The sequence below is a fragment of the Lygodium microphyllum genome, chromosome 11, assembly GCF_053477565.2.
Source record: "Lygodium microphyllum isolate KBCC chromosome 11, Lygodium_microphyllum_v1.1.10, whole genome shotgun sequence".
Classification (NCBI taxonomy): domain Eukaryota; kingdom Viridiplantae; phylum Streptophyta; class Polypodiopsida; order Schizaeales; family Lygodiaceae; genus Lygodium; species Lygodium microphyllum.
In genome coordinates, this window is record NC_141145.1 from 982,383 (window position 1) to 1,054,471 (window position 72,089).

Below are 72,089 nucleotides of genomic sequence, written 5' to 3' on the forward strand. Positions count from 1 at the left end.
AATCTACATATTCTACAACCTACCTAGTCGAGGGAAGGTCGACTAGTTTTGGTGTTTTTCAACTATTTATAGCTGACACATTGGCTAGGCAAATTATTCACAAGTGTTTCATCAAGTAGCTACAATCTTCTCTGTCTCCATCAATGTCACCATCACCATCTTCATCGTCATGAAGGTACTATCGTCATTATTCAACTTGATCTGGTGCCCTCATTGTCGCCTCGGGCTACATGCAAGGACTGATCTATCCTCATTGTATTCAACTTTCTTCTTTGTTCAATGCCAATCATTTTTCTCTTCCTGCCTTCTCTTCTTCTCTCCTTTTCTCTCTATGTTCATGATCTCTTCCGTTGCGCACTATCATATGTTCATTTTTGTCAAAAGTGGGTCTTTACACTAGTAACCTCTCAATTAGTTATTTCCATGGCCACCACCCTTCTTGCAGCATCCTTGACCATGGCCCCTCGATGAACAAGGGGTAAGAAGCTGCAATTTCCTTATAACATTATTTGGATCTTTTGAAAGCTTCAATTGCTTTGATCAAACATTGATGGCATTCTTGAAAGCATGGAAAGTTTCATGCAACTTTTACATGACCAACATAACCAGCATGTTTGGATGTGTAATAACCTTCTCAAGCTAACCGATCAAATGAAAAAGTAAATCTATTTGCTCCACAAAACCATCCTTCCAACTGGAACTTGGCCAATTGCTCTTGAAAGTTGGTATCGGTGAGGATAATTCACTCTTGCATACCTAGCCTTTGAATAATCCCAAAGCGATTGCGCATTTTTATATTTACCTAAGGTGGCAAGCACCTTATTTATGAGGAGAGAGATTATGGTAGCCAAAGATGCCTAATTTGAGGCAAGAAACTTTCACACTGCACCTTGATTTCCATCTTCTAGGAGTGGCCTAGTACCTTTGAAATACTCCCAATAAGACTACATCTCCAAGATAAGCTTCATACATTGTTTCCTACCGTCAATCTGCTTAATGCTAAGATCAAAAGGGGATGAAATGTCTAATGATAAAAAGGGCAACAATAATGAAAAGAAACTACAAAGCACATATGTAAGAGTTGAAAATGCGCGTTTGACATTGGGATGCCAAAAACTACACTAAACAATTAACTAAAATTTTCACTCGTTTTTAAAAAAAAGTTGAAAACTACTAAATTATGGCACAGTTGAGCTACTAAAACATGGAGGAAAATGATGCCACGTGCTACTAGGAGCTCAAGTGCAATTCCATTGCCTTAGATTGCAATTACACATCATCAACCTTGTTGTTAACCCACAAAGGGGGAACTTCAAAATCTACTACAAATGCAGCCTCCCACTACCATGAATAGTCATGAAGGATGACAAAATGACTAAAGCATGCTAAACTAGCAAGCATGATCTACTTTCAACACCAATGACTCCACCCTCTTAGCACTAGGCTCAATGTACTTTATTGGTATCACATGCCATGATAGCTTCATCTTACTTCCCAAAAATGATAGATAATTGACATCAAGTGTAGCTTGTATTCAAGTAAACCTTACTATGATCAATTCAACCATGTAGTCTCAGTAAGAACCAATAGATTGAAAAATATACTCCAGTGCATCTTAGCTAGGGAGCCAAAAATTTTGATGCATACTTGAAGATAATGAATCCTTCAACATATATTAATCATTCTAGCACATTATCACCAAACATTAGCTTGAACCTATAATGTTTGCATTCAATCAATCTTCTCTAATCATCGAACAAGATGGAGACAACCCATGCCCAATGCAAGATTTGCAAATGGCCATGTCTATGGAAGAAAGTCCTCAACTCAAAGTTGATGTACCATTTTAATCGTTACAATAAAAAGAATTGAAAGGTCCTCCTTCATTAGTCCTTGGTGAAAGTTGATTAAGTTCTAAACCTTGAAACATGGATGCTACATGAAGAAAGACTCAAATCGGATATTTCTCTCATCAAATATAGAATGCATTAACAATGTGAAAACACTTCAAAGCTCCGAATATACTTGCAACAACACATTTCTATCAATTTTCACCACAAGCTGAAAAACAACAATAGCATGTTATTCTGTTTTGCATGAACATCATATTCATGTAGATTACAACCCAATAACATGCAATTATTTCTAATTAGCTTGGTTAAAAGTTCAAAGACTAAGGCTTTTTGACAGGCATGCATCATGGCATAAAACAAGACAAATTGGCAAGCCTCAGTAGCACTCGCAGTCAGTACGGATACAATATGGTAGACTAAATCATAATTAAAATCCTCTGGCAAGGCTATATCCTTAGCAGCAAACCAGTTCTTCTACAAGGACTCTAGCGCCTATTTTATGGTACCAGCATGTAAGTATGCAAGAGGACCTGATGGGAACGCTTTCAACTAAGGTATTATATATTCAGAAACTATAAATTTATGTTGTTAAACTTCATAGATGAATATGGAAGCTTTGAGACCATAGGGAATTTTAAGTATTTGCACAAGCAATTAAGTCTTAACATCCATTTTCCCAGGATTAAAATAGCTAGCATAGCATTTGGCATCACACTGGTTTTTGGCAGGTATAACCACTCTGCAACAATCTTTAGCTACGCCTCAACACTGCATCGAGAATGCATGTGAAAAGCAAGTGGCATGAGTCCATTTCGTTGGTTGCCACATATAACTACATGATACAAGAGTAAAACTTGGAATGCCCTCCTCCTTGGGAAAGAACCCTTCAAAGAACTCATAACTATCAACAATTAATGTGTACTGGATGCCTTACAAGTTGTAAAGCCTGTATATGAAAGACTACATTGTTCCCTTGTTACATGTTGACTTCAAAACCTTCAAGACGATGTAGCTTTATTAGTGTTGCAATAAGCAATCTCTGCCTCAAGAAATTTTAGCTCACAACACAACTAAGTATTAGTCCAAGAGAGTTTGAGACATTGGATGAATTCAAGCTCGTGAAGAAATCAAGCAACAATCATCTTGATGATGATGATTGCCTTCAATTAAAGTCACCCTGTTCACTAGTCTTGCTTTTACTGTGCCTTTGGGATTGATGCGACACTTGCATAGCAAAAACCGTAAATTTGTCCTTTGTCTCCTTATATAAGAATCAAATGATCTACTTTCAAAAGAAATGTTTCACTTGCTCTTTCCAGCTGACAACATATTCATCTTTCCTCTCTCTATGTTCTTGATTTTTCTCTCTCAATTATGTCAGTATCACAGATAATTTGCATATATAATATGGAAGTGTGAATGCTGGAGAGAAGAGAATTACATGTAATTGGGCCTTCACTGCCATGCCGACTTGCCAATTTATTATGTCACATCAAGTGTGGTGCTGCAATACTCCAGAAAAAAAAAATTGAGCAATATACTAGCCTTATATTTTTTCTGTAATGTCAATGATGTCAGGTTAGCCCCATTGCATAATCTACCTGTTTCCAGGCGTACAAATGTGGTGGCCAACCTGTTCACACACTAATACAACAATGGAACATGTAAAGTTTGTTTGGCGAATCCTGCTTCTAATATTGTGAAAGGGCTATTTCTATCAAAATTACAATGCTCATATCATGACCAAGGCTTTGAATGAAGCAGAATTTATCTGCAGCAGATAATGAGTCACCTGGGATAAATGTGTTAAGGACTACAAACCACATGGCAGTCCTATCAAAGCCCTTGAAAAGCTTCCACCTTTAATTTCTCTATAATTTCAGAGTGGTTATCCTTCCCTTCTTTACTCTCTTTTGGATCTCTAGGTTCATTAGTTGGCAAGGTTCCAACAGCAGTGTCAATAGAGCTAAGCGAACTGCTTTGATGAAGCCCATCAGGAGAGGTCCCTCTATTTAAAAACCGTTTGATTAAACCCCGTAAAAATGGAGCCATAGTGTCTGGCTCATGCTCATGAAAGTACATAATACCTCCCATGCAAAGACAGAAAAGGGCCACCTGCAAAAGGCATAACCTACAGTAAATAATACTACTGCAACCACTAAACTTCCAAGTGAGTGTCCTAGAAAGAATCATGTTCCCAACAAAGCCAGAGTTTGGAGTGATTACAAAACCAAAAATGAAACACACTATACTCACTTCAGCATGCCTGATATCTGGTAGCAAATGCCTGTTCACCAAAATATACCACAGAGAGTCTGCTGCACGTGGAAGTACATAGAGTGCCAATTCTGCTCTCCGACTCTTCTTCTCCAGTAGAACAGACAAGGAAGCCAGAGCTCCACCAAACCAGTAGACCAATTTGTGGTCCTTGGTAACCACCTTCCTTTGTAGACATATATAACTCTGCCCCAACAGACATTGCCACATCAGATCATCTGAATCACTGGAGATCAGGTCATTAAAAACCCTTACCTATGGGTTTAGTGAAATCTATACTTGATAAATTCCCACAAATACAGAGATGAAGCATGTAGAACGAACTGCTCCTTTGAAAGCCGTCCAAAATGTATGTACAGGGGCTTGCATAAACTGCAAAAGATGACGTAAAATGTACAATACCTAAAAACTGTGTTTCTAATAACTACAAAACACAACATATCCAAAGAGCTGTAAAACTTTTTCTATTCCTTCCCGAACCATGACATAACAGTTATTAAGCCAGTCAAAGCATAGGACAGGGAAGCACACATGCACACGAAAACATTGGCAATCAAAGAGAAATGAAGGCTGCAAGCTTCTAAAAGGAAGCTTGTTTGTTACCTTTTGTAGATTCAAGACAACGAAAGGTACAAAGGTGAGTGACATGTAAAGTGGAAATGTTTTCTTGAAGGTGGCACGGGCTGCTTTACTTGTTTGTCCCATACAAGACAATGTCTCTGGGTGTATAGCTGAGCAAGGAATAAGTGCACAATCAGGCCGCAGCTCAAAGGGGGCACCACCAGTCTTGCTAGAAACAAAGTCAGACAAAGCTGCTACATCAACAGGTTCCCTTCGACAGCTTTCACGGACAGCCTTCAGCACAGGCTTTGCAATAGGCCCAGTTTTGACAATAAATTCTAGATACGACTCAGGCAATGTCTCAGGCCGCATTACATATGCATACATAACCTGTCAAAGAAAATCGTGTCAACATTTTCCTGTGTCTAACAAAGATGATGAAGAACCAGCACCACACATACCTGAGCACATGCAATAGCAAATAACAAGGTGTCGCCATGTCTCCAGTGACTGCCCCACAGATGAAACTTGTTTTTTGATTTTGCTGAATTGTACACACACTGCACAAACAATGGAGAACTCAAAGAGAAGTTTTAGGCATAGCAAGACAAGCTAGGGTATCATCAAACCAGAAGAAAGAAAGAATGTTACCTGTGCAAGCCTAGCAAGAAGATACAAAGCAAAAGTTCGCCTCCTGCTAGGATCATCCAATGCCAAAATGGAGAGGCCAGCAACGGCACCTGCAATAAGCCTACACATCCCCAAGGTCCCTCCCACAAGGCAATATGAACAAAGCATTCAGCAAAAACAGATCCATACACGTCTCACTCTGAGCACATTATCACATACTCATTTGATGGAGTCTCTTTGTTTCTCAATCTTCGCAGGATGCAACGCATTGCATGATAACCTCCAGTAAATCCACCAAATAGAAGACCAGTACGACAAGCTTCTTCCCTTACAATCAGATTCTTTTCTGATACGAGAAGCTGAAATAGCATGTTTCATGTTAGGTTCCCAGATGCATAACTAAACCCAGTGACACATCATAACTAGCACCATAAACCATATCACTAGTATGACTTATTATTTTTATGCCGCTGAATGATATAAGAATCAGAAATAGGTACCATGAAGTCAGTACTGATGAGAATCAAATGTATGAGTTTGATTAGAAGACAATCCATTATGTGATATCATCATAAAGTGCACACCATATGCACAGCGTAAACTCTAAAGAAAGCAGCTATTTTTGCCAATAGTACCATGTAGCAATATATCTATGCACAGAGAGAGAAAGAAATAAACACAATGTCAGAACATAAATAGGGAAACTGGACCAAAACAGGGTCCCATACTGCTACACCTTCAGGTACACATTTGGCAGCCACTGTTGTAAAAATTCAGTTAATATCAAGCAATGGCAACCCAAAATGACTTACTAAAAATGTTTGGGGACTCGGACAAATTGGATAGCGCAATTTATCCAATGTGGGCATACCTAATGAGGCATGTTTTAGTTGCCAAGCAATTTTGGGTTTATATATCTGGTTCCAAGGTTAGGCAGGCATGCCATGTTACAAGAATGTTGCAGGCTCATCCAGTTCATCCACTATCACAAGTGGATCTTCTGCTCTAGCTCCTGCTACACACCTCATTGCTAATTAGTTGAGATGGGATAGAAGAGATGCCCAGGCACTTGCACTTTCCGCAACAAGAGATAGGTTATTCCACACATTCAATCATCCACAACAGCCATGCAGGCATGGGATGTCCTTGATTCTTTGTATCAAGTGTGTAATGAAGCTCTTGTTGTCTATTCATGCAAGCATCTTGAGATAGAGCACATGATAGAAGGTGACTCAATGGATGCATACATTACACATGTTAAGGACCTAAAGGAGCAGCTTGCAAATTCAATGAAATTATTACTGATGTTTCTCTTGTTTCTACAGGCTGGCTGGTCTACTTGAGTCATATCAAAGTTTTGTCACTACACTCTGCTTTCTTGCATAAGAAAATGCCAATGCATACACATTTGACGAGTTGGTTTCATTGTTGTTGTAAGAGGAGCAATCATAGGTGAATCGCTTCAACGTGACTATGGAAAATCAAGCATTTACAGCCAGCCATAGGAACAAATGAAAATCATGGCAGCCATCAAACTCAATTCCCAGATTCTTCAAGCATCAAGGATGAGGGTGCCAAAAAGAAGAGAGATAATTATTGCAAGAAAAAAGGAACATGTCATTTAGGATTGCAAAAAGAGAATTGCTAGTGAAAAGAAGCAACAATCAAGCATGACTATTGCTAAAAATATAACAAGTATGAAGGATGCAGAAGCACATTTAGCAAGTTTGGACATTAGCCAATCTTATGCTTTTGTTGTGCATTGTCCCCATGATCCTTCTTCCAATGCTCATGGCTTGTCAATGGCTGAAAACAACAATACAGAGTATTTTGATAGGGCTATTAAAAGTGTAGCATAGGAACTAAGTAAGCAAGGGTGCATAAGGGAAGGTTAGGTGTGAATGAGTTGTAAGGGGAAGGGAAACCCTAACCCTAGCCCACGGCTATATAAACAACCTGGAGGTTACTCTCAAAGGTAGAGAGAGTGTACCAATTGTACTTGTGAGCATTAAGCAAGATTTCCTTCTTGTACTTGAGCTCTCCCTCTTGTGTACACATCCTTTGGCTCTCACTCTGCTTTTTCAACATGGTATTAGAGCCATCTGTAACAAGCTCCCTCCAACGCCACCCTTACCTAAGTGCACAAGAAGACCTCATTCTTCTCACTTCACCTTCTTCTCCACCATATCCAACCTTGACCACCAATCAATGGAGGACCTAGGGAGAGAAAAGGAGGTAATGTTTCTACCTCGTTTCTTCTAAAGATCTTTTCTCCTACTTGGGCACAACAACACAACACGATAAAGCCAAACATTGTCCACAACAGAGGCCGGCATTGCAACAAACACAAAAACAGACGCAATTTTAACAGCGCAAAGATCAATGAGGTTCAATGGGTTGCAAGGGGCACAATCATCCAAGCCACCATAGGGCATTTGTAGCCCCTCAAGCGGGCTATCTCCACCTCCAAGGATTTCTGGAAATTATATCTCTATTGCTCACACTGAGCCAAACCCTAACTATGGGTCCTGGCAGCCATGAAAGCTTCATTGCAAGCTTTAGGGTTTTCTTAAACCCAATCGTTATTCCAACTCTAACAGTGATTTTAATCGCTAATTAACCTTCTCTTGAGCTCATTGCAAATCTATAAGCTCCATCTCAGGGTTGGACACACTTGGTGGATATTATTAAGTTTATCAAAAAGCCGACATATAGTATGAGATGAGTGCTTGTAAGCATTGATGCTATATTTCTCAGTCATGATCTTGTTTTCAATCAGTATGTGGAAAATGTTTTATGCTAAATCTCAATCTTGAGGAGATTAGTTTTTACCTTAACCGTATTCATTAAAGTGCTCAATTGTCATCATTCTTCTTGACCCTTGTAAGGCTGTGTCAAGTATAAACACACAGACCGTCTTCTTCTCTTCATCAGATCTATTTATCCAAGTTCACATCAATTGTTGCTTCTGCTTGCAAGGCCAAACTTATAAAGAAATAGACACTGCCACTGCCATTGTGTAATCTATAAGACCTTCCTATCATGGCCTATGTTGATGTGAAGCGTTAAATCCAAAAGTTTGATAGGAGAGACTTCCACCCATGGCAGGTGTTAGTAAAATATAAAATGACAGAGAGAGGCTACTAGCCATTCATTAAAGGGACAAAATCCATTGATCCATCCAATCCTATGGATGTTAAAGACGATGAAAGAGCCCAATCCATAATAATGTTGTACCTAGATAAATCTTTAATTCACCATATTGACCAACTTGCAATTGCAAAAGAGAAATGACATGAGCTTGAGAAATTGTATCGTGCAAGAGGGAAGAATTCCAACATCTTCCTCAAAATAGAGTTCTTCAACTTGGAATACAAGCAAAGAGAAGACCTAGGAAAGTTTATTTCCCACATGAAGGGTCTGATGGCTTAATTAGCTTCAATTCAAGCTCTAATTGCTAAAGAAGATGCCATTGCAATACTCTTGAAAGCAATAAGAAAAGTATTTTCAACTCTTGTCACCACTCTAACAAATGTACCAAATCCTACACTTGAAGGTGTCATTCAGTCTTGTTTGGATGAGAAGAAAAGAAACCAAGCAGAAGGCAACACTAGCTCAGCATCTACCTCGACAAATCAACTCTTAGTCCACATTGTGACTACTAAATGTTCATTTTGCAATAAAAAGAAACATATTATAAGCAGCTACTGGAAAAAATATCCCAACAAGATGAAGTGCAACAAATGTAAACAAACAAGGCATATCACTAGTAAATGTCCCAACTCTCATGAAGTTCCCAAAGAATTGGAGACCAACTATGTCTCCAAAGCACCTGATGACCAACTTTTCTAGTCCCAGTTGTACCATCTTTCCGTAAACATCCTTGTAGCCTATTTTATGTTGGGATGTAAAGGTCCTTTATTCACCTCCGTGTATTGTGTATGTGTATTATTATGTTGTACATGTGAATGAACCCTTACGAGCCCTAAGTACAAATACGTTTTATTCTTTGGGTACCAACACATTGTGGATACACCCAAATCAGCTCATACTCTCTCTGTCACTCTTACTCTCACTCACCTGCACACTTTCCTTGTTGCAAATCTTCACGCTTCTGCTACCGCACACTCAACAAAAAGTATCAGAGCTTCGGCTAAGGTGTTCGCACTCCTCGAAGTCCATGCGAGACATCTCCAGTGTTTCGCTCGCGCGAAATCATCAGGTCATTACTTCGGCTGTTCGCTCAGGTCAGGTCACCACTGATTTCAGGTACATGTGCGTGCTGCATTGTCAGTCGACAATCCAGAAACCCTAAATCTACAGAGGCAACGTTAGATTCTATCATGTTTTGTGTAGGCAACAGGTCATTTCTGACCTGGCAGGCAAGCAACATGTTGTTTTGAACTAGGCGACAGGTTCTCAAATCACTGGTCACGACTGATAGGCAACTGGTGGCGACAAGTCACGACAGCAGGTGGCTAGTCAATGAGAGTAGATTCATCACTTTCCAGGCATTTTTTGTCTTTCTTTTTTTTAAATTTCTTGCAAGCAAGCCCCCTGCTCTGATGGATGGGGGTTCGCACGTGGAAGCACAGTTTTCAGATTTTGCAAATTTGAGCCTGGAAATTTGGGGCTTTTTCCAATTTTGATGTTGTTTATGCTTGACAGTGACATTTGTATCAGTAATTGCAAACATTGTGCATGTCGACCTTAGTTAAATTGGTAATTTTGTCAAATTTATTGGAATTTTGCTCATCCGAGTAAAATTTCTTGACATTGGACTCGGAAAAATTGGGGCTTTCATGTATTGATGAAATTTTGCTCAGTTGGGTCAGATTGGCTGACATTTACACACTGTTGGACCTGGAAATTTGGGATTTTGTGCAAATTTTGGTAAATTTCTGTAGTATTTTCCCATGTGGTGGCTGGTTTATGTAAAAACAGCAAAGGTTTATTGTTGGTTGGGCAAGAAAAGCATTCTATTTACTGGTTTAGCTTGTGCTCGTGCAGTTTAGTGCATTTATACTTGTGTTTATAATAAAAATGGTTGCAACTTCTTCAAGTTCTCACATTAAGAGTTTGATGAAAATCAAACCATTTGGTGGTCAGGGTTTTGACCTTTGGAAAGACCATATGTAGGGCATATTGTTCTTAAAGGATTGGAGGATGCTTTGCAAAAAGATAAACCCGCACAAAAGTCTGATGCAATTTGGGCCAAATTCAGCAAAAAGGCCATGGCTTATATAAAGATGGGTGTCACTGATGACATTTGACAGACATTAAGGGCTTAAATACTGGTCATGCAATATGGGAGAAGTTTACCTATGAGATCACCACACCTGTTAATTAGGTGCATTTAATCCGCGAGTTGGTGAATATGCAGTTGGATAAGTCCAAGTCTGCAGCTGAGCACTTGAGTGCATTTACTAGTATTTTAAATCAGCTCAAGGATGCTAATTTGGACTTTGATGATAAGCTGAGGGCGATCTTTCTAATCATGACACTACCTGATTCCTAGGAGACCTTGGTAGTTTCTCTCAATAATAACCCCAATTTCTCATATGATGGTGTGAGGGGTTCAATCTTAAATGAAGAAATTAGACATAAGTCTAGTGGAGAAGGCAACAATTCAGCTTACAATGTTAGAGATAGGGCTGAAAAGAAAAATGCAAATGTTGGAGAGAGAAGCAGAAGCAAGAGCAAAGGAAAGGAAAAGAGTGATGTTACTTACTATCATTGTAGTCAGAAGGGCTACAAGAAGCCTGATTGCAAGTATTACAAGAAGGAACAAGAGAGAAAGAAGAATGCAGAAGACAAAAAGAAGAAAGAGGATAAGACAGATGCATTTGAGCCAACCAAAGTCAAGGAAAAGGCCAATGTGGTCTCTAGTCGCAAAGGCTAATGTACTATGTGCAAGATTATGATGCCCTTGTATATCACATGCAAGATATGCAAATTACCAAGGCCGATGTGATTGATGCACTTTTGTCAGTTGATGATGGTGTCACTCAGACTTGGATTGTAGACTCTAGTGTCTCTTTCCATGTAACTCCTTGCTTGGAGTGTTTTGCTATGTTCAATGCAAGCAGTTATGGGAAAGTATATGTTGAAAATAACCATGCTTGCAACATTGATGGGATAGGCACTGTACACTTGTCTTTGGATAATGGGCAAGAGCTTGTGTTGAAAGATGTTAGATATGTGCATGGCATCAAGAAGAGTTTACTATCTATTGGATAGCTTGACTTGCATAGTTACACTACACTGTTTTTGTGGTGGTTTTTGGAAATTTAAAAAGGGTTCCATGCTGATTGCAAAAGGAACCAAGAAGGGCACCATGTATTGTCTGCACTCTAAAGCTTTAAATGGCAAGTTTCTTGCAGTTGCTGAAATTGGCTGTCATTTAGAGTTGTGGCACGAGAGATAAGGCCATATGAGCCAGAAAGGACTTGATGTCCTTACCTCTTTAAAGAGGGTTGATGGAAAAGGCTCTAAACTTGATTTTTGTAATGATTGTCTGTTTGGAAAGCAAATGAAAAATTCCCTTTACTTTGGTGTCTCCTATAAGTCCAATGTCTTGGACTTAGTGCATTCTGATGTATGTAGTATACCTGTGAAATAGTTAGGTGGTGCTGCATATTTTGTCTCTTTTATTGGTGATTGTTCCAAGAAGATTTGGGTTTATCTGTTGAAAAGAAAAGTGAAGTGTTTGTTGTTTTTAAAACTTTCATGCATTTGTGACCACTCAATCAGGTAGAAAGCTGAAATGCTTGAGAACTGATAATGGGAGTGAGTTCACATCTACTGAGTTTTAAGTCTTTTTGTGACTTGCATGGAATCAAGAGGAAGCTTATAGATCCTTACAGCCCTTCCTCAAATGGTGTGGCAGAAAGATACAATATGACTTTATGTGAGAGAGTGCGGTGCATACTGTCCACTGCTAATCTCTCTCATGAATTTTGGGAGAGACACTTAAAACAGCGGTTCACATTTGCAACCACTCTCCAAACAGGTCCTTAAATAATGGCATCCCTAAGGAGGTTTGGCCTAGCAAATCGGCCTCATATGACCATTTACAGATATTCGGTTGTGATGCTTTTGTGCATGTTAGAGATGAGCTAACGAGTAAACTTGACCCCAAAATCCACCAAATGCATTTTCATGGGCTATGGTGATGAGGGTGAATTTGGCTATAGAGCGTGGTTACCACAGTCCAAGAAAATTGTTCGCAGCCGTAATGTTGTGTTTAATGACGCAAAGTTGCTGAAAAGTACTTTAGCCTCTGATGAAGACATAAAAATATCAAATTTCAAAATTTGCAGCCATCTATTACTTCAAATGATGAGCCTCACGATGTTGTACCACAAGCTGAAACTGATGATCAGCCGGTTATTTTTAAGCCAAATGATGATGGACAGCAAATAGAAGCACAAGGTGGTCATGGACAGCAAGATAGACTTGTTGATTATGAAAATGTAGGTGCTGGAAATGAAAATGAAGGTGCTGTACAACATGAACAACATGCTGAAAATGGCTTACAGTAGCCAATAAATGCTGAAAATAACATGCCTCCACATGTAGACCCAATTCCTAAGAATGTAGATCATTGGGTACATAGGTCTACATGCTTAATAAGGCAACCACATAGATATGACCCCTCTTTGACTATGTGATACTTACAAATGAGGGTGAGCCTCTTATATATAAAGAGACCAAGTCATGCAAATTCAATAGGAAGTGGGAGCTAGCTATGCAAGAAGAGATTAAATCTCTATATGCTAATAATACTTGGGATCTTTTGTCGTTGCCCAAAGAAAGAAAGCCTCTTCCAAACAAATGGGTTTACAAAGTAAAGCCAGTTGATGGGAAACCCAAGTACAAGGCAAGACCGGTTGCCAAAGGGTATGCATAGAAGGAAGGGATTGACTTCCAAGAGGTCTTCTCACCTGTTGTGAAGATGACCACTCTATGTGTGCTTTTTGCTCTCACTGTTGTATTGGATTTAGAGCTGTACCAAATGGATGTGAAAACAGCTTTTCTGCATGGTGACATTGATTAGGAGATCTACATGAAACAGCCCAAGGGCTTTGTAGTTCCTGGAAAAAAGCAATTGGTGTGTAAACTAAAACACAACTTATATGGGCTGAAGCAAGCACCACAGCAACGGTACAAAAATTTTGACACTTTTATACTCTCTCATGGGAATCATTGTTTGTACATGAAAAAGGATACAGATGGCAACCCCATCATACTTGTTTGGTATGTGGATGATATGTTGCTAGCTGGGAAAAGAAATACTAGCTTGGATGCTCTCAAAGATCAGCTCAATTTAGCTTTCTCCATAAAAGATTTGGGGAATACATAGCATATATTGGACATGAGGATTCGTAGGGATAGAACGCAGAAATTGTTGTTCTTATCTCAAGAGAAGTACATTGAAAAGGTACTGGACAGATTTAACATAGCTGAATCTAAGCCTCTTGGGGTGCCCTTACCTCCACATCTTAAGCTTAGTAAAGCCAACAGCCCAAAAGATGACATGGAAGCCAATGCTATGAAGGGAGTTCCTTATGCATTAGCTTGTGGCTCTCTTATGTATGCTATGGTTGCTACTCATCCAAACATTGCTCATGCAGTGGGAGTTGTTAGCAAATTTATGTCAAATCCTGGCAAACCACATTGGGAGGCTGTCAAGTGTATTCTTAGATATCTAAAGGGTACACAAAGAAAGTGTATTTGCTATGGGCAGTGTGCAGTTAAGTCTGCACAGTTATTGTGATGCAGACATGGCAGGTGACTTGGACACTCACAGGTCCACTAGCGAGTATGTCTTTACAGTTGCTGAAGGGGCCAAGTTGCAGAACATCATAGCACTAAGTACTACTAAAGCTGAATACATAACGGCTACTGAAGTTTCTAAGGAAGCTATATATTTGAGCAGACTTACAGAGGATCTCGGCATGTCTATGAGTACTCCAGTATTGGGATGTGATAGCCAAAGTGTTGTGTATCTAGCTAAGAATGTCATGTATCATTCATGCATAAAGCATATAGATGTGCGATATCACTTTATCAGACAAATTCTGGAAGATGGTCTAATCACATTGACCAAGATCCAAACACAGGACAACCCTACAAATGTTTTCACTAAAAGTCTAAGCAAGGCTCAGCATGAGCATTGCATACGACTACTGGGACTTGGATAAAGGTTCACTTCGGACCTTTAAGTGGGAGGCTGTTGGGATGTAAAGGTCCTTTATTCACCTTCATGTATTATACACATGTATTATTATGTTGTACATGTGAATGCACCCTTATGGGCCCTAAGTATAAATACAATTTATTCTTTGTGTACCAACACATTGTGGGTACACCCAAATCAGCTCGTACTCTCTCTTTCACTCACACACTTCCCCTACTGCAAATCTTCACGCTTCCGCTAGCCGCACACTCAATATTTTATAAAGGCATCCAACTGCTTCATTGAGGTGGGAAACCATTTCCATGATGTGTAATCCAATGCCACCTTAGCATTGAGGGGGGATGTTAGAAGTGTGGCATAGGAACCCTACGTAAGCAAGGGTGCATGATGAAAGGTAAGGTGCGAATGATTTGAAGAGCAAGAGAAATCCTAACCGTAACCCACAATGAGGCTATATAAATAGCCTGGAAGTCACTTTCAAAGGTAGAGAGAGTGTACCAATTGTACTTGTGAGCAACACATTAAGAAAGATTTCCTTCTTATACTTTTTGAGCTCTCTCTCCCTCTAGTGCACACATCCTTTGGTTCTCACTCTACTTTTTCAACAAGGATTACCTCCAAGCACATAATATCCTTTCATGATTTGTTTATATCATATGAAAATGTACAAAAAATAGGGATCTATTACATGTGCTAATAATACTTTGTATGGAATCCGATCCATTAGACAGATTCCCACTGTTGCAATAAAAGGGAAAAATTATCATACTTGAAAAGGTTTTGTATATGCTTAGTATAAGGAAGAACTTGCTTTCAATTTTAGATATTGCATGTGTTGGTTTCATGGTTAAATTCCACATGGATCAATGTAGTGTCTATGACTAGTGTAATGGGGATGCCCTCGTCACTGGCATTTTGGACAATGGCCTATATCAGCTTGATATATATAAGAGAAGAGCATCAAACAATGCATTGCATGTTGATGCTACAATTATGGATGGCACCAAGTTGTGGCATGCTTGGTTTGGTCATCTCAACTATGACAGTTTACTTCATTTGAAAAACAAAAATATGGTGCTTGATCTGTTAGGTTAGGATTCAACATAGCACGCACATACACTCGCAATGAACAAGTGAACAACAAGAGAGGAGAGTGTTGGAAGATTCACATCCACTACGTAAAAACGGTATGAACGTACAATCCCTAAGGTATTAAGAGCACAGCCACTGATACATGTTCACACAAGAAAAAACCCTTCTCAAGCTAGAAGGTAAAAAAGTGCTCACGGATAAGTGTTTACACCATAACTTAGAAGGAATACGATTAAGTGTAGCAAACCCCCCTTGAGTGAATGATGTAAACGTAAATATGGAATAGGCAAATCAATCTCCAAATGGTATCAAACCTAGACCCTTGCAAAAATCTTCAAACTTCTCTCTAGAGAGAGCTTTTATAACACATCTACCAAGTTTTCCTATGTACAGACATAAACCAAGTTAATCTCGATTATCCCATGCATGGAGCCTCTCTCAGACATAATGATAATGCATCTCAATGTGCTTAGTACGAGCGTGAAAAACTGGATTCCTCACAACTGCCATGGCACTATGTCAGCGGAGTGCACAAGGATCAAGACACGTGATGTTGTGGTTCGCACAGTGAGAGAGTGAGTGCAAAGTAGAGAGTGAGAGAGAGAGAGCACAAGTATTCCCAACAACCTCCCACCTAAAGGCAATGTGCCTGAAGATAGAGGAAAGAATCAGCTAAGTCTATGTATATACAAAGCTGAAATACATATATACTATCCAATCCCCATTATTTGGTGGTAATGACCAAACCGCTTTGCTAGAAGACCCTTCGTGAGGAGGTCTATAAGGTTGTCATCGGTATATACCTTGACAAGCTCAATGCTCTTGCTATCAAGTACATCCCTGATAAAATGATACTTCACACGTATGTGCTTTGTCTTTGCATGAAAGACAGGATTTCGTGCTAGTATGATAGCACTCTCACTATCACAATGGAGGATAAGAACCTCTGTAATGCCAAGCTCTCTCACCATACATGAAAGCCATAAAGCCTCCTTACATGCCTCAGTGGCAGCCACATAATCTGCCTCTATAGTAGACAATGCAACACACTTCTGCAGCCTGGATATCCAAGAGACTGCTCCCCCTGTAAATGTAAACACATATCCTAAACTAGACTTCTTGCAACCAAGATGACCAGCATAGTCTACATCTGAGGCCAACAACAAATAACTTCTACTTCCCAAAGCAAATGTAAAAGTCCTTTGCGCCCTTAAGGTATCTCATGATACCCTTCACTGCTTCCCAATGCTTTTTGCGAGGATATACCATGTACCTGCTAATCACTCCCACAGCAAATACGATGTCAAGACATATAACAACCATAGCATACATCAAGCTACCAACAGCTGAAGCGTAAGGAATCTTGGCCATCTCAACCTTTCCATCATCAAATGTAAGGATGTCATCTACAATAAGTTTCACATGTGGAGACAACGGTATATCAATGGCTTTCCCCCCTCCATATTGAATCGCTGCAAAACCTTAGTAGCATACCATTGCTGTGATAGATAGAGAAGACCCTACCATCTATCCCTCAATATATGCATGCCAATGTAAACGCCCCGAACAACGTAGTATGCTTAACAATTATGATATTCGCTTGTTTTCGAGATTTAATATAAAAGAGAATGAACACTTAAAGCTGAAAATGAAAATTACTCACAAAATTACAGCCATGAAAATGTAAAAGTAATGGAGACAAGATTGAGGGTTGAAGATGGGCAAACCCCTTCCCCCCCCCGGGAAGAAATGTATTTCTGCTCAACCCAAGTCCCTTAGGGAAGAGCTCAATTACAATCAACTTGAGAGTGAGGAGAAGTAATTCTCACTCTCACAAGATCATGCAAAGATGTACAAACACACATGCATTATCTATTATGCAATGATAAGAACTGATTTCTTTACAGTATGAGAGAAGAAAGAGGGGAAATCAGCCTTTCTCCATCGTTGATCAGCAGTACATGGATAGGGCTTGCTTCTTGTTGCTAAAATGGAATAAAGAGCTCGAGAAGGAGGTGCTGTAATGAATTTACAGGCTTGTTGTCCTGTAAAACAATAGTGATAGAAGAGGGAATATGGAGGAATTCGATAATGGAGAAGTAGGGGATGATGATGGGGATGGATGGGGCCAGTTTCTGGCTATCTGTGGGTGCTGTACATGAGTTTACAGCAAAGAAAAATGATGCTGAATGAAGAAAAACGAGCTCTTATTTATAAGAGAGGGAAGAGCTAGTACAAAAGGGAAAAGTGGAGTAGCACAAGACAAGTGTCCAGCCACATGTCATGAGATGTGACAAGTGGTGGGACTCTTGGAAACTTGTGTGACAAGTGTCTTGACACTTGTCTCTTCTCTATGGCCTTCTTTTTTGGGCTAAATACTGTCAAGAATAGAAATAACCAAATTTAGTAAGCACAGTCATAGTACAGAATTTACTAATGACATCCCTATTTTTTAGGACTAGCATTTTTAGGCTAATTCGAGGCTCCTAAAATTTAGAGACCTCCTAAAATTTAGGGACCCCCCAATATGGATGTCATATGAAAGCTTTTTCCGTGTACATCGCAAAAACGGTATCAAAATCTTCACGTGACTTTCCTATGCAAAGAAATGTGCATTTCAAGCTTTCAGCCCACACATGCACATTGTACATGCATTTCATGATCATGCCATCTTGTTGATTGTAACTGTCTGTTCTGACGGATCTAGCCCACACTTCAAGGCATCAATCCTTTCTGTGTGCAAGTCTAACCCTGATATGCGTGAGTTCTGGTCACAGGTGCCCAATCGGGCCATATAGGTGAAAGTGTAAACTATCTTTTCTCTAACCCACCGCGTGGGTCCACCATAACCTGTGACCACTCATCAATGGCCAGCTCTAATGCACTTTTCTTTATATCTAATTGGCGCAAAGAAAACAAATTTAATAAATCATTATATAGACAAATTAATGAAAAAGGATACAAATTCTGTTTCTATAGAGTTGTGACAGCCCTCTGGCTTTTATTCAGCTATCCTCAACTGAAAAGCTTCTTGATATGGCTGAAGAATGTCTGGGTAATCCTTCATGAATTTTTCATCTACCCACTGTGCATCTGTTGTGGGTAGATTCTTGAATTTTAGTAAGAATTTTCGTGTCACAAGGCCACTTCTCGTGGTTCGATCCTTGTGAAACAAAATCTGTTCAGGTTCCAAGAGTTGCTCTATTTCTTCAACTTCTAAGGGATCTTCAGTAATGGGTTCCTTTGGTTTTGGTCCTATGTAAGGTTTTAGCAAACTTACATGAAAAGCATTGTGTATTTTCCAATGAGCAGGAAGCTCAAGTCGATAAGAAACTTCATTTATTTTCTCAATCACTTTGAAGGGTCCAAAGTATCTACTGGAGAGCTTTGGAAAAGATGAATTTTGACCGGAACCTTGTTTGAGCCTGCTTTTATCAAACTTTAGCAAGACATATTGACCTTTTTCAAAAGCCAAAGGTCTTCTTCATTTATTTGCTTGCTTCTTTTGTCGCTCTTGGGCAACTTTGATAGTGGCTCGAACTTGATCCATTGCTGTTTTTAAATCTGAAGCAAACTCATCAGTAGCAAAAATCTTATCTTTAGTACGAATAATTGGGGGAGGAATCACTTTACCCTGTACTATTTCATTTGGAGCTTTCCCTGTGGATGAGTGCACTGTATTGTTGTAAGCAAACTCCAATAATGGAAGAAATTTCTCCCATTGTGACTTATGTTCACTAACATAAGCTTTCAACATATCCAAAAGAGTGAGATTCATCACCTCTGTTTGGCCATCAGTTTGAGGATGAAAAGCTGAGGAGAACTTTAAAGTGATTTCCAAATTCTCAAATAAAGCACGCCAAAAGTTACTTGTGAATTTTGAGTCTCTATCTGAAATGATCTCAGAAGGCATACCATGTAATCTGAAGATATGTTGAATGAAAAGTCTTGCAGCTTGTGCGGATTTCAATGTTTTATGACATGGAATAAAATGTGATTGCTTGCTGAATCGATCAATTATGACCCAAATCATATCATGACCTTGAGGTGTTCTTGGAATACCTGAGATGAAATCCATTGTGATAGATTCCCATGGATCTTTGGGCACTGGAAGAGGTTGCAACAATCCTGGAGCCTTCTACCTATCATACTTGGATTTTTGGCATACTAGACAAGCCTCAATGAAGTTATGTGTATCTCTTCGTAACGTTGGCCAATAAAAGTAGCGCTCAATTGCACTTAGAGTGGCTGCCCTCCCTCTATGCCCTGCATAAGGGGGTTCATGACTTTCTTTAAGCACCTTTTGTCGAACAGAAAGAGCGACACAAAGGCGATTGTTCATGAGAAGATAACCGTCTTTGATGGAATAATCTGGATGAGAACCTCCTTGCTGTAAATTTGACCAAATTGCTGCAAAATCAGTATCTTCATCATAAGTATTCTTCATCGTTTGAAAATCTTCATGATGAGCCACTGTAATAGTTGCAATGCGAGGCACTCTAGAAAGTGCATCAGCAACTACATTTTGTTTCCCTGGAGTGTACATAATTTGAAAATGAAACATAGACGAGAAATTTTCCCATCTTGCTGTTAACAGAGTATTTGTCAGCTCATGTGTGAGTCTGAGCTTGATCTGGGCTGGGCATTTTTATTAGGTATTTTAGGTATTTTTCTGGTGTGGCATTTTATACCATTGGAGCATTTTTATGCACCAGTCGGCCAGCATTAATGCTGTCCGACCAGCATTATTGCTCCCCACTTTTTCAGCCTATTTATACTCAGTGGCTCCTCCTCAGTCAGTCACTTCATCTTCACCATCTGCAGACTCTGTGGAGAGAGGAGCCAGTGCCAGTGCCCACGCAGCCAGTGACTCACTGTTGTATGAACTGTCTCGTGTTCAGATATATGGATTCCATTTCCCGTGCATACGTCTGAGTTCTCACCTATATCGTGTTCTTTTCTTTTCTCTTTTTGTCTTGTGTTTCAGCAGTTTATTTCAGCACATGTTTATGCTTCCACCGCTGCTCCACTTCTGACATGGTATCAGTTTTCAGGATTTGTGTTTCTGCTGTGTTTTCTTGCTGATTTCAGGACTGTTTTGTATCCCTGCTGATCAGACGATTGCTGTCGCAGCCAGGCGACCTGTTTTGGGGCTGTTTTCAGCCTGCGTTTGTTGCAGTTTTGCCATCGCCTGCTGCCTCCGCACCCTCTGCTGCCTACGCACCCTCTGCTGCCTGCGTTTTTCATCTGCAGCTGCTGGCGACAGTTTTCTACCTGTTTTTCTCCAGTTTACAGCCTGCGTTTTGCTGATTCAGCATCTCTCGTGGCTGGGTGATTGTTACTTCAGGCCGTTTTTGCTGTTTTTGGCAGTTTTTGACTGATTTTTTGACTTTCTGCAGCAGATTTTGTCTTCTATTGATCAGATTTTGGGTTATATTGCATGTGAACTCTCATTTTCTGCAGTCTGTGCTTGTGTTTTGGCTGTGTTTCCTCTCTAAATTCCATCTCTTCTCTACTTCTCTTCTTATCCTCTCCATATGGCTCCTCCGTGCACTTCCACTGATGATAAGTTACATGGACCTGATTATCTCACATGGAGTGCTGTCATGAAAGCTTGGTTTGTGCAGAAGCGGCTATGGTACATCGTCTGTGGAGCTACTCCTCGTCCTCTCCGTTCTTTTCCTCTTCCTGAAGACTTTGATGAGGACAACCATGAGGAAGCGGTGCTCACATGGGACTCGGACGATGCCCATGCTTACTCGGCGTTGCTTCGGTGTATTTCTAAAGCGGTCTTACCAGCGGTTACCTCCTGTAGGACATCTCCTGAAGTATGGCAGAAGTTGCAGCAGATGTACGAGGCCCCTTCCACCATGCGGGCAGTCATACTTTATGGCCAGCTCCAGCAGATGAAGTTTGAGCCGAAAGATACTATTCAGTCTTTTCTTCTTCGTGTGACGCAGGTACAAGACCAGCTTCGGCACATGCAATCTGCTCTTCCCGAGGTGCATCTTGTCGGGACGGTTCTCTACAAGCTCCCCCCGGAGTTTGATGGAGTGGCCAATGCTTTGCGGGCGCAAACATCATCGACTCCTGTCAGTTTTACACATATGACCTCGATGCTTCTTGAGCATGAGGCATCCTTGAGATTACAGGGGCGGCTTCCGGCCCATTATGGAGGTGAGGCTTATGTAGCTTCAGAGAGGGGTGACGGGAAGAAGAAGTCGAAGGCCCAGTGTTACCACTGTGGCAAGAAGGGACATTTGCGGAAGGACTGCAAGAAGTTAGCGGCTTCCAGGAAGAAGGAGCAGAAGACGAAGCGGGATGCTGACTCTACCGATGAGTCCTCTCCTTCATCAGACTCCGACTCCGATCCTCCGACCAAGGTGAAGTCCAAGGCGTGGAAGGGATCCTCTTCTTTGGATCGCGGGAAGGGCTTGGTGGCCCCTTCCTCGGCTGCTTTCTAGTGGTGGTGATGAGGTCATCCCTCACGACTCTCTTGTGCCAAAGAGGGAGTGTGAGCGGGTGTTCAGATGGGGCAGCCGCGCCTCATCTATATTTTTATACAGGTGCACAGGTTCCAGAGAGGGACGTCCCTGACGCATCGACTTCAGTCTGGCGGAATCAAATCCTGGAGCTGGGATTGACATCCTGGTTCATGCTGAGTTGGTTATCTGATAGAGAGCGGGAGGCTTTCGTCTAGAGCTCACATGAGGGGACACTTTGGCGGTCTGGCCAAAGGCGGGGAATCCATGGTCACCTATGTTCAGAGGCATTTTTGACAGGTTGGTCTTGTATGCTACTGCGAGACATTGGTGATGGACACAGAGACATGCTATGATCTTCTCTATTTTCAGGTGTTTGGTACGATCGACATCGACATCAGGTTCTCTCCGAGGCACCTTGGTGGTGGCTTGATCACCCACTGCTTGGGTATCCATGGTTCTACTTGCTGGTTCTATGTTGTATAGTTTCTGATCCCTTTTCATTGTACTATTGTATTGTATCGGATCACTCATGATCTGAGAGAGGGTGTTAGCAGAGTATTTGTCAGCTCATGTGTGAGTCTGAGCTTGATCTGGGCTGGGCATTTTTATTAGGTATTTTAGGTATTTTTTTGGTGTGGCATTTTATACCATTGGAGCATTTTTATGCACCAGTCGGCCAGCATTAATGCTGTCCGACCAGCATTATTGCTCCCCACTTTTTCAGCCTATTTATACTCAGTGGCTCCTCCTCAGTCAGTCACTTCATCTTCACCATCTGCAGACTCTGTGGAGAGAGGAGCCAGTGCCAGTGCCCACGCAGCCAGTGACTCACTGTTGTATGCGACTGTCTCGTGTTCAGATATATGGATTCCATTTTCCGTGCATACGTCTGAGTTCTCACCTGTATCGTGTTCTTTTCTTTTCTCTTTTTGTCTTGTGTTTCAGCAGTTTATTTCAACACATGTTTATGCTTCCACCGCTGCTCCACTTCTGACACTTGCATGTTTCTCCTGCAAATGCTTTTGAGTCTTGAAATACTTCAAGCTCTGATGATCAGTTTTAATACGGAATTCATTGCCTAAAAGATAATGTTTCCATATCTTCAAAGCATGAACCACTGCTAAGAGCTCCTTTTCATAAATGTCATACATTTTCTCCACATCAATTAGACGGCGGCTTTCAAAGGCTAAGGCATGGCCTTCTTGATTTAGCACTGCACCAATACAATCACCGCAAGCATCTGCTTCTATCACAAATGGTTTTACCAAATCTGGAATGATAAGAACAGATCCAGAAGTAAGAGCTGTTTTCAGCCTTATGAAGGCTGCCTTCTCTTTTTCCTTCCATTGGAAAGAGGTCTTCTTCTTTGTAAGGTCATGAAGTGGAGAAGCCATATGTGCAAAATGCTTGATGAAGCAGCGGTAATAAGAGCATAAGCCAAGAAATGATCGCACCTCATGTACATCATGAAGATGAGGCTATCTTGGATTATCTTGATCTTTTCAGGATCCATCTGAATCCCTTCAGAAGAGATGACATGCCCAAGGTAATTTATTTTATGCATGAAAATTTTACTCTTTTTACCATTTACCAAGAGTTGATTTTGTTGAAGTAATTGTAGAACAATCTCCAAGTGCTGATAATGCTCCTCTTCATTCTTGCTAAAGACAAGAATATCATCAAAGAAAGTACCAACATATTGTCGATGCTTTCTAAAGATGCGCTCCATCATTTGATTAAAGGTGGCTGGTGCATTGGTTAATCCGAAAGGAACCACCAAGAATTCATAAAGACCGTATGAAGTGCCAAAAGCAGTTTTGTGTACATCTTGTTGTATTACCCTAATTTGATGATAACCACTCTTTAGATCAATGCGGCTGAAAACCTTTGAGCCTCCTAGACGATCCAAAATGTCATCAATTCTGGGAATAGGAAACCGATTCTTCACAGTGATTTTGTTGAGGGCTCGATAATCAATGCACATCCTAAATGTGCCATCTTTCTTTTGAACAAGAAGAACCGGTGAACAAAATGGTAAGCTACTTGGCCTAATTAGCCCACGGTTAAGTAGGTCTTCGACTTGCTTTCTGATTTCTTCTTGTTGAGGACGGCTCACATGGTATGGTGCTATATTAGAAGGAGAACTGCCCGAAATAATATCAATATGATGGTCTTCTGGCCTTTCTGAGGGAAGCTGATAAGGAAGATCTTCCGAAAAACAATCTTTATACTTTTTCAAGAGCTGAAGTCGCTCTTGGTTTTCAGCATTCATATTATCTTTTACATCAGTGACATAAAGCAAACAACATTGAACACAATCCTTAATTGCTCTAGAGACTTGCATATGGCTTACCATAGGTATGGTGTCTCCAGAAACTCCAGCTTGGATCTCGTACTTCTTGCCTTTGTTGGTGAGTTTTACCTTCTTTTTCTGAGAGAATATGGTTGAATCTACTCTATGATTCCAGGGCATGCCAAGAATCACATCGCAACCATCAAGGTCTCCGATACAAAAGGTATCTTCGTCACTGTAGCCTTGAATTTGAAACTTGAGCTTGCCAATGTAGGGTGTCACAGTCTTCACTGTGTCACCTTCATCGGCATTTAAAGCTTGGCGAACTTCTGCCGGAGTATCCATCTCTTCATTCTTTAATCCAAGCTCTTTAGCTAATTGCAAGGAAATGACATTTTCATTCGCCCTAAGATCTATCAAGAATAGTGCTTGCTCACCTTGCAACTGTCCCCAAGCTTTTAATCATTTGCGTATCTCTGGAGTGTGAGTTGTGTTTGCAACTACATCACTGATAGCATTGATTTTCACTGGCGACTTAGGCTTGTTGTCAGAAACCTTGCTTTGTCCTTTGTTTGGATATTGCTTCGCTATGTGGCCTGTTTGTCCACATTTAAAGCACTTCCCTTCTTTGATGAAGCGCTGCTTTTCTTCTTCGGAAAGTTGCTTTGCTTGTGGGTATAGATTGGAGCGAAATTGAGGAGCATTAGGAGGTGCATAGGGCTTTATCTTCTTTTGATTTGATGGCTGCTTTTGCCGTTGTTTTGTCCTTCATTTGGGGCTGAATACTCCTCATCATCAACTACTCTCTTCTTATCATTCTTTTGGAATGATTTGTTGCCATTGTGCTCCATTTCCCATGTCTCAACATGGTCAATGAGTTCCCTAAGACTAGAACAATGATAATGATTAAGAGCAGTACGAAGTTGAAAATGCAAACCTCCTTGAAACTTCCTAAGCTTTTTCGAACTGTTGATCTTCTTGAAATGTTGGACGTTCAAAAGTAGCTCCCAAAATCTCTTGCTATAGTCACCAAGTGACTCATTTTTCCTTTGCCAAAGCCGATCCCATTCCATTTTTACATCTCTTTTGAAATGAACAGGAAGAAATTGGCTTTGTATCATGCAAACAAAGGACCGCCATGATTTTGGGACAGCATGATCATATTCCAACCCCGTCCACCAAGTATGGGCTAAGTCGGTCAAATGTAAAGCTGCAAACTTAATCTTTTCTTTTTCTTTATACTTGTCACGACCATACAAAATTTGAAATTGACGAATAAACTTCAGAAGAAGATCAGGATTTCGAGAACCATCATACATACTGAACTTGATCTTCTTTTCGAGGTGAGATAGTGACTTAGTCTTCTTCTTCTTATACCTTCGTCCATGCCCGGATCTTGAGGTTGAAGATGATGAAGTGCTTGATGGGGATAAAGATGGAGACCAAGGTGAAGAATGTCGACGCCTTTGACGATGATGAGGTCTTCGACGAGAAGGGTGTGACTCTGTCATTAGAAGAGGGTCCATCAGAGTAGGCGCCAGATGACTTTGAAGAAGAGGATGAGCTTCGACGCGATCTCTTTCTTTGTCTTGAAGAAGAATGGGACTGCCTCTTAGAAATAGTTGGACTTCTTGATCGGCTCCTTTCATTGGTATGGTTTTATCTCCTTGAAGCAGATGGGCTTCTTTCCTTGAATTCTTTGGGATTCTCAACTTTTTCTAGTTTGAAAAGTTGCTCACGAATTTGCTGATTCTCCTCTCTAAGACTCTGAATGGCTTGAAGGATAGCACTCGACTGATCCATTGAGACTCTAAGAAAAATATGCTCAAGCACTCAATGCAAGGGCTGAAAACAAACAAACTTATAATTGTAAGCACTACCAGTGTTGGAGTGAGGACCGAGCCAAAGCTCCGATACCACTGTAAACGCCCCGAACAACGTAGTATGCTTAACAATTATGATATTCTCTTGTTTTCGAGATTTAATATAAAAGAGAATGAACACTTAAAGCTGAAAATGAAAATTACTCACAAAATTACAGCCATGAAAATGTAAAAGTAATGGAGACAAGATTGAGATTTGAAGATGGGCAAACCCTCCCCCCCCCTCCCCAAAGGAATGTATTACTGCTCAACCCAAGTCCCTTAGGGAAGAGCTCAGTTACAATCAACCTGAGTGAGGATAAGTAATTCTCACTCTCACAAGATCATGCAAAGATGTACAAACACACATGCATTATCTATTATGCAATGATAAAAATTGATTTCTTTACAGTATGAGAGAAGAAAGAGGGGAAATCAGCCTTTCTCCATCGTTGATCAGCAGTACATGGATAGGGCTTGCTTCTTGTTGCTAAAATGGAATAAAGAGCTCGAGAAGGAGGTGCTGTAATGAATTCACAGGCTTGTTGTCCTGTAAAACAGCAATGATAGAAGAGGGAATATGAAGGAATTTGATAATGGAGAAGTAGGGGGATGATCATGGGAATGGATGGGGCCAGTTTCTGGCTATCTATGGGTGATGTACATGAGTTTACAGCAAAGAAAAATGATGCTGAATGAAGAAAAACGAGCTCTTATTTATAAGAGAGGGAAGAGCTAGTACAAAAGGGAAAAGTGGAGTAGCACAAGACAAGTGTCCAGCCACATGTCATGAGATGTGACAAGTGGTGGGACTCTTGGAAACTTGTGTGACAAGTGTCTTGATACTTGTCGCTTCTCTATGGCCTTTCTTTTTGGGCTGAATATTGTCAAGAATAGAAATAACCAAATTTAGTAAGCACAGTCAGAGTACAGAATTTACTATTTTTAGAATGACATCCCTATTTTTTAGGACTAGTATTTTTAGGCTAATTCGAGGCTCCTAAAATTTAGGGACCTCCTAAAATTTAGGGACCCCCCAATATGGGTGTCATATGAAAGCTTTTTCCATGTACATCGCAAAAACGGTATCAGAATCTTCATGTGACTTTCCTATGCAAAGAAATGTGCATTTCAAGCTTTCAGCCCACACATGCACATTGTACAGGCATTTCATGATCATGCCATCTTGTTGATTGTAGCTGTCTGTTCTGGTGGATCTAGCCCACACTTCAAGGCATCGATCCTTTCTGTGTGCGAGTCTAACCCTGATATGCGTGAGTTCTGGTCACAGGCGCCCAATCGGGCCATATAGGTGGAAGTGTGAACTATCTTTTCTCTAACCCACCGCGTGGGTCCACCATAACCTGTGACCACCCATCAGTGGCCAGCTCCAATGCACTTTTCTTTATATCTAATTAGTGAAAAGGAAACAAATTTAATAAATCATTATATAGACAAATTAATGAAAAAGGATACAAATTCTGTTTCTATAGAGTTGTGACAGCCCTCTATAGAAACAGAATTTGTATCATTTTTCATTAATTTATCTATATAATGATTTATTAAATTTGTTTCCTTTGCACTAATTAGATATAAAGAAAAGTGCATTGGAGCTGGCCACTGATGGGTGGTCACAGGTTATGGTGGACCCACGCGGTGGGTTAGAGAAAAGATAGTTCACACTTCCACCTATATGGCCCGATTGGGCGCCTGTGACCAGAACTCACGCATATAAGGGTTAGACTCGCACACAGAAAGGATCGATGCCTTGAAGTGTGGGCTAGATCCGCCAGAACAGACAGTTACAATCAACAAGATGGCATGATCATGAAATGCCTGTACAATGTGCATGTGTGGACTGAAAGCTTGAAATGCACATTTCTTTGCATAGGAAAGTCACGTGAAGATTCTGATACCGTTTTTGCGAAGTACGCGGAAAAAGCTTTCATATGACACCCATATTGGGGGGTCCCTAAATTTTAGGAGGTCTCTAAATTTTAGGAGCCTCGAATTAGCCTAAAAATGCTAGTCCTAAAAATAGGGATGTCATTAGTAAATTCTGTACTCTGACTGTGCTTACTAAATTTGGTTGTTTCTATTCTTGACAGTATTCAGCCCAAAAAAGAAGGCCATAGAGAAGAGACAAGTGTCAAGACACTTGTCACACAAGTTTCCAAGAGTCCCACCACTTGTCACATCTCATGACATGTGGCTGAACACTTGTCTTGTGCTACTCCACTTTTCCCTTTTGTACTAGCTCTTCCCTCTCCTATAAATAAGAGCTCGTTTTTCTTCATTCAGCATCATTTTTCTTTGCTGTAAACTCATGTACAGCACCCACAGATAGCCAGAAACTGGCCCCATCCATCCCCATCATCATCCCCTACTTCTCCATTATCAAATTCCTCCATATTCCCTCTTCTATCACTGTTGTTTTACAGGACAGCAAGCCTGTAAATTCATTACAGCACCTCCTTTTCGAGCTCTTTCTTCCATTTTAGCAACAAGAAGCAAGCCCTATCCATGTACTGTTGATCAACGATGGAGAAAGGCTGATTTCCCCTCTTTCTTCTCTCATACTGTAAAGAAATCAGTTCTTATCATTGCATAATAGATAATGCATGTGTTTGTACATCTTTGCATGATCTTGTGAGAGTGAGAATTACTTCTCCTCACTCTCAGGTTGATTGTAACTGAGCTCTTCCCTAAGGGACTTGGGTTGAGAAGAAATACATTCCTTCGAGGGGGGTTGCCCATCTTCAACCCTCAATCTTGTCTCCATTACTTTTACATTTTCATGGCTGTAATTTTGTGAGTAATTTTCATTTTCAGCTTTAAGTGTTCATTCTCTTTTATATTAAATCTCGAAAACAAGCGAATATCATAATTGTTAAGCATACTACGTTGTTCGGGGCATTTACAGTGGTATCAGAGCCACATCAATCCTTTTTGTGTGCGAGTCTAACCCTGATATGCGTGAGTTCTGGTCACAGGCGCCCAATCGGGCCATATAGGTGGAAGTGTGAACTATCTTTTCTCTAACCCACCACGTGGGCCCACCATAACCTGTGACCACTCATCAGTGGCCAGCTCCAATGCACTTTTCTTTATATCTAATTAGTGCAAAGGAAACAAATTTAATAAATCATTATATAGACAAATTAATGAAAAAGGATACAAATTTTGTTTCTATAGAGTTGTGACAGCCAAGAATATAATTGGCCTCACCAAGACCTTTCATATCAAAGCTACTGTGTAGGCTTTGTTTCAAGGAGTCTAAAGCATGAACATCTCTGTCTACAACAATCAACATGTCATCCACATACAAAACCAAGAGAATAAGCCTGCCACCACTACCTTCTTAGTGTATAAGCAGTGATCAACTTGAGATCTATGAAATCCCTGAGATTGTATAAATGTATCAAATTTATGATACCATTCTTGAGGTGCATGTTTCAACCCATACAAACTCTTGTTAAGTTAATATACCATGTGCTCTTTCCCCTTTGTAACAAAACCCTCATATTGTTGTACATAGATCTCCTCATGCAAATCACCATGTAAAAAAGTTGTTTTTACATCCATCAGTGTGAGTTCCATATCTTCAAATGCAACCAAGCCCAAAATGGTTCGCAAAGTAGTCATTTTAACTATAAGAGAAAAAATTTCATCAAAATCAATTCCATGTTCCTGCTTGTACCCTTTAGCAACTAGTCGTGCTTTGTACCTTGGCAAAGAACCAGAAGTGACTTTCATTTTGTAAACCCATTTGCATGGTAGCAATTTCTATCCTTTAGGCAAATGCACCAAATCCGGAGTGTCATTTTTCATAAGAGATTCCATCTCTGACAAATAGCCTTATGCCGTTTCTTGCTATCTTTTCTGTCCATTGCTTCCTTGAAGCATTTGTTATCGTCCATTGCTTCCTTGAATCATAACGGCTCACTACACTCTGTCAACATGACATAATCAGCCACATAATTGGCACCAAGAACAAATCCATCTAGCTGTCTTTGCATTCTGGTCAACCGACGGATCCAATGATCAAGATTTGCTGGTTGTTTAGTTTGCAAATCTGCATTAACAGCTTGCTGTTCTGCAGGTTCAGCATGCTATACAGCCGGTTGTGGTTGTTCCAAAGGCATCTATTCCTGTTGAAATTATGGTGCATCATGGGTAATATCTTGCTGATCATTTTCAGTATCATTCCTTGTATTTTCAAGGCCATTTACAACAGGTATTTGCTCCTGTCTAGCGAGCATTCTTTGTTGTCCTATCGGTACATCTTCCTAGAATACAACCCTTCTGACTTCCTCAGTCATTTCAGGCTATTTGTGCATGCGATTTTCCCAAAAGATAACATCATTGCTGCGTACAATTTTTCATTTTTCAGGATCCCATAACCTATATCCCATTTCACCCTCATCACCATATCCTGGGAAAATACATTTTACAACTTTGGCTCAACTTTATTGTGTTCTTCATTGCGAATGTGCACAAATGCCTCACAGCCAAACACTCTCAAGTGAGCATACGAAGGTGGCTTGTCCGACCATGCTTCTTGAGAAACTCCCTCTCCCCCCCCCCCCTACCAAAGACCTATTTGGTAACCAATTAATAAAGTGTACGGCTGTCATAACAACCTTTGAAAAAAATCCATGAGATAAAGTAACATGTAACAGCATTGTACAGACCCTGTCTTGAATGGTCCGGTTCATACGCTTTGCAACACCATTTTGGGATGGATTGTAAGAGGCGTTGAGCTCCCTTTTAATCCCTTTCTTGTCACAAAATTCCTGGGAGGCTTTGGACACATATTTCCCACCATTGTCAGAGCAAAGACACTTTAATGTCTTGTTGGTCCAATTTTCAGCAAATGCCAAGAATTTTTTACTTTTATCCAAGGCCTCGTCTTTACGATGGATTGAATAAACCCATACTTTGCGTGTTACATCATCAACAAAAGTAATGAAATACTTCTTTTTTCCCACATATACCTGAATGTACCAACTCTAAGGATGAAGACTTTAGAGAAAGAGATTTTTTATGTGACGTTTGAGCATACTTATCATAAATATAATGATCACATTGTTTAGAATCAGCATACCTCAAATATAACAAATAACCCAAACAAGAAAACACTTTCATTCCAATTTGACTCATGTGTCCCAACTAGCTATGCCACAAAGAAACAGTTGGCTGCTCAATTATGACGACTACATGGTCATACGTGCTAGATACATACAAAGGATACAAAGTATCACTTTTAGAGCCCTTGGCAACAATATCAGAGCCCTTACAAAGTTTCCATTAGTTATCCCCAAAGGTGTAGTATGATAGCCTTCGTCATCTAGCTGCCCTATGCTTATCAAGCTCTTCTTGAGCTGAGGTGCATGCCTCACATTATGCAAAACAAACACGGAGTTATGCTGAAATTCCAATTTCATACTGCCAATACCTGCAATTTGACATGCATAGTTATCCCCTAAGTGGACAGTACCACATGCACCACCATTGTGGTAAAAAAAACCATTTATAATGTGGTGTGACATGAAAAGACACACCTGAATCAAGTATCTAAGTATGCATGTCATCATTAGAATCTACAATCAATGAATGTGCACTTAAAGAAGAAGCAAGGAGTACATCACCGTTATTGTCATTCTCATGAGTGACTACATTTACCTCCTCTATCTTCATACTACTTTTCTTTGCAAGTTGGTTGTCCTTTTTCTCAACCTTGTTGTCTTTAGTGTTTTTGCTTTTTCCTTTCTCTTTCTTCAATTCAAAACAGTTCCGTTTATAGTGCCCTTTCTTGCCACAATGATGATACTCCACATTTTTGCTACGCATAGTTATCAAGTATGAAAGGTATGATACGGTATGGTACGATAAAATACGGTACTAAATGGTACCTTAAGATTTTATAAGGTATGGTACAATATTAGTATGAACTTGTTTATTTTGGACTAAAGATAATAGAATAGATGTTTAAAGTCTAAATAGCAATGCTATGAGAGTATATAAGATGAATATTTAAGGGTAACATGCCAAAACCTCATACTGCATGCTCAAGAGTCAATGTGCACTACTATTATCTACAAGTTACAAGTACATAGATGAAAGTGCATACATTATCCACAAAGGATCATACAAATAGGAGTAGACTTGAGAGAAGATTGAGAAAGAGCGAGGCTAGAGAGAGAGAGAGAGAGAGAGAGAGAGGCTTGAGAGAGAAAGAGGGTGTCAAAGGCTTGAGAGAGAGAGAGAGAGAAAAAAATATGTAGGCTTGGAGGAGAGTGGCCAAAAAGGGCCAATTCTTTCATACTAAATCATACAAATACATACAGTACGGTACATAGAGATGGGAGTGGATATATCATGCATGAAGGATCATACAAATAAGAGTAGGCTTGAGAGACAGAAGATTGTGTGTGTGTATGAGAGAGGGTGTGAGGCTTGAGAAAGGCTTGGGAAAGAGAGAAAGAAGAAAGAAAGAAGAAAAAAAAAGAAAGTTATAGCCTTGGGAAAGAGTGGCCAAAAAGTGTCAATTTTTTCGTACTAAACCGTACGAATACGTACGGTACCATACCGTACGGATCAGTCCGTACTATGTATGGAGACAACCCTATTGCCACAAGACTTGCTTCGTGCTCTATTTTCAGAACTACCGTTTTGGTGAAATCTATCCCTAGTGTCCAATGCATTAAAAGACTTATTCGCTGAATTATTTTGCTTGTTGAGCTTCTCCCATCAGCAAAGAACTCTCCACATCAATATAACAGCTAAGCATTTGAGTTACTCAAAGTTGTCCTAAAAGTATCCCAACTTTCAAGTAAAGTGCATAGCAAGAAAGTAGCCCTTGAACTCATCATCAATGTGAAAATCCAAAGCAATCAGCTGACTAAAATTTGAGTTGAACTCATTCAAATGTACAAATATGGTTGTATCTTCCTTCATGCGAAGGTCCATCAACTTTTTCAACAAATAAACCTTGTTGGCTACACTTTTCTAACCATACAATTCCTCAAGTCTTCTCGACATTTCATATACAGAATTCAGCTTCTCAATGTTAATGAGCAAGTTGCCTGACACTGAGAGCTCTATGGTTCAGCGTGCAAGCTCACCCAAATCATCCCACTCGTCATGTTCCATACTTGCTGGTCTTATTCCCTTCACTTTGATGGGCTTCACCTATTTCTTCAGCACCAAGACATTGTAGCATTGTTTTTGCCATGTTGCAAAATTGTGTGCACCCTCAAGCTTCTTGGTGTGCAAAGGGTTGTTGCTGTCACTATTTCCAACCATGATTTGTAGCACTAAATTGACTTAAACGTCAGCAAATGAAAGCCCAAATGTCACACAAATGACCACGCTACACTGCAAATACCAACCAATAGTGAAAATCAAGAAATTTCAGATCTGCAAATTGATTTCCAAAATTAGAGAATGTCTGCTATTGCACTCAACCAATTAAAGCCAAATTTATAGGCCAATGCCCCAATCGCATGTGAAATCCCCCAAATTCTGCTGCAATTTCTGTTCCAAATGCATTCTCGGGCATAAATTTGACAATTGCGGTCACAGGCCCAAATTTCCAAAGGCGAATCCGCCCAAATCGCATCAATATGTTACACCCGAGAGAGCGAGGATCGAGACACGCAATGCTTTCTCATTGCAGAGACACAGAGAGAGAGAGAGAGTGTGTGTGTGTGTGTGTGTGTGTGTGAAGAGTAGAGAGGAGAGTGAGCACAACTTGTTGGGTACAATGACGAGTGTACCTCTTTAGGTTTTTAGATAGATATATATATATATATATATGAAAGTACAAATGTGCTAAGGGTGTGTTCACACCTGTGCACATATAAAAGGTACAATGGCCCTTTATTCCCAACAACCTCCCACCTAAAGGCAATGTGCCTTAAGGGAGAAAAGAATCAGCTAGGTCTAGGTATGTACAAAGCTGAAATACATATATCTATCCAACTCCCATCATCTGTCGGCAATGAGCAAACCACTCTGCTGGAAGACCCTTCCTGAGAAGATCTGCAGAATTCTCATCTGTATGCACTTTGACAAGCTCAATGCTCTTGCTATCAAGTACATCTCTGCTAAAGTGATACTTCCCCTGTATGTGCTTCGTCTCTACATGAAAGACAAAATTCCATGGTAGCATGATAGCACTCTGACTATCACAATGGAGAACAGGTAACTCTGTAATGTCAAGATCTCCCACCAGATATGAAAGCCATAAAGCCTCCTTGCATGCCTAACTGTCATCCACCTACTCTGCCTCTGTAGTAGACAATGCAACACACTTTTGTAGCCTGGAGATCCAAGAGATTGCTCCTCCTGTGAAGGTAAACACATATCCAGAAGGGGACTTTCTGCAATCCGCATGACTAGAATAGTCTGCATTCGTAAAACCAACGACAGACGCCTTCTGCTTTCCAAAGCAAATACACAAATCCTTTGTGCCTTTGACATATCTCATAATACCTTTCACTGCTTCCCAATGCTTTTTACCAAGGTTTGCCATGTATCTGCTAACCACTCCCACTGCAAAAGACAATGTCAAGACATGTAGTAACCATAGCATACATCAAACTACCAACAGCTAAAGCATATGGTGTCTTGGCCATTTCAGCCTTCTCATCATCAGATGCAGGGTTGTCCTCCGCAATGAGTTTCACATATGGAGGCAATGGAACCCCAATTGTTTTCGCCCCCTCCATATTGAAACGCTGCAAAACCTTGGAGATATACTCTTGCTAAAATAGATAGAGTAATCCTTTCGACCTATCTCTGAGTATTCGCATGCCAAGAATGTGATTTGCATCACCCAGATCCTTCACGTCAAAGCTGCCATGAAGACTTTGCTTGAGTGAGGCCAAGGCATGAGTATCCCAACCAGCAATCAGCATGTCATCAATGTACAAAACCAAGATAATAATCAGACTCCCATCTGCGCCTTCTTGATGTACAAGCAGTGATCCACTTGACTTCTATGAAAACCTTGAGACTGCATAAATGTATCAAACTTATGATACCATTCTCTTGGTGCTTGTTTCAGCCCATACAAACTCCTTTTGAGTTTACATACCATCTTTTCTTTTCCTTGTGCAACAAACCCTTCAGGCTGCTACATATATATGTCTTCATATAGATCACCATGTAAGAATACAGTCTTTACATCCATCTGTATGAGCTCCATATCTTAAGCTGCAACCAAGCCCAAAATGATCCTCAATGTAGTCATCTTGACTACAAGAGAGAAGATCTCATCGAAGTCAACTCCATGTTCCTACTTGTACCCCTTTGCAACCAATCTTGCTTTGTACTTTGGCGAGGAACCAGAAGTGACCTTCATCTTGTAAAACCATTTACATGGAAGGGTTTTCTGCCCTTTAGGCAACTGCACTAAGTCCCAAGTGCCATTTTTCTCAAGAGATTCCATCTCTGACAACACGGCTTTATACCATTTCTTGTTGTCTTGTCTGTCCATTGCTTCCTTGAAGCAAGACGGTTCACCACAGTCTGTTAACATGACATAATCAGCCACATTGTTTGCACCATGAACAAATCTATCAGGTTTTCTAGTAGCCCTAGACAATCTCCTAACACAATGATCATTGTTTGCTGGCTGTTCCTGCAAATTTCCATTTTCAGCTTGCTATCTTGGCATTTCAGCCTGCAAATCAGCATTAACAGCTTGCCGTTCTAGCTATTCCTGCACATCTAGAGGCTCATCATTATGGGCAATAACTACATCGGAATGTACTATCTCTAGAGGAGAAGATTTCAGCGAAAGAGACTCCTTATGAGACGTCTATGCATGTTTACCATAAACACAATGATCACAATGCTCAAAATCAGCATAACGAAGACAAGGCAAGTAACCCAAACAAGAAGGCACTTTCATTCCAATTTGACTCACGTGTCCCAATCGGCCATGCCATAAAGAAACACTTGGCTGCTCAATCACGGCAACAACATGATCACTCACACTAGATACATAAAGAGGATACAAGGTATCACTTTTACAACCTCTGGCAATCACTCTAGATTCCTTACAAAACTTCCATTTCCCATCACCAAAGGTAGTGTGAAATCCATCGTCATCTAACTGCCCTGTGCTAATCAAGCTCTTCTTGAGCTGAGGTACATGCCATACATGCTGAAGTGTGAAGACAGAACCATACTGAAACTGCAACTGCACATTACCAATACCTACAATGTCATATGCATAGTTATACCCAAGATGGACAACACCATGTCGACCCCCTGTATAGTCAAAAAACCGCTCACGATGAGGGGTGACATGAAAAGAAACACCTAAATCTAGAATTCAAGTATGCATGTCATCATTTGTATCTACAAGTAAAGCATGTGTACGAAAGTGTCAAGAGACAAAGAGTATGTCATTCCCACTGTCACTGTCATGAGTGACTACATTCACTTCATCAATTTTGACACTGCTCTTCTTAGGCTGACTCTCTTTCTTCTCTTCCTTGCTATCATCTGCCTTCTTACCCTTTCCTTTTTGTTTCTTTCATTTGTAGCAATCACGTTTAAACTGACCCTTCTTGCCACAATGATGGCATTCAACATCCTTGCCATGTGATTTACTGCGTCCCTTGCTATCAGATTTGTCTTTTTGCTATGATCTGCCCCTAGTATGCAAAGCACTGGAAGACTTCTGGATGCATTGTTCTGCCGATTCATTTCTTCCATGAGTAGAGAACTCTCTACATCAGCATACAAAAGAACCGCATTAGAATTGCTCATAGCAGTCCTGAATGTATCACAACTCTCTAGCAGAGTGCAAAGCAAGAACGTAGCCTTAAATTCTTCATCAATCAAGAACTTCAAGGCAACCAACTGGCTGAAAATGGAGTTAAACTTACTCAAGTGAGTAGACATTGTTGTACCCTCTTTCATACGCAGATCCATAAGCTTTTTCAGCCAATACACTTTGCTTGCGGCACTCTTTTGTAAATACAATTCTTCCAGTCGAGTCCAAATAGCATAGGTAGAATCCAAACCTTTAATGTTAAACAACAAGTAGAAATTGATAGCTCGATGGTTGAGCGTGCAAGCTCATTTAACTCATCCCAATCTTCCTGTTCCATATCTGCGAGCGTTGCCCCTTTGGTCTTAATTGTCTTTGCTTGCTTTTTCTACAACAGGATATTATAGCACTATTTTGCCAGATTGCAAAGTTATGTGCTCCTTCAAGGTTCTTAATGCGCATGAGATTACTGTTGTCACTGCTGCTAGCCATGATTTTCAGCCCAAATGTGACCAAAAAGTTCAACAAATGCAAGTCCAAACTATCACGTAAGTGAGCAAGGTACAAAGAAGTACCAACCAACAATAAATAACCACGTAAAAGCAGAAATTTCAGATCTGCGGATAAATTTTAAGAAGCACTAAACCTTGTGCTACGGCACTCCACAACTGATTACAGCTGTTTCAAGGACAAATACATCACCTTACATGAGAAGTCCCAAATTTTAGCTGCAATTTATGTTGTACATACACCCACAGGCACAAAATTTGACACGCACAATCAAAAGCCCCAAAATTTTTGTACTCAAAGCATCAACCATACATCTACTCTGTCTCTGACATGCATAGAATAGACCAATTTTGCCAAAATAGAGCAATTTCAGCAAAACCCCCAAATTTTTCCAGTGCACTCTCCTGGCCGCCTCTTCCTTGGCCACTAATCCTCCTATATTATGAATACTTCGGAATTTTAATTGGTTGTAGGCGCGGCTCTCCAGGGTGATGCTGTACTACGCTCTCTCCTCTTCCGTGAATGGGAGCCGGTGGGCAATTGCATGGAATTAAACCCGCATGTACATAAAATGACCAAATGGCTCACAAATTTTGCCCAAACAGCAAAAGCCCCAAATTGCATAGGATCCAATTGCATCAATGTCGAGAAATTGGGTAAATTTCAGCCCAATTCTTGCATGTACATGAAAGACCCCAAATGTTAGAGGCAAAATGTCACAAATTTCTGGAATTTCTGAGACAAATGGTCTTGTTCTGCATCACAATCCCCAAATCCAGGAAAAGCCCCTAATTTTCCGGCCAAGATTGCACAAATCTGAACTCTATGCTTATGCGCGTAAACGCTCAGTAGTGGAAGAGGAAAAATTGCAAGAATTTGACGAAAATGATGGAAAAAAGAGTCCGTCCGTCAAACTCGACTCATTGACCTGTCAGTGTGTCGTCTAGTCGCAGTGCCGTCCATCCTTTTTGGCGCCTACAACTCGTCGACTAGTCGTCACACAATCGACAGTCGCCTATCGACTGTCCACGCCTGCGCCTAGTCCCTGTCAATCAGTTGCCTTGCCGCGCCCCCGTCACGCAACTACAAGTCGCCTACCGCCTGCATTGTCTCCCCGTGCTACGACTGCTACCCTGTCGACCTGCAGCATTGGTCCTCACCTACACTTCAACCTGCCAACTATCCACTTGGCAGTTGCCTGCTTACCCAACTCACGCCTTGAGAAGTGTGCACTCCTTGCCTGCTCTGATACTAGTTTGTTACGCCTGGGAGCGCAAGGATCGAGACACGCAATGCTTTCTCACAACAGAGAGAGAGAGAGTGCAGAGTAGAGAGAAGAGTGAGCACAACTTGTTGGGTACAATGACAAGTGTACCTCTTTAGGTTTTTAGATAGATATATATATATATGAAAGTACAAATGTGCTAAGGGTATGTTCACACCCGTGCACATATAAAAGGCACGATGGCCCTTTATTCCCAACACAATACATGTATCCAAGTGCATATACTAGACAATTCTTGCACAATTTGATAAAATTCTGCAAAGCCCTAATTTTCTCCGGTCCCGTGTGCACAAATTTCAGTGAAATTGGCAAAAATTCACTAAAATGTGAAGAGCCCCAAATTTCCCGAGCAAATGTACACCAAATTCGCAATTTTTGAATCAAATTGTCATGTTCTACATCATCAAAATCCCCAAATCGAAGAAAAACCCAAAATTTTTCGGCTCAAAATTTCACACTATGCTTACACATGCGAACGCCTATCAATGGACCAAAGATTTAATTTAAAAAACCTTTGAATTTTTGAAAAATAATGAAAATATGTCTTGTTACCTTGATTGGACTACCGCCTGCAGTCTAAGCTATTTGACTGACTAAAGCGATCAGACAGACTATCTGACGCAGCTTGATGGACTATCCAATGCAGCCTGACAGACTGTCCTAACACAATCCTGACGACTGTCCTAACACAATTCTAACACAGCTCTAACAACTATCCTAAGCAGTCCTAATGTAGCTCCAACAACCTAAGCTTTGATACCAGCTTGTCAACGGAGTGCGCGAGGATCAAGACACGATGTGGTGGTGAGAGAGAGTGCAGAGTAGAGAGAGAGAGAGAGAGAGAGAGAGAGAGAAAGAGGACAAGACTCAATGTGGGTACATCTCCACGTACCACTTTAGGTTTTTGATTTTATATATATATATATATATATATATATATATAGAGAGTACATGTGTAAGGGTGCGTGCATATATATATATAGTACATGTGTAAGGGTGCGTGCACATCCCACTGTAAAAGGCACGGTGACCCTTTATTCCAAACACTTTGACTATCAGCACAAATAGGAGTGGGCGACTACTATCTCATACAAGACATCTGAGCCATAAACATTCCAATGTAGCTCTAAATGATGCCCCATATTTAGCTTCTGAAACCACTCTTTCTCCTCGGACAGAGTGATAAATAACCTGATTAAGCACTATTTACAACTATTAACAGATTCACAAATCTTAAATGCACACTTTACCATATAATCTTGGACATTGGATACCTTGTTGGCCCCAAAACTAGTGCCCTTTTCGGTATTTATTTAACTTAATTGAAGAAGAAGTTGATGTACAATGGGGTTCTCCCAATCCCTTCCGGTATTCCAACTCCCCTTGCCGTCCAAAATGACCAGCAATCCTTCAATCTGATTTGCCTCTTGATTCGAGTAGTCAATTGGCCTTCACCCGCTTTGATGGAAATGGAAAATGCCCCAAATTCATTGATTTGTTAGTCCCTCCACTTGAATTTGACTAGAAATAGCCTTAGCCCTATTGAATCCAAGTCTTGGAGCTTCCAATTTTTGGCATGCTTTCTGAGGTTGCTGTTAAACCCTGATTTCTGTCGCAGATTAGGGTTTACAACAAAGAAATCTGAAATTTCTCGACCTCTGGTGATCTCAATGCCATAGTTGCCTTCATACGACATACGGTACGATCCGTACGGTACATATCTGTACGAATTCGTACATGATTTTGGGCCTATTTGGGCCACCTCGCCTGCGCGTCCCACGTTTCCTGTGCCCCCGCCTTAACTCCTATGTATTTCACCTTCCTGCGTGGCACTTTTTGGGGGGGTAGGAAGCCTTGGATACCTCATCCCACCCCCTTTCCAGCCATGCACTCCCCTCCCCCCAGCCCTCTTTGGATTCCTTCCAGCTGGCAACCCTCTCTTTGACCATTGACCCCTCTTTGACTGTTTGAACTTTGACCCTTCTCTCATCTACAAAAGGTGCTCCTCTCCTCCATGCTTCCACACCAATTCAGCAAGCACTTACCATTCTCATCTTCCTCTCTTGGATCTTGATTCTTGAATGGACTTGTGATTTGTCATTCTTGAATCTCATCTCCCATCCCCTCTTTCCCACACCCTATCAAAGCATTTGCCATTCTCAAATCTCATCTCCCATCCCCTCTATCCCACACCCTATCAAAGCATTTGCCATTCTCATCTCCCATCCCCTCTCTCTCACTCTTGCTCTTTCAACTTTACCCCAACCCTCCGGCTTCTCGAGTCTCTCTCCCTTTCAACTTTCAAGACTCAAGTTTCAAGAGTCAAGACTCGAGCATCTCTTTTTTTTTCGTAATGGATGTTATATTTATAAAGTACTAAACGACAAAAAAGTTACAAAAGTCATGGCAAAGATGCAGAGGAAATTGCCATATGCCAGGGAAGTAAGTCCTCCCGAGGAAATAAGTCAAAGTGCCGAATAAGATCTATCTGCCAATGCAAGAGCCTTTTAAGCCTAGCAATATGTCCCTGAACATTAGAGGCTGAATCAAAAAGAAAAGCATTCCGAATGGTCCAATTGTGCCAACAACCCCAGTATCTGAGAAAGTGAAACAAGATCTTCATATGCGACTGTGCCGGTGTGGGGTATTTGGGCCGCACAAAAACCCAATCAAAAGGACTTAGCAAGAAACCAACCACTGCTCGCCAAACCGCTGACAAGAGTGACCAGATTTTCTTAGCGAGAGGGCAAGAAATAAATCGATGACGGGCCGATTCCACACTGGTGGTGCAAAAGAAACAATTGCCGTTGGAGATTCAATGCTTGGAAAGGGCTGAAGCAAGAGGAAGACCACCAATCATCACCCTCCAAAGAAAGACCTTGCATTTGAAAGGTGTCTTGTTCAACCAGCCCTCCATCACAGTTACCTTCCACCATGACTGAGATTTACGCAATCCCCATACCATATTAGCTTTAGTAACCAGCCATTGATGATCTTTAATCAGAAGATGATACACCTGGTTAGCTGAGGCCTTTTCCAAATTCAGCCTGCCTACAAGGTCCCAGTCCTGCTAGGGATGATCCGAAGCAAGGGCAGGACAGGGTTGTCTGCTCTGGAGCACCATCAAAAGCTGTCCCCATAAATCACGGTATCCACGAGGGATCCTGAAAAGCCTCCTGGCTGTAAGAAACAATATCAACACATTGCGACTGGCAAGGGTGGCATCTACAACTGAAGTCAAGCCCAAACGTGACATGCGGTTAAATTTCGGTATGAGCTCATGTTTGCCTTTCCAAGAAAGTAATCGTGAGACTGCCAACAATTCCAGTTGAAAAGAGTTAGTAGCTAAGCGGTCCTCTGCTGGATACCACCGAGCCTTCTGGAGAACCAATTTCCAGGAACATACCAAATGAGCAAGCAAGGAGGATAAAGGACTAGAAAACCGAGAGTCTGCATTAAGAACATGCCACCAAGAGCTCTGAATTTGGGTATTACCATGCATAAGCCCGTGATCCTCAAGAAAATAACGGGCTATAAAGACCCAAGGGTGATGATCCAAGCACATGGCACGAAAAAGAGACCAACGGAGTGCCAGCATATGAGTTTCGGCATCCAAAATAGCCCCACCACCCATGCGTTTTGGAGGTACATACATGCGACCAGGAAATCCATGAAATGCCTACATGCAAGGAGTCCTTTTTCCATAACATGAAATGAATGTACTGAGTAAGAGCATTCAATGTAGTAGTAGTCCAAGGCAGCAATGGCAAGAAATATGTGAGCATTGGCAACATAATTGTCTAAGCCACTTTGAGGCGAACATGGAAGGGCCAAGCCTATGACTTCCAATATAGAAACTTAGCTGCCAGTTTCTGTGAAATCCACTCTAGTAGTTGCTTTGGCCGAACATCAACACCCAAAGGGTACCCAAGATGCCTGACAATGGAACCACGAGGAACAACCATTCCCTGCCAATCCAATGACTGCAAATCTGACTCTGTGCAACTGAGAATGGCTGATTTCAAAGCATTGATATGAAGACCAAAAGCATGACCACAAAGAGTCTAAACATCTAATGCCTTGCAAAGATTATCCTTGTCCGCACGCAAAATCATAAAACTGTCATCAGCCAAGGATTGACTAATGAAGTGTTGTCCAAAAGAAACTGTGTGGGATCCAAAATCCCGAGATATCACTTCCTGCCAAAGCCAAAGATTGTAATAAGTTATACTTGACAAGTACTAGGTGGTACTCAATGTCAGATTTGGGCCTCGACCAATTTATTGGCCACTAATGTTAGTGGTGACATTAGAGACTAGGCATTAATTAATTAATTAATGTCAATCTAAGGATCATTCACTGTCTAGGGATACTTGGAAGCCAATTTAATTATTGACTGATGGAATTATTTTTCTGAGCACTAGAATAATTATTGAATTAATCTTTTGAAAATTAATTTAAAAGCTAAATAATGCTGAAAAATGGAATTAAAAGGCTCCCACTTGATAAAACTTGCCCATGCAAGTGGGAGAAACGTTTTTAGGGACTCATGGAAGTCTATTCCAGTCATTCTGAGAGAGGAGAAGGCTGTTAGAGGGCAAGGGGAGGCTACTGATATGATTTGCAACCACCAGTGCTCAATCCTACACCATGTGATAGCAATTTGGAGCCCTCCAACAGCAGGTGACAGTAGCTCAAGATCCTTCTAGTGCAGATGACAATATACAACAGGAAGCAGTAATCTTTTTGTTGGTCCTAAGCTATAGGTGACAGCTTCCATGGCTATTTAATCAATGCAACAGTAGCTTTTCAACGTTTCTTGTGATGAAACTCTGAAATTTCTCTCTCTACAGCATTCTCTTGTTAGCAGTCATGTTTGTCATGCCTTGTCATCTCCTGCCTGTGAGCCTCAGTCTGAGTCAGACGAGGACATTAGGAGCTCTAACATATCTGTCATATGTTATGATGGGGGAGGCTAGTCACTCTTGACTGGCTATCTTAGGATGTGTATTTCTTTTTGGCCTCTTTTAGTGGGCAGCCATTGGCTGTCCGGCTACTTTTTTGGTCACTGATGTGGGGCGCCCATTTTAGGGCATTTTTAGGGTTTGCGCCCATTTTAGGGTTAGGGTTAGGGTTTGTCCTTTTGCCTATTTATAGGCAGCCCCCCTCCCCACTTGATCACTTGTCTTCTTGCAGATTCCGACACTCCTCCCCTGTGGTGGTGCTGCCATCATCATCAGCCTGATCTGGTGCCCTCACTGACGCTGTGGGCTGCGTGCAGGGACTGATCAGTCTCCTTCCGCCTTCCAATTGTATTCAGTATTCATTTCAATCAGTGCAGATTTCTCTTCCTTATTTCTTGCATTCTCTCTCTCTCCCTCCGTGTTCATATTCCCTCTTCCGCAGCGCACTCTCACATGGTATCAGAGCCAAAGGAGAGTACACGGAGCTGAGACTTACGTGGGAGATCACCCAAATCTTTGTGTTTGCTGCTGGCCTCGTCCCTAACAGCCAAGGCGGCCCTTCCAGGAGGTCACCATCCTTGCGTTTGCTGCAGATGCCCCCTCCAAAGGCTGCCACGTCATCAACCGCCACTTCCTGCTTGCGTTTTCAGTCAGGGCGGCCACTCCTACAGCTAGGCGACATTCCTCCAGTCTGCGTTTTGCTGATCTAGCTGTCGTTCCATCTCCAGGCGGCTCTTTTCCTGCTGGTGACCTATTCCCAGGCTGCGTTCTGGTGCTGGCGGCTTCTATCTTGGTGCTATTCATAAGACAACCTTGCGTTTTGCAGCTCCAGGTGTCTGTAGGCTTCCCCCGCCTGCGTTTTGGTGATCGGTGACCATACTGCTGGTCATTATTCGGCATCGGCAAAGTTTTCTTTGGTGTTTTGCAGATTGGAAGATGTCTTCTCATCAGTTTACGGGCTTTGATGACTCAGATGACGAGCTTTTGTCTCGACACTCATCTGAACGGAGGCGTGATTTCTATCACGAGGACCGTCGTCCGGAGTCTATTCCTCTTTCCCATCCCCCTTCTATTCATGTATCTCGGCGAGCCCCTTCCAGTGGACCGAAGATGCAGCCTTTGGTACCCCCTGTACAGGTAGCCGTCCTTCCTCAACTGCCCAAAGAGGACCGGTTGAATGGCTCCAACTTTTCTCTATGGTCCTGCAAGGTGGAGTGTATCTTGGACTCCTTCAATCTTTGGGAGCTTGTTTCTGTTCCTATTCCCCGGCCTAAGGTGGATCCCGCAGATGGGACTTCTATGGATCGTGCAGCCTTATGGGATCGGCTCAATTCTAGAGCCAGATCTTTCCTCTTTCTGAGTTTGCAGGATTCTCTCCTTGTTCATGTTCACAAGTTGAAGACTGCAGCAGACGTGTGGAGAAAGCTCGCGTCTCTCTATCAACAGAAGACGTTTGCCCACCGGATATCTCTCGAAAAGAAGTTGCGGATGCTCGCTATTGATGATAATCCTTCCATGAAGGACCACATCAACAGATTACAGGATATGACGAATGAGCTTGCATCCCTCGATCGGACGATATCTTCTGAAGACATGGCTATGATTCTTTTGACTCAGCTGTCATCGCCTCGGTTTGATGTCTTCTACACCAACCTTCTTACTTCGAGGACCCGTGCCCAGATTCTATGGGAGGAGCTATCCCTGCTTGTCTTGGAGCATAACGAGCGACTCAGAGAGGTCAGTGCTAGTGCATCCGACTCCACTAGAGCCTTTGTTGCAGGTTTGGGAGGACAGAAGAAGAAGAAGAAGTCAAAGGCTAAGAAGAAGGACCGTTCTTCAGGCTTTGACTCAGATTCAGAGAGACCGAAGTACCCACACTGTGGGAAAGGGACACATCCCGAGGAGAAATGCTAGAAGAAGTACCCTCACCTTCGTCCAGGAGCGAAGGGTGAAAGGGTGAATCTACATCGGAACCTTCTTCTACCTCTACACCAGCTGTTACCCATGAGTCAGTGCTCCTTCATATCCATGCTTTGGAGGAGGATCCTTCTTCCGTGGCTGTAGTGTCTTCTGCGCAGCCTTGGTTAGTGGACAGTGGTGCTTCGAGTCATATGACTCCCCGAGGTGATTTGTTATAGGATCTCCGTCCATCAGAGGGTTTAGTCACTGTTGGTGACATTTTATCAGTGCCTATTAGTGGTGTTGGCACATTGCCTTTGTTTACCGACCGACCTTCGAGCTCCTTTTCACAAGCCCTACATGTTCCGGACTTGGGCCTTCCCCTCCTCTCAGTTTATGGCCTTACGAGGCTTGGCACACGAGTGATCTTCACCGAGCATGCCATTGTTATTGAGGATTCTTTTACAAGAGCTGTCTCATCTACAGGTTGGCACGAGAGCAGGCTTTACAGGCTTTATTCCCCTTCTTTGATGCAGGGTCCTCCGCGGCAGTCTATTGCTACACCCGTTCCCGCTTGTGCACCTTCTATTCCACAAGTTCCTTCCCATCCCCCACCTTCTCCTCCAGTGGTTCCCTCGTACCCCCCATCCCTTTCAGAGGGGGAAAATCTCGGTGATGCGGCTGTGGATTCCCTGGCCCCTAGTGTTTTAGAGGGGGATTCCCAGGATCGTGAGGAGCTCCTTCAGCGGCAGTCTACATCGACAAACTTCATCGACATTGGCATTCCTCTTGCCACCCCAGGATCTATTTCTTCTTCGGCCTTCAGCCACATCCAGGATCTGAGAGGGGGTGTTAGCAGTCATGTTTGTCATCCCTTGTCATCTCCTGCCTGTGAGCCTCAGTCTGAGTCAGACGAGGACATTAGGAGCTCTGACATGTCTGTCATATGTTATGATGGGGGAGGCTAGTCACTCTTGACTGGCTGTCTTAGGATGTGTATTTCTTTTTGGCCTCTTTTAGTGGGCAGCCACTGGCTGCCCGGCCACTTTTTTGGTCACTGATGTGGGGCGCCCATTTTAGGGCATTTTTAGGGTTTGCGCCCATTTTAGGGTTAGGGTTAGGGTTTGTCCTTTTGCCTATTTATAGGCAGCCCCCCTCCCCACTTAATCACTTGTCTTCTTGCAGTTTCCGACACTCCTTCTCCCCTGAGGTGGTGCTGCCATCATCATCAGCCTGATTTGGTGCCCTCACAGACGCTGTGGGTTGCATGCAAGGACTGATCAGTCTCCTTCCGTCTTCCCATTTGTATTCAGCATTCATTTCAATCAGTGCAGATTTCTCTTCCTTATTTTCTGCATTCTCTCTCTCTCCCTCCGTGTTCGTATTCCCTCTTCCGCAGCGCACTCTTACATATCTCTCATCCCCCAACCGTCTCTCAAGTTATCTCAGCAAAATCCAACCATTTGAGTCATCAAAGGTAGAGATATTGGAAAATCTCTGCTACTATAAACCCTAATTTACAATAGAAATTAAGGTTTGACAACCACCTTGAGATACGTACTCAAAATTAAGGGCCAAAGACTTGAATTCCAACATCTGAAATTGAGGAATTTTAGGGAGATTCAAAAAACCAGCTGGCCAATGTCATGGGGACATGAAATTTTTGAGCAAGGTCAAAAGGGCTAAAATCAATTTTCGTGATGATTTAATTATGAAAATTAATTAAATGGTTGGATAATGTTGAAAATGGCTTTAGAAGGCTGCCACTTGGCAAAAATGCCCGTGCAAACTAAGAAAACGTTTTTGGGGACTAGATCTCAGCCATTCAATTAGTTTACATACTGGGAGATAGAGGGAGGGAGCTACTAGTCCATTTTTTGATCAAAGAACAGCAATTTGTTGCAAAAGACAACCATCTAGGGGCCTCAGCAAGCAAGGGACAGCAAGGAGACACCTTCTAGGAACTGGCAATAGCATCGCTGACCATACTAGTCTATTTTCTAATCAGAGAACAACAATTTGTTGCAGAAGACAGTCATCTAGGGGCCTCAGCAAAGCAGGGGACAACAAGGAGACACCTTCTAGGAACTAGCAACAGCATCGCTCATCAAGTGACAGCATTTTGGAGATGCCTGGCACTAGGTGACTACATTAAAAGCATACTGGAGAAGGCAACAAGCTGATCTTAGGGTTTTCTCTCAAAGAAAATTGGATTTCTTCAGCCAAATTTGATGAACAACAAGAGGATTTCTGTTGTAAACCCTAAATTTCTCCAAAAATTAGGGCTTTATATTCAACATTGGGACCCGTGTCAATAGGAATCAGCATCGTACATTAAAATCAACACCTGAAATTCATGGAATTGACAAGGATTTCAAGGGCCAAGTCATCCAATGTAAATTGGCACAACATTTGGTCAATTGATGATTCCATTTGTACAATTCCTAGGTGAAAATCAAGGGGCAATCAACCCAATTTGCTAACTGATTGTATATACAGCAAGGGGCTTTTGGATCAACGAAGGAGATTGTAGAATCTCAACTTGTATACTATCCATTAGCAATTAAAGATAAGAAATACCGAAAGGGGCACCAACTTTGGGGGCAACCGAACATCTATTGTCCAAGATTGTTAAGGTAATGTGTGCATTTCAGTTTACGCTCAGTTATTAATTGTTGTAATTAAGTACTTGATCAAGTTTTACCACCTATTTCAGTCAATATCAAATTTGGGGCTGATTTTGTCTTTCAAAGAGTAGGGTGAAGGTCAATCCTCGAGAAAACCAAGGGGCAAATTGGTTTGGAGGCTTGCTAGTCAATTTTGATAGCAAGAGACACTTGGATTAACAAAGAAGATTAGAGAGTCTCAATTGTACTCCATCCATTTGCAATAAAAGTTAAAGAAATATCGCAAGGGGCGCCTGTTTTGGGGTCAACCTGGTGTCCATTGTCCAATATTAAAGTGGTAAAGTGTACATTTTCAGTTTATGTGAATGAATTACTTCTTGTAAATATTGATTAATCATATTATTTACCACCCTCTTCGAGGAGGAAGTCTGATTTCAAAAATATGTGCCTCATGAGGTCCAATCAAGAGATATCATCCACATAAAGAATGAGAATCAAGAGGTTATCCCCATCTTTGTGGACATAAAGCATGCTTTCAATGTGTGAGTTACTAAAGCCAAGAACAGTCAAATATGCGTATATCTTTTCATACCATGCCCTAGGTGCCTACTTTAAACCATAGAGGGTCTAATGCAACTAGCACACTTTGCTTTCTAAGCCTTTCTAAACAAAGCCAACAAAGTGCGATTTTCTTTCGGTCACACTTTGCTATTCCATGGAAAGAGCATTTAGTTTGTAAGCTGAAACGCAGCTTATATGGGCTGAAACAAGCCCCTAGACAGTCGTACAAAAAGTTTGATACTTTTATGCTCAACCATGGATTTGCACGCAGTCATACAGGATCACTACTTATACACTAAAAAGGCTGATGATGGAAGCCTTAGTGCGTTGGTCTTATATGTGGATGACATGCTGATTGTTACAGGAAAGCATAAGAGTACTTTAAATGCTCTTAAAAGGCAGTTGAGTTCAGCCTTCTCACCTTGAAAGATTGGGGGACAGCTGAACACATTTTGGGCATGCGCATTAAAAGAGAGAGAGGGCAACACCTGTTGTTTCTCTCACAGGACAAGTACATCAACAAAGTTCTTGACAAATTTAATATGGCTGATGCTAAGCCTCTTGGTGTGCCTTTACCGCCACATAGAAAGCTTAGCAAAGCTAATTGTCCAAAAGATGATGTAGCTGCTATTGCTGTGAAGGGCATACCTTATGCATCAGTTTGTGGTTCTTTGATGTATGCCATGGTTGTAACTCGTCTTGACATTGCTCATGCAATGGGAGGAGTTAGTAGATTCATGTTTAAACCTGGCAAGCCACATTGGGAAGCAGTGAAATGTATCTTTAGATACTTAAAAGGTATACACAAGAAAAGTGTATGCTATGAAAAGGATACGCTAAAGTTGCAAGGATTCTGTGATTCGGATATGGCAAGAGATCTTGACACTAGAAAATCTACCATTGGATATGTCTTTACTTTGGCTAGTGGGGCTATTTCTTAATGTTCAAGGTTGCAGAAAATTGTGGCACTGAGTACTACAAAGGCTAAATATATTTCCGCTGCAAAAGCATCTAAGGAAGCTATTTGGCTTGGCCGTTTGGTCAAGGATTTTGGTATTTCTTCCCATACTCCAATGCTTGGTTGCAATAGCCAAAGTGCCGTATGTCTGGCTAAGAATGCCATGTTTCATACGCGTACCAAACACATAGATGTTCAGTACCACTTCATTCGACAGGTCTTGGATGATGGTATTGTCACACTGACTAAGGGTAAAACCCAAGATAACCCTACAAATGTTCTCACTAAGAATCTTGCAAAGGCTCAGCATGAGCAATTGCATCCAATTAGTGGGAGTTGGCTAACTTAAAGATACCACTTCAGGCCTTTAAGTGGAAGGTTGTCGGGTGTAAAGTCCCTTAATCTCCATGTGTATAAACTTAGGGGTGTAAACATGCCCTTATTTGTACCCTAACATATAAATACATTTTATTCTTTGTGTACCATCACTTACTTGAACACTCATCTTTGAATTCTCTCACTCTCACTCTCAACACTGCTCTTGCTCCATTTTTGTCTCACACTTCATTGCACACTCATTCCAATATAACCTCCCTCCCCCACCATCAACCCCTTCCCTTCCTTCCTAGTTGCCCATTCACCCTTTCTTCCTCTACAACTTCTCCCTCTCTACATGCTTCCCTTCCTCCTTTGAGGGCTCCTACTACTTCATCTTCGAGTATTCCTACTCCATCCCCATCCCTCAAGTTTCTTCTAGGGATATTGGAGCCATTAGAAGGGGAGTCTTCCTCTTCGGGTGAGGGGGATTTACCTTTTCTTCGTGAGGGGGAGTCCCTATCTGATATGACTATGAAACTTGTAGAAAAAGTGTGTTTATAAAGCTGTAAAAGATCATGTTTATATGACTTGAGATAAATGCAATGTTTGACATGGGGCTTCTAATGGGCTTTTTATCATGATGATAGACCGGCCCATAAGGTTTTTTTTTTTTTTTTAAAGTTTAAAAAATGCATCAAGGGGGCTGTCTATGGGCTTAATCCCATGTAGTAAGCCCTTCTTCCATCTCTCTCTCAACAAGACTTGACTTAGAATGAAAATTTATCATTGATAGGTTTGATATTAAATACTTTTTACACATTTATAATTGCATTTAAACTTTTAAGTTTAATACACATTTATAGGCACATTTAAAAGCACATAAAAGCTTCTATAGACAAGTGCTTTACAAGTACAGGAGGCTACTGTCAGTGCAGCGGTGCGGAAGCGTAGGATTGAGAGAGAGAGAACGCAGAGAGGAGAGAGAAAAAGAGAATGGAAAATGAAGATCTGTTGTATAAAGTGTGCTGTATACAAAGATATGCAGATATGACACGGGCGCAGTGCGCTGGACTGCGTGTCTCCACTCGGCAATGTAACCTGCTGTTCACCTCGAAGTCCGCTGCAGTCAACACGATCTCCTGTCTGAAATCTGCGAACAGAGACAGGATCTGCACGAGCCTAAAGCCTATAATTTGCGTACAGAAGAGTGTGGGCAGACTGCTGAAAACTCGGCTATAAATAGCCAGAATCTGGGCGCACCAAATAGGCAGGTTGGCTGCTGTACTGTACCAGGTCGGACTGCCACGTGGCAGTCCGACTAACTAGGATCTGAATCGCTAACACCCCCTCTCAGAGCCTAGGCGGGGCAGAAGCCTGAGGGATCTGGAATGGCTCCGAAGTAGAGCCTGGGGAAGCGCCTTCATAAACAAATCTGCAAGATTGTCCTCCGTCTTGCAATACTCCACAGTGATGGTCTCATCCAAAAGCTTCCCTCTGATAAAATGGTACTGGATCTCTATGTGCTTCGTCCGGGCATGGAAGATAGGATTCCGTGCCAAGGCAATGCAACTCTCATTGTCACATTGCAGCAAAGTAGGACGAGTCTGGGGGCAGCCAAGCTCCTCCAACAATCTCAGAAGCCACACAGCCTCACATGTGGTGGAAGACGCGGCCCGATACTCCGCCTCAGTAGACGAAAGGGCTACCATGGGCGGCTGCTTGCTACTCCATGAGATAACACCTGCACCCAAGGTAAAACAGTAACCTGTTGTAGACCGCCTGTGGTCCACATCACCAGCCCAATCCGAGTCGCTCCAACCTGCAAGTACAAGATCTGAACCACCTGTGCCTGCTGGATAATGAATCCCTAAATCAGATGTCCCCCTCAAATACCGAAGTATCCTCTGGGCAGCCTGCCAATGCACCGTCTAAGGTTCACTCATGAACCCCGCCAACAGCCCAACAGCAAAACAAAGATCAACACGAGTGTTGAGGAGCCAAATCAATAATCCAATCAACTGACGATAGCAGGAAGCATCCGCCATGGGAGAAGCTGAATGGGAAGTGGCCTTCCAGTTCGGATCCATAGGAGTAGAAAGGGTCCGACAATCCTCCATCGCAAAAGAAACCAAGAGCTCCTGTACATATCTCTGCTGAGAGATGGAGATCCCCCTCTGAGACTGATAAATCTCATGGCCCAAGAAGAAATGGAGTAGACCCAAGTCCGTCATCTCGAACGTCTGATGTAAAGCTGCCTTCATCTCTTTGACCTTCTGTGCATGATCACCTGTGACAATCAAATCATCAACATACAACACAAAAAGCATACAACCAGCCTCGGAAGTATGTACATAAAGCTGCGGATCAGCCTTGGAATGCCGATAGCCCAACTGTGACTGTAGGAACAAGTCAATCTTCTCGTTCCATGCATGCGGAGCCTGTTTGAGGCCATACAAGGCCTTCTTCAACCTGTAGACTTTCGCATCTGAAGATCCAAAGCCAGGAGGCTGCTCTACATAGATCTCCTCCTTCAAATCGACATTGAGGAAGGCCGACTTCACATCCAACTGGTAGACAAGCCATCTCCTATGGCCAGCCAAGGCAAGAACAGCTCGAATAGTCGCCATACGAGTAGTGGGGGCAAAACTGTCATGACAATCAATCCCTGGGCGTTGTGCAAAACCTTTAGCAACAAGGCGAGCCTTGTGCTTGTCCAAAGAACCATCGCTAAGGTACTTGGTCTTGAAGACCCATTTGACACCAATCACCTTCTTATTTGGGAGGCGAGGCACGAGATACCAAGTGCCATTCCTCTCAATAGCCTCCAACTCGACTTCCATAGCTTTCTTCCATGGTGCGGACTGTAAAGCCTCCTTCACGGAGGTGGACTCTCGATCCTGCATAACACAGGTCATCAAACAATAGTCAGAGCAAACAAGCTCCGAAGAATGTGCCTGGTGCCTCGTGACCGCCGCAGACCATCCTGCAGTCCCCACTCCTCAGGGACCCCCTCGATCCCTGAATCACGGAGTGTGTCACGAGCCCAACAAGGAGGAGGCCGGACCTCTCCTCGTCTCTCTCCATCAGCTGAAGACTCTGGGATATCCACCGGCGGTAACTCCTCGGGGGTGACCGGTGGAACAGTAGACTCTGTTTCAGAAACAGAATCGGAATCAAAAGGCGCAGGCGCCAAAGGAACTGTCGCAGGAGCCCAACTCTCACTTGGATCTCCAAGAACAGGATGCTCCTCACCCGCTGCTATGGCCGAAACCTCCACAAACCGCACATCTTGACTGGTATACACATTCCGCTTGACGGGATCATACAAACGATAGCCTTGGGACTAAGAGCTGTAGCCAACAAACACCTGTCTTCGGGAAGCTGCTTCAAATTTATCACGATGAGTCTTGGAAAATGTGAACATAGGCATCACACCCAAACACCCTAAAATAAGAAACATTAGGCTTAGTGCCAAAGTAAACCTCAAAAGGTGTCATCCCATCAACGGCCGAAATGGAGGATCGGTTAAGGATGTGGACAGCAGTAGCCACAGCCTCGGCCCACAGAAACTGAGGTGTCTGTCGGTGCTTCATCATGGTGCGCGCCATCTCGATCACACTTCGGTTCTTCCGTTCAAGAATGCCATTTTCTTGAGGAGTGTTGGTATTAGCAAACTCCTGGTGAATACCTTTATCTGCACAAAAACGAGCAAACTCATCAGAAACAAATTCACCACCCTTGTCGGATCGCAAGGTCTTCAATCTCCGGCCCAATCGGTTCTCCTCAAAGAGAAGCCAATCCTTGAAGTGGAAGAAAGCTTCTAACTTCAACGCCAAGAAATAGGCCCATGACATCCTGTTGTAGTCATCTATGATCAACATGAAGTACGAGCTTCCTCTCAAGGACTCGTTCCTCATAGGGCCACAAAGATCTGTAGATACAAGCTCCATCGGTGAAATAGACCGCCGCGAAGCTTTGTTGGGAATCGCATCCCTATGCTGTTTCCCACAAATGCAGGAGACGCATGGCTACTGGCTCACCACAATGTCCGGCAACCCTCGTACAAGCTGTCCATGTGACGCCCTCCGAAGATAATCATAGTTGAGGTGACCAAACCGAGCATGCCATAGCTCTGACTGTGTCTGAGAGGTAAGAAGAAGAGTAGAGAGGGCGGTAGAAGACTTCAATTTGTAGATGCCGTTCTCTTCATATCCTGATGAGAGAACCTTCCTTGACCCACGATCAAGAACTCGCACCGAATCACTATCAAACTCCACTAAAAGTCCAAGGGAACAAATCTTATGAACTGACAATAGATGATACCCTAAACCTGGTACATGCAAGACCTCTGAGGTATGGGTACCACCACGTCCATCTGGAATAAGCTGCATCTCACCCCGTCCTGCAATAGACACCGAAGAGCTATCTCCATTGAGAATCTGCCCACGCGAAGGTCGCAATTGGGCAACACCATCTGATGAAGGAGTCATGTGCCGGGAGGCACCACTGTCTACGATCCACTCTCGAGCCTGGGGAGCTGTCATCGCAGCATCAGAAGCATTCGATGTTGAGTCCTCAATGACACCTAGATAAAGAAACGCAGCTGATGAGGGTGCAGCCACCGCTCCAAAATCCTTCGTGTCCTACTTATTGGTGTCCTTCTTGTCTTTGTCAGGGCAATCCTTCTTCCAATGGCCGGTCTTTCCACAAATATGGCATGTGGATTCTTTGTCCTTGTCCTTGTTCTTCTTTGACTTGTTATCGCCCTTCTTCTTCTTTTGGTCCTTTCCCTTCTTCTGAGAGGCTTGACTTGTCAGTGCCTCCGACTTGGAAGCATTCTGTCCCTTCAGTTGTTCCTCTTGGTCCAAGACCATAGGAACCAACTCTTCCCACCGAAGAGTGGACTCTCGCCCCGAAGCAATAAGGGCGGAGTAGAAAGCACCGAATCGTGGCGGCAACTAGGACAAGAGTGTGATCGCCATGTCTTCAGAGGAAATCGGCTTCCCCGCATTCTGAACCTGCATCTGAAGCTATCTAAGCTTGTTGATGTGCTCCCGCAATGAAAAAGACTTGTTCACGGACAAGGTCCGCATCTGCACCTCCAAAGAAACCCGCTTCATAAGGGTCATCCGGTTATACATCTGACCAAGCTCCAGCCATATCTCCCAAGCCACCGTCAAGTGCTCGATGTGAGCTATCACGGCTGTAGTACAAGACAGAAAAAGAAAGGAACGAATCCTGGCATTCACTTTGTCCCAGTGAGACTGTGCCTTGGCCAACTCCGCACAAGCATCGGAAGAGAGTTTAGACTCATCTCGCACCGAGGGCCGGTCGATCTCCTCCTGGACAAGCTCCGCCAAATCATAGGACTCAAGGATGGCCAGCATCATCACATGCCAAATGCGGGAATTGTCGCCATCAAGCTTTTGATCTGCGAGAAGAGCCGATAAGACAAGCACCTTCCGGTCCATAATCGTCTGGAACTCCAAGTCAATCTCTGTAGACATCTTCACCTGTAATGCCGTCACAAACGCAAAAGCAGCCCCCTCTAACTGTGTAAACACCTGCTAGGGCTCTTCCACGTCCCAAAACTTCTTCACCCGCCAGAGGAAATGAAAAAGCAAAACCTGCACTTGAAAGCTGAAAACTCAAACTTCCTCCTCGTCAAACAGCAGTAAACAGTTGCAAATCCACCACCTAGACTCCTTTCCGGCGCGCCCATGCTCACTTCAGCCTTGTTCCAAGGCGCAGCCCTCCTGCTTACCCTCAAACGCTGAAAACGCAACCTTGTGTCGCGATGGAAACTCCTCTTCAGGTTGGTTCTTCACTCAGTCAGCCCTTCTACACTGCTCTGATACCATATCAGAGTCCAGCGGTGCAGAAGCATATAACTGAGAGAGAGAGAACGCAGAGAGAAGAGAGAGAAAGAGAGTGGAAAATGAAGATCTGTTGTATAAAGTGTGTTGTATACAAAGATATGCAGATATGTACACGGGCGCAGTGTGCTGGACTGCGTGTCTCCACCTCGACGATGCAACCTGCTGTTCACCTCGAAGTCCGCTGCAGTCTGCACAATCTCCTGTCTGAAATCTGCGAACAGAGACAGAATCTGCACGAGCCTCCAGCCTGTAATCTACGTACAGAAGAGTGTGGGCAGACTGCTGAAAACTCGGCTACAAATAGCCAGAATCTGGGCGCACCAAATAGGCAGGTCGGCCGCATTAAATGCAGCCGACTGTACTATACCAGGTCGGACTGCCACATGGCAGTCCGACTGGTCAGTCTGACTGACCAGGATCTGAATCGCTAACAGCTACTTGGTCTCCTTCGCAATAGGATGAGCGTATCACGATTCCATGGTGGTATCGATAGCTTATGCAAGGTTCAAGTGTTTCCCATTTTCCTATTACCCCTATAGGCCCACATAGATCAGCCAGATTGCAAACCCAACAAAATAGTTCACTCTATGTGAACTACATCCTTATGTCACAAATTCTGACCGTGAGCCTACTACAATTGATGAGGCTCTTGCACAAAATATCTGGTGTTGTGCTATGCATGAGGAGCTCGACTCTATCGAGCACAACCAAACTTGGGAATTGGTTCCCGTCCAAAGAAAAGAAAGGTGATTGGTGTGAAGTGGGTCTATTAGACCAAGTATCTTGCAAATGGATTCTTGGACAAGTATAAGGCACCATACATTGCCAAGGGATTTGCTCACTGAGCAAGGTTGAATTACTCACAGACCTTCACACCTCCAGCTCAAATGTCCACTATTCGAGCTATCTTGCCTCTTGCAACTCATCACCATTGGCCTAATTTTCAGATGGACATAAAGTCTACCTTTCTAAATGGCATCTTAGAGAAGGAGATTTCTCTCTCACAACCTCTTGGTTTTCTTGTACACAAGGAGAAGGACCATATCTACAAGTTGCAAAAGGCTGAAGCAAGCTCCTTGGTACTAGAGGATTGATCCATTCTTCTTACAGGGAAGGCTTTCATCGATTAGATCATGACCCCAATCTTTACTATAAGGTAGAGGGCAATAAGTGTGTCCTAGCTCGTCATCTTGTATGTGGATGTCTTGATTATCACATGGACTCACAAGAGGTTCATTAGACTCTAGAAATGTTGAGGCAAGAGTTCGACATGACAGATCTAGGGATCCTACACTTCTTCCTTGGCTTGGAGATCTATCAGATGGCAGAGGACATCTTTATATCTCGGCACAAGTACATCTCCAAGTTACTTTCAGAGCTTGGTATGGCCAAGTGTTGGCCTATTTCTTGCCCCATGGACCCTAGGTCCAAGCTTTTGACAGCTAGTGATCCCCTTCCAAATGCTACCCGGTACAAGTGCCTTCTTGGCTCCTTGACCTAGCTTATTCACACTCAGCCAGATATTTTCTTTGTGGTGGCATTGTTATCTTCTTTTATGAAAACTCCTAGTCGAGCTCATTGGACAACCGCTTTGCATGTTACAAGGGACTCAATCCTACAGGATCGCGTGCAATGAGGGGGGCACTCTTTCTAGATGGAGTGACTCAAACTAGGTAGGTGATGTGGATTCAAGACAATCCACACATAATGGCTCATTCTGATTGAGCTTGTTCTTGCCTTTGAATTTGGACTTGGTGAAGAGGGCCTCATGCTTCAAAGTTGCATTGATCTCTTGCTTGAACTTTAGTCTTTTCTCTTCTTCTAGAAGAAAGGCTTCAACTTCATCTAACCTAAGAAAGGACATTTTGATAAGAGTAGTTACCACATGGTCATACTCCTGGGACCCGGATTTAAGTAAGACCATTGAAACTCCTAGTTCCAAGCAAAACAAACTACAATTTGGACAATTACTCGAGAGGAGCTCATGGTTTGAGGAACGATCATGAGAAAAGCCCTGGGTCAAACATTCACCTAATTAAGAGAAGACAATTGAATAACAACCCTATTTGAAGAACCTGGCATGACGACACACCCTGAAGTCAGGCTTCGAATTCATACCTTCAAATCCAGAATGGAGCGATACGACTTGTTCCTTGCAAGCTTGAAAGCTCTAAGAAGAACTCCGATACCGACACGGATGCCGTACGCCAACAGGAAGCTCTGGCAGAGGCTCCCGATGGAATTGGCAACGCAAGAATCGAAATGCTGACAGAGATGGTGCCGACCACTGAACAGGGAAGAATACCGATCGTCCCTGCCATGGCTGTTATGGTGGAGGTCATTTATGGCTTCCCGCAAGCTGGCCTCTGCCTCTCGGAGTCTCCTGAGGGCAGCCTCCTTCTCCAGGGACGCAAGGGCAGCTCTCTGCTGAGCCGATGATGATGAGAATCCCTGCTGCGGCTGCGCTTTGCGATTCGGCGCTGTCATGCTTGCATGAAAAGCCCCCAAAGTGGCCGGTCCTTCGTTTTATATTTGGGAGAGCAGAGCAAAAACATTAGAAGGGAGTGGGCGTATTAAGCCATGGCCGACCAGGAAAAGGCAATGCAGGAAAGGAGGCACCTAATTTTAGATCGCCAGCGCTCCAATTCGATGCGAAAATGAGCACCCAATTAATAATGGCTTGGGTAAGCCGTGAAATTTGCTTTGCGGATCCCTCTGAGTCCTGAGAGGCTCTTCGAGAGCGAGAATTGCGCAAACGATCTGGACCCAGGCACAGTCACCACATAATACTATCAGCTACTAACGCATAGAGACAGGGGAGCTATCCTATTTCTTCTCTCTTTCTTCTATGTAATGTTTTGGAAGGAATTGATTGGCCTTCAGCAGAAATCTTCACCCTAAGGTTCTACTCACCCAAAGTCCAAATCCAAGTTTTCATGAAACCCCGGTACTTCTTTCTTCTTCTTTTGGATATCTTTGCAAGGGATTGATTGGGCTTCATCTCAAACCTTATCTGACTCGCCCACACATTGTACTAGCTAAGCTAGCTCTCGTTGTGGCCATGGCTATATTTCTCATTGAATTTGAAGAAAAAAATATGGGTCTATTTATATATTTTACTAGCACATTTTGACGTGTTACACCTCACTTCACTTGGGGTTTATACGCCCAATATTTTACCCATTGAGTTGCACTACATCTAGTAGTGTTCATTGTGCGTAAAACAACATAGCATATCATGATAGCTTTGCTTGCTTTGATCTATCCTCCCCCATTTAGAGTTCAGAATTTTACGACCCTCTCTCTCTCTCTCTCAACAAGTTAGTCACAAGATGACGAGGAATAGGAATAAACTATTCATTAGGGGAGGAGTGACTAGTCAAAGAAAAAGGCATCAAAAAGGGTAGAGAGGGTAATGTAAGATGTTGCCATCTGAGGGATGAAATAGTGAAGTTATAGTAGGTATGATGTAAGGTGGCCTTGATTCCATTACAAGCATGCAAAACATTCATGCCTAACATGGCAATCAGTGCCATCAAAGGGTCAAAGTTTCAAGCCTCCAACAAAAGTTTAAATTGCCCCATCAACTCAATACTAGATGCATGTGAATATTCATTTGAGTATTAAGTAGAAGACAATTTTTGACTCAATTGAACAAGTCATTTAATATTTAATATATGAATGTCTAATGAACATAATTTGTGAAGGATTGAAGTGTTTGAGAGTCAATTGTTGAAAACCTCTTTCTTGAAATATTCTTCATATGTGTGAAGGTGGGCTACTTGGTAGGTACATCTTGATGTGCTTAGCGTTTGAATTCCTTAAGTGTTTGTCATATGTATAAATTATATGTATCTTGGCTAATTCACAAACATCTTCAAATAAGTACATGCTTACACATCATCTAAAAATTCCTTACAAGATAGTGATAGTTATATGGATTGTTTGCTTACACATAAGCATATTGTTTTTATGGTTGTCTACTTGTCCAAAATCCTTTCAAAAGCCAACAAAAATATCACTTTATTGGTCACGCACTTTGTATAGGTACACCTTCTCACATGTTGATTTGATAGTATATATAGTCAAATGCTAGGTAAAATCAAATATTTAGTTATTCCAAACTTGAGTTATTCTCCCTCAAAGAATGTTACAAGGAGGGAGATACAAAGAGTTCAGGAGTATGCACCTTTGCATGTGTGGGTGTACATATGCAAGCTCACAAGTCTCTTTGTCAATTTTGTGTGTGAAAGGCATGTGACATCATTAGATTCATTTATATTATCCATTTAAGATTGTAAAGTACTTGTATGTGTTTGTGCATGCGTGAATGCATTTGTGTATGTGTGATTCTAAATGGTTACATGTAGAGTCCCACAACAACCTTTGGTGGATAAAAACTTTCAAGGAACAATGCACTAGTTTCAATTTGTGGCACATAGAAGGCTTATGAGGGCTAAATGATAGGTTTTAATATATAAAGGTTATCACTGAACAAGTTACCCTTTATGAGTATTTTAGACTTGCCAATGTCATGGGTGGTAGCTAACTTAAAGTATGACAAAGGGAAGAATATATATATATATATATATATATATATATATGTTTCATGCAATGGAGGTGAGGGAACATTAGTGAATAATAATAATTACAAAATACACATTTACACCAAAGTAGTCAATCTAGAATGTTAACCTCAACACAAGAAAAAGTGAAAAAGCGCAAGTCGGGAGCTAAAAGAGGCAGCCCAGAAGGAAATCAAACACAACGGAAGAAGTAAAAAGGGAAACAGCCGAAAGCACAAGGGTGGCCTCAAAAGCCAAGTCAAAGGCAAAAGTGCATTTGTAAAGCCAAGGCGGCACTAAAACTTATTGTAAAAGAGCGCCAAGCTCCCTCCTCTGCAAATTGTAAAGGTAGGTGAGCGGTAAAAGGAAAGCTAGGAAGGTAGGAGGACAATGGAAAAAAGGACCTAGGCCACGATTGGCCATGTAAAAAGGGGATAAGGGGATGACCACCCAAAAGGGATTTAGGGTTTTGTATACAAGGTTGAAAAGTGAACGAAAAACTCATTCTTTGGTGTGTGGCAAAGGTGGCCACACTCATAATCTTCTCTTCCTCTCTTCTCTTTGCTTGCTTGTGTGTGCTTGAGGGAGGGAGTGTGAGGGAGTGAGTGTGTGAGGGTGTGAGGGTGAGGGATCCTAGAGGTGAAGGTCTCCGCCATCTCCTCTCTTCTTCTTTTCTTCTCTTCTCTTCTCTTATCTTATCTCATGCACGGCTATGGAGGATGGAGCTTGGAGGTGGAGGCTTGAGGATGCTTAAGCTTGCATCACGAATCGTGGAGCTACCAGTGTGCATGAGGGAGGAGGAAACTCATTTGGGCATCGAGGTAAGCTTGCTATACCCCGGTAGGATCGAAGGTGCAACGGCTAGATGAGAGATAGCCATAGGTGCTCTCTTGAAATGCTTGAAGAGATAAGTAGTCCATGGGTCTTGGTAGTTGAGAGGGGAGATCCCTCTTCATTTTGGTTCCGTTGCTAGGACAAACGGATTCAAGTTTGAGTGCTTACGTGCCTCAACTCGAGCATTAAAGTAAGGATTCATCCCCAAATTGGAGCTTGAGATAGATAGGAGGTTTTGGGTTTTTAATCCTTGCAACTTGGTTTTTGATGATTAGGCAAGTGGGAGAAATCATTTGAGTACTTTAATTTTGATTTTTGTTGCATTTAGAATAGGTAGGATTGAGAAATCGAAGTGGAAAGCTTTAGGGTTGTTATTGTAAAACAAACCCAAACAAGGCACAGATCAAGGAAACAAAGAGACAAAAAAAGGGTGCTTTAATGGATTTATGTCGCTAAGAGAGTGATTGGAAAGGTCAAGCCTTAGTAGGGGAAGGGTTTATACCCAAGAGGCCAAGGGAGAGCTCATTTGCAACTGTAGCATTGTGTGTCTGTGTGTGTGAGAAAGACCGATTGCCTGCATTGGATCGATCGCTTCACCTAGGAGTTTTTTGAGCATTGTAGGTATACACAACTCTTCTTCTCTATCTATAGCTTTGATTTAGAGATGTGTGCTATATGTCATGAACTAAATCGTGTGATTTGATCGATTCGTCATTGTATCTACCAAAACCACTCCATGTTTGGCCTGTCAGAGTGACAATGATCCCCACAATTGACCCTCGGCCCTCTTGTGTTTAGCCATTCGGCCCACTATCATTCGGACATTCACTACTCGGCCCGACCCAGTTGGACAAGTTGGCATTTGGCCCGGTTGAATTCACCATTCGGACCAACTTTGCATTCAGCCCACTTGACTCAGCCCTTAGTCATTCAGCCATTCTGCCCTCAAACAACCACATTCGAGCTGGTCAAATTTGATATTCAAACTAGTTGCATTCGGTCATTTCTCATTCGGCCCTTGGCCATTCAGATAGGCCAAATCGGACATTCAACCCCTGCAATTTGGATCTACTGGGCTGAATTTGGATTTTGTCAAATTTTAAACCTGTACACCCTAACTGACCTTGACCACTGCCATGAGAACCCCCGAATGCCATACAAACGCTCAAAACACATTTTTGGTGCGAGAAATAGAAAAATCGGCAAAACACGAACTTAGAAGCAACTCTAGCCGACCAGCTAGCAGTCCAAATCGCTAGTAGCACCACACTAAGTCATAGATCCCCAAACAGATCTTGATCGAGTTGAACAACGTGGCACAAACCCTAGGACTAGTGAGAACAGCTAGAAATCGAGGCTAGAAACCGAATTTATAGCCTATTAGGCCAAATCCGTAAACGAGAGTGTGGGAGCCGCTTAGTCACTTTACCTTCACACTTGTAATGTTTTTCAGCACTTGAAGTACATCTAAGAAAAGCTAAAAGCCTGATTGCGCATAGTGCACAGAAGAGAGTGTATACGCACGCACACACACACACACATAGAGTGACTATAAATCGAGGATTGTTTGTAATTTAACAAGGAACGCACTCAAACGTAACCATAGAACAAACCCACCGGTAGGAGAAGACCCTGAGATATAGTCGGTTGATCGAAAACCCAAGTATAGGACCAAGCGGAAGACGCAACAGAGAAGCTAGACGCAGCAAGGATAGATACCATTGGAGGAGTGGATCTACCTGATCTAATTAATCTCATCGACAACCTAGTGGAGAGAGAGACTGCTGACATGGCAGAGACAAGTATGAACTGTAGATGAAACGAAGAACTTGACTTGGGAGATTTTCCAAATGTGATACAGAAAATTGTGAATAAATATGATGCTCAAACCCAAATGGACCACCATAGTAGGCTTCCCAAAGATATTATAGCGGATCTCAAGGAGGAAAGAAAGCTAGCACGCAAAGCCTTGCAAGGCATAGTTGCATACAATTAGAAACAACAAAGTAGAAGCTTACATCAGAACATAGAAATGCGAGAGATCCAGTGAGTGTTAGCTTTGGCAGGCAGAAATCGGACAAGACCAAATGTAAAGAGAGAGAGAGCGCTAGAAGAGAACCTTAGAATGAGCGAGCTTCTGACAAATAGACTACTAGATAACACAGCAGCAGAGCAGAGAGCAGCAGCTCTAGCGACTTCACTGCTTGCAAGATTATGAGTTACCCAGGGCTCCAAGAGCTAATCTAAAATCCCTATAGTTGTAAAGTAGCTAGATAAATACCAGCCAGACAATGATCCCTACAGCTTCCTAGAGTAGTTCGAGCAGGTCTGTGAAGCCAATGGCCTCACCAATCTCACTCAGGAATCGCAAGCTTTCGACCTATGCTTAGGCGATAAGGGAAGGACTTGGTATACTAGCCTAGATGCCGCAAAGCACAATAACTTCAATAACCTCAAGACTTTCTTCATTAAGAGATTCTTGGAGGCTGGGTACTTAGACAACCTGATCGTACAACTCATGAATGTGAAACAAAGAGATAAGGAAGACATCAAGGATTATGTGACTCATGTGAGGAGTCTCTTTAAGAGAATCCCAATGGATGAACGGCCCACAGAGAGAGTGGTGTCCATAGTCTTCATCAATGGGATACGAAGTGAAGAACTCTACAAGGCCTTGGCAAGCAACTCAAGCTTGCAGCGAGGTGTGCTAACTGGGGTCATTGAAGAGGCCATTAGAGTGGATGACCAACTCAAGGAGAGAAGCTCCAGGAGCTCAAGTCGAGAAGAGACTAACCCTAGAAACTCCAAGAGAGCTTCAATGTAAAGTGAAAGATCAAGCCCAAGTCCTTAGGGTAAAGGAAAGGGTGTTGACCTAAGTCAGGAGCTAGCGAAGATGAAGGTGGAGCTAGCCAAACTACAAGAGATAATGAGACAACCAACACGCCCTCACATTCAATGTGTGTATTGTGGCGAAAACCACATGCCAGTTGAGTGTTATGACCCTAGGTCCTGACCTTGTGCAAATTGCGGTAGGTTTTGGCCACGATGCTATGCATTGCAGACTGCCAAAGGAGACTTCCATACTCGCAATCTTACAACCAGCCTTACCTAGCGAATAGGCCGCCAAACTTCTTCGGAACCACAAGAATACCCAAACCACCTAGACCCTATGTAACACATCCATCAAGTGACGCTCCATTCCACTATGTGGAGGATCCGAACGATGAAGAACCTTACGTGAATCCTTACGTCTCGTATGACAAAGAGGGTAATCCAATCCTCATGGATTACAAACCAATACCGATGATGGCGTTAGGTAGAGGTAGAGGTACAGGCTTAGGAGGGCAGACCCAAGAGCCGATCTCATGTTGGACTTGTAGTCACCCAAGACATATCTCCTCGCGTTGCCCCAAGAGGGAGTAGACCAACCATGACAAGGCAAATCTTAGATGCACAGAGTGTGGAATTACTCATCTCTTTGCTTATTGCCCTAGACAGAAACCATCCTCTAGTTCAATAATCGTGCCATCAGTCCCATTGGGGTTGTTTGGTATCGAGTGATGTTACAGGTCCACTCACTTCTGGTTATGATTCACATGGCACTGGCATCTTGGATAGTGAGTTTGGCATTCCATCAGTTGTGACTCCTTGTGTGAAACATAGATATGTACCACCTCATGAGAGAGGAGAGTCTCATACTACACATCAGTTGAGGAGATCATAAATAGTCAGAAAGCCTGTGGATAGGCTTACATATAGTGGCTACACAATGAGGCACTATGCATATATGGAAAAAGTCACTAGCTTCAAGGAACCCACAAAGTTTTTTGAAGCTATTTTGAATCATCATTGATGTAAGGCAATGGATGAGGAATATTCAACATTGGCTAAAAATGACACTTGGGATTTGGTTGATTTGCATGAAGGCAAAATGCCTATTGGTTACAAATGGGTATATAGGGTGGTGCAAATCAGATGGCACATTGGAAAGATACAAGGCAAGACTTGTGGCAAAAGGGTATGCACAACAATATGGCCTTGATTATGAGGAGACATTCAGCTCCATTGCTAAAATGGCAACCATGAGAATAATGATTGCATTGGCACCATCTAGAGGATGGAGTATGTATAAGATGGATGTGAAGAATTCTTTCCTCAATGGTGATTTGGTTGAGGGAGTATACATGGATCAGTCCGAGGGCTATGTACATTATGATTTTCCTACACATGTGTAGATTGAAGAAAGCATTGTATGGGTTGAAGCAAGCACCTAGAGCTTGGAATGCTAAGATAATAGCATGTTTACAGAAGCTTGGTTTCACTATGGGCAAGGTTAATCATAGCCTATTCACAAAGAAGACAAGGCTTGGTTATGTGATATTAGTCATCTATGTGGATGACTTGATCATTACAGGTGATGATGCCATGAGAATTGGAGAGATCAAAGAAATGTTACATGCTGAATTTCAAGTCAAAGATTTGGGTAAACTGAAGTATTTCCTTGGGATTGAGGTTGTTTCTACACCTCATGGTACTTGGTGTGTTGCAAAAGCAATCACAAGACATGTTAACCAAGTATAGTATGTTGGATTGCAAGACTTTGAGCACTCCATTGGAGCAAAATGTTAAGTTACTTGTAGATGTTGGGCATGAGATTGAGAATGTCACTATGTATAGACAAATGGTGGGTGGCCTAATTTACCTTACCATTACTAGACTGGACCTTAGCTATTCAGTTGGACTGATTAGCCAATTCATGTAGAAGCCTAGGAAGCCTCACTTGGATGCAGTGAGGGGAGGATCTTGAGATATGTGAAGGCTACATTCGATTATGGTCTATTGTATGAGCATGGTAAGCCTTTGGAGCTTACAGGATATACAGATGCTGATTGGGCAGGAAGTGCCTATGATAGGAGATCTACTAGTGGGTATGCATTTTCTAGGATATCTCCAGGAGATCTACTAGTATGGTCAACTGGAGCAGTAAGAAACAACCTACAGTTACACTATCTAGTATTGATGCAGAGTATAGAGTTGATGCACTTATTGCATGTGAGGCAACATGGCTCATGAAGCTTCTTGATGATTTAGGCATGCAGCAAGTCAGGCCTGTCACACTTTATTATGACAACATGAGTAGTGTGCTCCTAGCGAGTAATCCTGTCTATCATGCTAGGACTAGGCCTATTGAGGTACATTATCGCTTTATCAGAGAAAAAGTAATTGCAGGTGACATTGATTTGGTCCATGTGAGGATAGAAGACCAAGTTGCTGGTATCTTTACCAAGTCATCGGATAAAGATAAGTTTGTGTATTTCAAAGAGCTACGTGGAGTGAAGTACCACACTTGAGCTTGAGGGGGAGTGTTGAGATTCAAGCCCATGTACCTTTGGTTTGGTTTGGTTATGTTAGTTGAATAAGGTTTGGGTCACATTGACTCAACCACGGTTACATCTAGGTCACTTTACTTGTGTATGTTTGGTTATATCTACACAGTTAGTGTGTGGAAGAGAATGGAAGTTGGATAGGGAGCATGGCTGCTCTCCTTCTTGCCTAACCTTTGTCCCTCTCTCTCTCTCTCTCTCTCTCTCTCTCTCTCTCTCTCTCTCTCTCTCTCTCTCTCTCTCTCTCTCTCTCTCTCTCTCTCTCTCTCTCTCTCTCTCTCTCTCTCTCTATTTTGTTTCAACCCAAAGCAACAAAGCCAAAAAAAATTGAGTGAGGTAGAACTAAAGTTGAGGGCCGAACCACAAAAAGTGCCTGAGGTGACCTTTCTAAGGGATCCCTAGGTAGTCAGCATCATACACTGGGAGGAAGAGATTTTAGCCCTAGAAAGATTGGAGCCTTAAAACACACCGATGACTTACATATTCAACATGATAGCGAAGCTCAAGCAGGGAATGCAAGTGAATGCCATGAGGCAAGTGATTGAGATTGAGGCCATGCTAGGTCAAAGACCAAAAGTTGCAAGACCCAAACTATCTTAGAGGAGAATAAGCAAGATATTGGCAGAATAAGATATTTGAAAAACCTAGACTAGTGCTTGGTTTTGATTCACAACCAGCTTGAAGAATGAGGAGATCTTGTGTACCTATCCTACCCATGAAGGCATGGAGGTGACTATAACCCTAAACTACATAGGAAATATCACTTTTCCTTAATATTCAGTGTAAAATCCAAAAAACATGAGGACAGCCTCAAGTTCCAGGAGTGGGATTTGGCTCCATCATTCAAAAAGTTTGTAAACACAATCCAAAATTTCCCAAACCTAGCTTTTGTGGCCACCTATAGTTATCTGAAGCTCCTGGCACTATTGCTGAATCAAAAGAGAGCAGCACAGGAAGAGGGTCTACATCCCTTGTTTTTTGATGCAAATGTAGGCATAAACAAGGCTTCAACTTAGAACTACTATGTTATCTACCTTCTACCTAAATCTGCTAAAGGATATGAACAAGAGTTGATTCACTACTTGTAATGACCCCTTCTTTCCTTCAACAAGGTGAACACTTGTCGATCTGTTAAGATATACATGATGAGTAAAGATTTCTTGGAAAAATCCATGAGACCCCTACTCATGTTAGCCCAAGATCAAAGGAGGGGTAGGGAATAGTTATGTATTATTATCCCCCCCCCCCCCCCCCTTGGCCGCCCCCCCCAAAAATAAAGGGAAAAGAATCCTTACTTCCCCCACTTTCCCTCACATTCATTCAAGGTCCTCAAGGAGGGAAGGACATCCCATGAAATTGGTAGACCCATATCCCTGAATATCACCTCATTGCACCAAAACTTCTCACCAATTGGGTCCTTAAGTGTGGGATGGGACCTAGGAAATCTCGGTTCTCCTAGCATAGACCCATCCCCCAAATGGACATCCACCCACTAGCACCCCACCACCGCATAGCTTTTACATGCATGTATCTTAAAGACCTAGAAGCACAATCAACAACCACCTTTTCCTTCAGTAGCAAGTAGCCTCTTACCTCCCCATGCAAGTCACAGACGACCTATGTTTACACTCTAGTTGGGCCGAACACTTGGAGAAATTGAGAGTTATCTTTGAAAGGTGTAGGCTGTACCACCTCTCGTTGAACCCCTTAAAGTGCCAGTTCTGGGTAAAACACGGATGCATCTTAGGGGACGTAGTGTCAAGGAACGGCATTGCTACCGACTTTTCCAAAGTCAGAGTCATTGTTGACCTACCGCCACCCGATAATTACAAGGGAGTTCAGTGCTTCTTGGGACACACTGGATATTATCGACGCTTTGTACTAAATTACGCACTAATAGCTAGACCATTGTACAAGCTATTGATAGTGTTTGAGTGGACGGAGGAATGCCAGCGCGCATATGAGGAGTTGAAAAAGGCTCTTACGACTACACCAATCTTGCAAGCCCTAGACTGGAACATAACGTTTCATGTACACATAGACGCCTCTAAGTTCGCCATTGGAGCCGTGCTATGCCAGCCTGGTGAACATAACCTGGATTACCCGGTGAGTTTTGCCAGCAGGCAGCTCACAGAGACCGAGATGAACTATTCCACGACAGAAAGGGAGGGGTTGGCCATGGTATTTGCGGTAAAGAAATTTAGGCATTACCTGTTGGCCACTCCCTTTGTCTTCTTTGTTGACCATCAAGCCTTGCTGTATCTTGTGAACAAGACTTGCGCTACGGGGTGCATAGCTAGAAAGTTACTCCTCTTACTGGAGTTTGACTTCTCTATGGTTGTATGCAAAGGAAAGCAGCACTACATGGCTGACCACATGTCCCGCATACCCACAGGAGAAGCCCCTAGGCAAGGCGTGCTTGACGATTTGCCGGATACCCATCTCTTTAACCTGTCTAGTGAGAGAGAATTATTTAAAGCTGATCTGATGCCGTATTGGGTTGATGACATAGTGCAAGTACTAGAAAATGGATTACAGAGCGACCCATTGAGAAGGCCAGGCTGAAAAGACTTATCTTGAAAATTCAGCCATACCAACTGATAGTTGGCCAACTCTACAGGTTGGGACAAGATGGTTTATTGTGCAGATGCGTACATGACCACGAGATGCATGACGCATTGAGCGAAGCACATGGCGGAATCGCTGGAGGACACTTTAGCAGGGACACAACAGCCCGAAAGGTGCTACAATCCCAGATACGGTGGCCCACCCTCTTCCGCGATGCAACTAAATTTGTAAAGCACTACGATGAGTGCCAAAGGACCAAAGTGCCTGTGCGAAAGGACAAGATGGGGTTAACCCCTATCATAGCCCGACAACCCTTTGAAAAATGGGGCATTGATTTTATTGGACCTATCAGTCCTGCAGCACAATATTCCCAAGCTCGATACATCATAGTGGCGACCGACTATCTAATGAAATGGGCAGAGGCACGAGCCACGAGGAAGAATGATGCTAGGACCACCGCAAAGTTCTTGTGGAAGCAGGTCATCTCATGGTTTGGTTGTCCAATCGAACTTGTAAGTGACCAAGGCACACACTTCATTAATGAAGTGATTGCCCACTTGCCCTCTACCTTCCTAATAATTCATCGGAAGTCCTCTCCCTATTACCCTCATGCTAATGGCCAAGCCGAATCCACAAATAAAATCTTAGTCAACGTGCTTACAAAAGTCGTGTCTACTTCAAGAAGTGACTAGGACAACAAGCTAATGGCGGCCTTGTGGGCCTATCGCACAGCTTATAAAACGGCAGTAGGACAGATGCCCTTTAGGCTGACGTACAGAATTGAAGCCATTTTACCCTTAGAATTCTTCATCCCTAGCTTGAGGCTAGCAGTCCAGGAGTGTTGGGAGGGAATAGAGGCTTGGACCAACCGCTTGGTGGAGCTAGAGTGCTTAACGGAGACCCGACTCCTCGCCACTCACTCTTTGATTTGTGAAAAGGCTCGACGAAAGATGTGGTTTGACAAGCATGTCAAGCAGCGAGACTTCGAACAAGGGGACCTTGTTCTGCTATACTCGATAAAAGGATATAAACAAAAGATGAAGTTTCGGGGGCTAGGGCCTTTCAGAGTACGCATGATTGGTAGGACCGGGAATGTCGAGTTGGAGATGCTTGACGGTGAAGGAATAGGCTTTTTTAGCGGCAACCGCATTAAGAAGTACTATCCTCCTTCCCATCCATTACATGAGCCACCCATGCTAGAACCCCCACTGAATGTCCGCATGGCTATTGTAACCGACCTTACAGATCAGGACGAAGAAGCAGTGGCACCGGCGTACCTACGGATCACAGTCGCAGCAGGAGCAGTGTATTCTTTCGAAGCCTTGATTGATGAAGCTGCCGACTACAACATCTTGACGCATGACCATTGGAGATGCATTGGTCAACCGAAACTACAGCCCACTAACGCTAAACTCACCCCGTTTGGAGGTACCGCTTATTCACTCCTAGGGAAGTGCAAGTGTTGGGGGTAAAGGCGCCTCCGCCATGCCGCCCCGTGTATTACTACACTGACAGTACCCGCCACTGCACACTGCAGGTGGCGGGCACCCGTCACGTCACTTTATTCTTTATTCTTTTAGTGACAGTTTGAATAAAGGAAGGCCCGGTCACACATTGTGACTGTTGGAGTTCCCATTTCTTGTCTCTCTCTTTCTTGCTCTTGCTCTCCCGCCATAGCTCGCGTGCAAGCTTCGATCCTTCTCACCTTTCAACTGGTATCAGAGCTTGGCATTCTCTTGCTCGAGCTCGACTCGGTGCTTCCCGACCTTCGCATCGACTCGCTTCACGCATTGGGTCTCCATCCCGGCAGCCATAGTCGACCTCTTGAGCTCCCGACTCTCCCCGGCTTCCTGAGCTCCATCTCGGCCTTCTTGAGCTTCATCAGGGCCTTGCCCTTGAGGTATTGCTTCAGCATTTGCAGGCATTTGAGTGTATTCTCAATTTGAAATAGGGCAGGAACAAAGGGCAGCCACTCTTCTTGAGCTCCATAGCTCATATCTTCCCTCCCCTTTGCATTGGGCCTTCATGGCTTGGTATGTGCCTACCTTGGGCCATCATTGAGCCCCCCCACACTCAACATTCAGCCACGTGATTAAAGCAGCACTCCAGGCCTCAACACGCTGAATATGGCACCCATTTTCAGACTTTGACCTCCACGTTTTACAATTGAATGCTTTGTTGCTCATGGAGCACTCATCATTGGCCTATTTGGAGGGCATTTGAGCCATTTTTGGATGTCATTTTGATGCTTTGGCTTGACATTGAGGTTGGGAGCTGATCATTCTCAGTTTTGAAACTGTCATTTACTGCATAACAATGCTAGAAACAGGGTAGCACCCCTGACACTGACATTTGTTGCTTATGCCTCATTCCATTGGAGCTATTTGATGCCCATATGCGGTCTACTTCCTACCCGGATGTATTGGGGATGTATGCATTTGGTTTGACCATGATTTTGCCTTGAATTCGGGGCTGAAATCTACTGTTTAGAATAGTAAATACATGCTGGAATAACAGTGGGCTGAAGGTACTTTACATGCTTTGGCACTTACCTACCGATACCGGATGTATGCTTTGAGCTTTGGCATGATGTCTCTGACATTTGGGGACGACTTGGAGCATATGTATGAGATTATGGGATGCTTTTGAGCTTCGCATTAGCTCCGTCTTCACTGGCATTTGGACCAACT

General features: G+C 42.5%; 1 protein-coding gene across 1 annotated transcript; it reads right to left on the bottom strand.

The window, feature by feature from the left end:
• Window positions 1-3,373: 3,373 nt before the first annotated feature.
• LOC148028479 (uncharacterized) lies at window positions 3,374-58,984 on the bottom strand. Its single transcript, XM_087688786.1, has 8 exons — window positions 58,167-58,984; window positions 5,541-5,680; window positions 5,343-5,442; window positions 5,153-5,251; window positions 4,734-5,081; window positions 4,410-4,502; window positions 4,110-4,316; window positions 3,374-3,968 (listed from the first exon to the last, which is right to left on the bottom strand). Exons 1-8 carry the CDS (start codon window positions 58,533-58,535, stop codon window positions 3,690-3,692), a joined length of 1,635 nt encoding a protein of 544 aa, XP_087544912.1. The 5' UTR covers window positions 58,536-58,984; the 3' UTR covers window positions 3,374-3,689.
• Window positions 58,985-72,089: the final 13,105 nt, after the last annotated feature.

Bases quoted from the DNA above. Each gene is read 5' to 3' on its own strand.
- LOC148028479 (XM_087688786.1), bottom strand. From the start codon at position 58,535: ATGACAGCGCCGAATCGCAAAGCGCAGCCGCAGCAGGGATTCTCATCA. The intron at 5,443-5,540 runs GTATGTGATAAT...GGGGATGTGTAG, and splicing joins AAAGAGACTCCATCAAATGA to GCTTATTGCAGGTGCCGTTG. The intron at 3,969-4,109 runs GTGAGTATAGTG...TGCCTTTTGCAG, and splicing joins CAGATATCAGGCATGCTGAA to GTGGCCCTTTTCTGTCTTTG.